General features: G+C 39.1%; 1 protein-coding gene, 1 long non-coding RNA gene and 1 pseudogene across 4 annotated transcripts; all 3 read left to right on the top strand.

The window, feature by feature from the left end:
- Positions 1-11,039: 11,039 nt before the first annotated feature.
- On the top strand, positions 11,040-20,138 carry LOC101440583 (E3 ubiquitin-protein ligase RMND5A pseudogene; annotated as a pseudogene).
- A 5,556-nt stretch (positions 20,139-25,694) lies between these two features.
- TRA2A (transformer 2 alpha homolog) lies at positions 25,695-45,427 on the top strand. 3 transcript variants are annotated; one of them, XM_023589629.3, is made up of 8 exons: positions 25,695-25,938; positions 36,326-36,459; positions 39,881-40,046; positions 40,498-40,686; positions 42,864-42,979; positions 43,836-43,961; positions 44,283-44,350; positions 44,504-45,427. In XM_023589629.3, exons 1-8 carry the CDS (start codon positions 25,903-25,905, stop codon positions 44,512-44,514), a joined length of 846 nt encoding a protein of 281 aa, XP_023445397.1. In that variant the 5' UTR covers positions 25,695-25,902; the 3' UTR covers positions 44,515-45,427. The 3 variants fall into 3 exon arrangements, with proteins under 3 accessions (XP_023445397.1, XP_004461408.1, XP_004461410.1); XM_004461351.5 differs by having other exon boundaries at positions 25,712-25,938; positions 43,833-43,961; XM_004461353.5 differs by having other exon boundaries at positions 25,743-25,938; positions 39,947-40,046; positions 43,833-43,961.
- LOC139439021 (uncharacterized) lies at positions 26,444-35,811 on the top strand. Its single transcript, XR_011648798.1, has 2 exons — positions 26,444-26,533; positions 35,733-35,811. It is a non-coding gene; the product is annotated as an uncharacterized lncRNA (long non-coding RNA).
- Positions 45,428-60,834: the final 15,407 nt, after the last annotated feature.

Raw genomic sequence — 60,834 nt, forward strand, 5'->3', positions numbered from 1 at the left:
CAGCAAGCAAACATACGAGGTTGCCATCTGGGGGATGGGAATAAAACAGGAAGCAACGTCAGCAGCCGTGCTTGAGTTTCAATGAAGAGAGGTTTGAAATTTGAAGAGAGAGAAGAAAAGAAATAAAAGAGTTGTCCAGGAGAATAGAAGAGAAAGTACATTAAGGAAGTATATTGGGAAGCGGATTTGGACCATTGGATAGGGTGTCCACCTACCACATGGGAGGTCTGCGGTTCAAACCCAGGGCCTCCTTGACCCGTGTGCAGCTGGCCCATGCGCAGTGCTAATGCACGCAAGGAGTGCCCATGCGACACTGGGTGTCCCCCGCGTAGGGGAGCCCCACGAGCAAGGAGTGCACCCCGTAAGGAGAGCTGCCCAGCGTGAAAAAAAGTGCAGCCTGCCCAAGAATGGTGCCACGCAAACGGAGAGCTGATACAACAAGATGACGCAACAGAAAGAAACACAGATTCCTGGTGCCGCTGATAAGGATAGAAGCAGTCACAGAACACACAGCGAATGGACACAGGGAGCAGACAACTGGGGGCGGGGGAAAGGGGAGAGAAATAAATAAAAAATAATAAAACTTTAAAAAAAAAAGAAAGGAAGTATATTGTTGGGCAGCATTAACTGTCTACTTAAGGTGAGTAGTCATGAACTTGGAGAACAGTTAGCAGAACTGAATGGTTTCCTCAGCCACATTCGGCTGCACCGGTGCAGGCTCTGAGTAGATGGAAAGTTGGATTTTACCAGAGAAAGTGAAAAGTTGGGAAAAGCAATGGATTGATTCTCCTAGTCAGGTCTTCAGGTCAAAGTTTTGTTGAAATCAGATTACTAGAGGGAATGGGCTAAAAAGACAGGAGTTAGTGGCCGTAAGGTGGAACACTTGAGCTGAGAGGGTGGAGGGGTTGCCCTTACTAGCCAAGACAAGCTTAATGACAAGTGAGCCAGTGTCTGAAGTTGGGTGGAAAAGGGATGTTGGAATGATCATGTACATGGATTTTGAAATCACAAAGATTTGAGACAGTGATAGTATTGAGAGAATGACAGTGAAGGAGGAACTAAAATCAGTCAATGATTACAATGAGGAAAGCTAGGGAGTAATAAAGTCTGATGACATGAAATTCAAAGCCAAGCTGGTTTTCATTTTGTTTTGTATTGCTTTGAGGGTTTAAGAAGAAGAATGGTTTGGAAGCAGCACTAAGAAGGAACGAAGTGCCATCCCCTACCCCCCCCACCCCCAAGCCCAGTGGTATGAAAAAACACAGCCACTGTTTGAGAGGGCTGCAGGGGAGCAATGCCTTCAGGGCAGAGTCAGGTTTTCTCAACTTCACTAGTGACGTTCCAGGTCTGACAAGTCTTTGTCTTGGGGAGGCCATTCTGTGTATTAGAGCATACACAGCAGTATCCCGGGCCTCTGTCCCCTAGATGCCGTAGCACCATCCAGTTGTAACAATCAACAACTCCAGACATAGTCAAACAAATCCTGGAGGGAGGGGGATACAGTGTAGAGGGGGAGCAGGAATCACTATTAAGAACTATTAGGCTAGAAGACGTAGGTGAGGAAAACATTTCAAAAAGAAATTTAGAACATAGGGGATTTTGTAGATGATTAATCATGAGCCCCACAAGGCAAAAGGGAAAAGTTAGGGATGAATTTACAGAGAGGTCTTCTCTGCACCTCTCAAATTATACCACTTTGGCAGCTGACAGGTCAGGGTCAGTCCTATCAAAGAGTTTAAATGTGCTGTGTTCTCTGTTTTCTGCAAGAGTCTCTTGCTCTTCAAGATGCTTTCCTTGGGAAAAATATGTGGCTCCACCAATTGGGCTCCCGTCTACCATATAGGAGGTCCAGGGTTCAATGCCCAGGGCCTCCTGGTGAGGGCAAGCTGGCCCACACAGAGTGCCAGCCCCCTTGGGAATGCCGCCCTGCACAGGAGTGCCAGCTGACGCAGAAAACTGGCGCAGCAAGATGATGCAACAAGAGACACAGAGGAGAGAAAGTAAGAAGACGTAGCAGAAGAGGGGAGCTGAGGTGGCACAAGAGAGTAATCACCTCTCTCCTACTCTGGAAGCTCCCAGGATCAATTCTAGGAGCTGCCTAATGAGAATACAAGCAGACACAGAAGAAAACACAGCAAATGGACTCAGAGAGCAGACAACGGTGGTGGGCGGCGGGGGGGGGGGGAATGACAAATAAAATAAATCTTTTAAAAAATAAATTTTAAGAAGATGCTTTCCTTGGTACCATCCCCCATCAGCCTATGGTGGTCACATTCATGTTCTCACGTGGCATGGACAATAAATTAACAGACCTGACTATTGTTGCAGCACTGAAGATTTAAGCTCCAGCATCAATGCCCGTCTGACCAACAGGGATAAAACTCCATGGTGAATCAAGGTTGAAATATTCAAGAACATAATCTTAGGATGTTCTGAAAACTGGAAAGTGAGCCATAAAGTTAGGCCTAATCTGATTATCCTGTAAAAATAATGAGAGCAGTTTAAGTTATTTTTGAGTAATAAATACATTCACATTGCTCAAAATTCAGAAAGTACTTGTTTTAGTTTCCTTTGGCTACATAAGCAAATACAATATAATGGGCTGGCTTAAACAATGGAAATTTATTACCTCATGGATTTGAAACTGGGAAAAAGTCCAAATCAAGGTATCATCAAAGCCATGTGTTCTTCCTGAAAACTGACATTCTAGAATTGGCTGCCACCAATTCTTGGTCCTTGATTCTCTGTCACATGGCAATGAACATGGAGACCTCTCCTGGCCTCTCAGTTCTCTTCCAGGTAATGCTGAATTTCAGCTTCTTATTTCCCATGGATTTCTACCTATTTGTCTGTGTTTCATCCTGCTTTTAAAGGCCTCCTGTAATAGGATTAATCCTGGGACACACTTTAACTGAAATAACCTCATCAAAAGGTCATATTTACAATGCGTTCACATCCACAGGAATGCATTAGGTTTAAAAACATTCCTTTCTAGGGTACATAGCTACAAACCACCCCAGTACTGAAATATTTACAAAACAATTCCCTCCACCTTCAGCCTTTCAGTTCTCCTCCCCCAGGTAAAGAATAATACCAGCTTTTTTAATATATCCTTTCAGAGATACACTGCATGTTCACAAGCTAATATAAATTTAATTTTTATTGCATTATCTTTCTAGACATGACGATTACCATATTCAAACAATTTCAAATGATATTGTCATATACTGCACAGTTTAAAACTTACTTATGCTTTATATCTATATTATCAGTTTGTATAATCAATTATATATTATTTAATATAATATCACAATATATTTTTTGTACAGGGTTCTTCTTTTCCTTGTTCATAACTCCTTTTTTTTTTTTAAGATTTATTTATTTAGTTATTTCTCTGTCCTTCTTCCCACCACCACCCCCCGGCCCAGTTGTCTATTCTCTGTGTCTATTTGCTGCATGTTCTTCTTTGTCCACTTCTGTTGTTGTCAGCGGCACGGGAATCTGTGTCTCTTTTTGTTGTGTCATCTTGCTGCATCAGCTCTGCATGTGTGCGGTGCCATTCCTGGGCAGGCTGTACTTTCTTTTGCACTGGGCGGCTCTCCTTACTGGGTGCACTCCTTGCGCGTGGGGCTCCCCTACACAGAGGACACCCCTGCATGGCATGGCACTCCCTGCGCACATCAGCACTGCGCGTGGGCCAGCTCCACACGGGTCAAGGAGGCCCGGGGTTTGAACCGCGGACCTCCCATGTGGTAGACGGATGCCCTAACCACTGGGCCAAGTCCGCTTCCCATGTTCATAACTCTTGACTAAGTTTTACTGTCACAACAATTGGACAGTAGAACAAATGCCATCAACATCATGGATTCATGACTGCTTCACTGAAGCAATTTTGTCTGGTATCATTTTGGAACCATACAAAGAGATTAAGGGTCAATATAATGGTTTCATATTCCAGGTAAAATGTTTTGATGCTCTCTTTGTCTTTGTTGATCTTGTTTTCAATTTATAACATTTTAAATTGAGATATACATCATAGAACATAAAATTCACCCTTTTAATGTGTACAGTTCAGTGATTTTTAGGATATTCACTATGTTATGCAACTATCACCATTACCCCCAAAAGAAACCCTGTGCCTATTGGCAGTTAGTTCTAATTCTCTCCTTCCCCTCTTTCCTGGAAACCACTTCTGGTCTCTATGAATTTGCCTATTCTGGACATTTCATTAAATGGAGTCATACAATATGTAGCCTTTGCGTCTGGCTTCTTGCACTTGGCATAATGTTTTCAAGGTGCATCCATGTTATAGCATGCATCAGCACTTCATTTCTGAGTAATATTCCATTGTCTAGTTATACCACTTTTGTTTTTCCATTCACCAGTTGATGGACACTTGGGCTGTTTCCAATTTTTGACTAATTTGAACAATGCTATGAACATTAGTGAACAAATTTTTGTGGAAATATGTTTTCAGTACTCAATACTTAACTTTTTGAGATACTGCCAAACTTTCTCTACAGGGGCTACACCACTTTATATTCCACCAGCAATTCATAAGAGTTTCCACTTTCCCTCATCCTCATCAACACTTCTTATTGTCTTTTTATTATTATTATTTTTTTTTTTTAAGATTTATTTTTATTTATTTAATTCCCCTCCCCTCCCCCGGTTGTCTGTTTTCTGTGTCTTTTTGCTGCGTCTTGTTTCTTGTTTCTTTGTCCGCTTCTGTTGTCGTCAGAGGCACGGGAAGTGTGGGCGGCGCCATTCCTGGGCAGGCTGCTCCCTCCTTCACGCTGGGCGGCTCTCCTTATGGGTGCATTCATTGCGCGTGGGGCTCCCCTACGCGGGGGACACCCTGCATGGCGCGGCACTCCTTGCGCGCATCAGCACTGCGCATGGGCCAGCTCCACACGGGTCAAGGAGGCCCGGGGCCTGAACCGCGGGCTTCCCATGTGGTAGACGGATGCCCTAACCACTGGGCCAAAGTCCGTTTCCCTGTCTTTTTATTATTATTATTCTAGCTATCCTACTGGGTATGAGGTAGTATCTAATTGTGGTTTTGGTTTGCATTTCCCTAATGACTAATAATGTGGAGCATCTTTTCATATGTGTGATGGTGTGAAGCTGCATGTACCCCCAGAAAAACATGTTCTTAAATCTAATTCATTCCTGTGGATGTAAACCCATTATAAGTAGGGGTTATATGATGAGGTTACTTCAGTTAAGGTGTGTCCCACCTCAATCAAGATGGGTCTTAGTCCTATTACTGGAGTCCTTTATAAGAAAATGAAATTCAGACAAAGAGAGAGAAAACCACCAAAACAAGAAGCTGAAATCAACAAAACCCAAAAGAGAAGACAGACACCAGCAGATGTCACCATGTGCCTTGTCATGTGACAGAGGAGTCAAGGATTGCTCATAGCCAGTCTTTGGGAGGAAAGCATTGCCTTGATGGTGCCTTGATTTGGATGTATTCCTTGCCTCAAAACCATGAGTTGAGGGAGATGGGACAAGATGGCATTGGAGTAAGTGCACCTTCATCATCTCTCCTGCAAAAAATCGGCTGAATGGGGTTAAAAGCTGCCTGGGTGAGCGGTTTTGGGAACTCACAAAGCAGGAGGCTTCTGGACATCTATCTTGAGAGAGTGCAACAAAAAGAGTGATTGCTCTCTGGTAAAACCGTGGGTTTCTGGTGCTTGTGCCCAAAGTTGTGAGAAGGCTAAGCCCTTCCCTTAGGGCTGGTAGCTGCAGCATTTCCCAAACACTGCCAGTCACACAACGGTGTTCCCTGAACCCCGCGTTCCCCAAAACCTGCATTCCCTGAACCCAGTGCTCCCTGAACCCCAGCACTGCCAAACCCACTGGTCTCAGACAAACTCCATGAGTGGGACAGTTCTGGTGAAGGGTGCAGAGGGGCCCAAGGAGTGTGGGTTCAATTGTCTGGTCCCCCTATTATGAGCTTTGAGGAGCATACCAGCTGACTCGAGGAGAAACTAGGAAGAGGTGAGAGATGAATCTGCTGAGGAAGCCCAATTTACCTAAATGCCCTGGGATAGGGAAAATTGGTCTGAGAGAAGGTGGAGTCAGGCAATTAACTAGCTCTGTGCAACACACCTAAGGGAAGGGGTAGGAAGTGCTCGGTAGGCTTCCAATAGCATATTGAAGGTTCCTAGCAAAGTGTGGGTGCTCTCTCTCAAAGAGACTGAGAGTCGTTATTTTCTGTGGTTAGTTGGTTCACCAGGGTCCCATTTGAATCTCAGAGGGGAGCTCTCATACAGGCTTCCTGCTGCCCTGGGAGAGAGGGAAGTGATGAAAGGAAAAAGGGGGAAGGACAGATTCCTAATCAGTTTATGCAATTGCAAAGTGGAGTCCTTGCTTGAGGGCTTGTTTGGCCTTTTGTTGTTGTTGTTCATTTTCTTGTCTTTCCTTCTTCTTTATGCCCCCACCCCCCTTTTTTTTTTCTTTTTTTCTATTAGGTGCTGCTGGCAGTGTTTCTTGTTTGCTGTGCTTCCTCATTCTCAATTTCCTCTTTTCTGTGTGTACTGATTTTGGCTACAAATGCTATCTCCTTTTCTTTACATCTTTCTATCTTCCATCTTCTGTTGTTGCTCTTACATTCCACATCTCTTTCTTTAGCCAATTTTTCTAGCTTTTTTCCCTAACAGCTCTATTCTGTTTTCTTTTATTCACTCTTTACATTATTATCCTTTCTTTTCTCTTTCCACTCTCCTGATCACAATGACTTTAAATTCTTACTATATTCTTCTCCATATTCTGATTCCCATATCATTGTAGGTACTACAATTTTTTATTCCTGTAACTCTACGCAGCTTACACGAGTTTAATAGTCATTCTTCTAGGTCATATATGGTTCTTCTGCTAATATTTATATCAATACTACTATTATGCTTTTCTTTTTTCACCTCTTTTGCTTTCCCTGGCCTTAATCTTTTTCCTTCAAGGGAACTTAGACAACAACAAGGAAACAGATTAAAAGGAACAAAGTGTCAAAGAGAACACTTAATAGACACACAAAAATAGCATCTAAATAAAACCTGAGACTAGACAGAGGGAGAAGCTAATCAACTGAACAAGCCCATCAGGATAAAATGATGACCAGACAACAACAAAAAATTATAAATCATACCAATAATCAGGAAGACATGGCCCAATCCAATGAAGAAACTAAAAATCAGGAAGAGGACAGAACATCAAACAACTAATCAAAGCTCTCCAAACAAATATCATGGGCCAACTTAATGAAGTGAAGGAAGAAATTAAGGATATTAAGAAAACACTTGGACAGCATACAGAAGAAATTGTAAACACACACAAAAAGATAATGGATATGATGGTGATGAATGGCACAATCTAAGAAATCAAAAATACACTCTCAGCAAATAACAGCAGCAAATTTAAAGAGGCAGAGGGAAAAATCAGTGATGAGGAAGACAACAGCTGAAATCAAACAGATAGTAGAATTGACAGATAAAAAGATAGGAAAAATCCAGCAGGGACTTAGGGATTTGAATAACAACACAAAACACACAAACATATGCATTATAGGCATCCCAGAAGGAAAAGAGAAGGTAAAAGGGAAAGAAGGGGTGTTGGAGAAAATAATGGCTGAAAACTTCCCAAACCTATTGAGGGAGATGGATGTACATGTCCAGGAAGCACAACATACCCCAAACAGCATAAATCCCAACAGGCCCACCCCAAGACATATACTTGTCAAATTATCCAATGCTCAAGACTAAGAGAAAATACTGAAGGCAGCTAAAGAAAAGAGAACCATCATATACAAGGGAAGTTAAATAAGATTAAGTACTGATTTCTCATCTGAAACCATGGAGGCAAGAAGGCAGTGGTATGACATAGTCAAAGCACTAAAAGAAAAAAATTTCCAACCAAGAATACTCTATCCAACAAAGCTGACATTCAAAAATGATGGAGAGTTCAAAATATTCACAGATAAATAGAAACTAAGAGAGTATGCCAACAAGAAACCTGCCCTTCAAGAAATACTAAAAGGAGATGAGTAATAAATATAATTTTGTTAAAAAAAAAAAAAAAGAAATACTAAAAGGAGTTCTGAAGGATGAAAGAAAAAAACAGGAGAGAAAAAGTTGGAGAAGAGTATAAGAACAACTAAAAATACAAAAAGAAATAAAAACGTATGACATACACAAATCCAAAGAAAACATGGCTAATGTAAGTAATTCCTTGCGAGAATAACACTGAAAGTTAATGGATTAAACTCACCAGAAGATCCCACAGCAAATGGACACAAACAGCAAAAACAGCAGGGAGGGGGAGGGAGAGGGGAAGAAAAAATAAGTGTTTTAAAAAAAAAGAAGTACTTGCTCAAGCACTGAGGCAAGAATCAGATATAAAAGGCATCCAAATTGGAAAGGAAGAAGTAAATATTTCACTATTTGCAGATGACATGATCCTAACACAGAAAGCCCTGAGAAATCAACAATAAAGCTTCCAGAATATATAAATGAGTTCAGTAAAGTCGCAGGTTATAAGATCAGTGCACAAAAATCAGTAGCATTTCTGTACACCAATTATGAGCAATCTGAGGAGGAAATCAAGAAAAAATACCATTAACAATAGCAAATTTAAAAATCAAATACCTAGGAATAAATTTAACTAAAGATGTAAAAATAAATTTAACTAAAGATGTACATAGAAAACTACACAACACTGTTAAAGGAAATCAAAGAAGACTTAAATAAATGGAAGAATATTCCCTGTTCATGGATAGGAAGACTAAATATCATTAAGATGTCTACCCTACCCAAATTGATCTACATATTCAATGCAATCCGAACAAAAATCAACACAGCATTTTTCAATGAACTGGAGAAACTATGAAATTTATTTGGAAGGGAAAGAGGCCCCGAATAGCCAAAGACATACTGAAAAAGAAAAACGAAATTAGAGGAATCACATTACCTGACTTTAAAACATACTACAGAGAATCAGACTTGGCTCAAGGGATAAAGCGTCTGCCTGCCACATGGGAGGTCTGCAGTTCAAACCCAGGACCTCCTTGACCTGTGTGGAGCTGGCCCATGTGCAGTGCTGATGTGTGCAAGGAGTGCCCTGCCACACACGGGTGTCCCCCACGTAGGGGAGCCCCACACACAAGGAGTGTGCCCCATAAGGAGAGCCGCCCAGCGCGAAAGAAGTTACGGCCAGACCAGGAATGGCACCACACACATGGAGAGCTGACACAGCAAGATGACACAACAAAAAGAGACACAGATTCTCCGTGCCGCTGATAAGGATAGAAGCGGTCACAGAAGAATACACAGTGAATGGACACAGAGAGCAAACTGGGGAGGTGGGGGGAGGGAATAAATAAATAAATCGTTTTTTAAAAAAGGCATGGTATTGGCACAGGATAGACCTAGTGACCAATGGAACTGAATTAAGAGTTCTGATATAGATCCTCACATAGTCATCTGACATTCGCCAAGGCCACCAAGCCCACTCAACTGGGAGAGAATGGCATCTTCAACAAATGGTGCTTGGAGAATTGGATATCCATATGCAAAAGAATGAGACATTCCATCTCACACCTTATACAAAAATCAACTTGAGATGGATCAAAGATCTAAATATACGAGCCAAGACCATAAAGACCTTGGAAGACAATGTAGGGAAACATCTACAGGACCTTGTAATAGGAAACGGCATCATGAATCTTATACCCAAAGCACAAGCAGTTAAAGAAAAAATAGTTAAATGGGACCTCTTCAAAATTAAAGCCTTTTGCACCTCAAAGGAGTTTACCAAGAAAGTGAAAAGACAGCCTACCCAATGGGAGAAAATACTGGGTAACCATATATCTGATAGGAGCCTAATATCCAATATATATAAAGAATTCCTATATCTTGAAAATAAAAAGACAACTCGTTCAAAAACTGGGCAAGAGATTTGATCAGACACTTCTCCAAAGAAGAAAAATAAATGGCTAAAAAGCACATGAAAAGATGATCGACATTACTAGCTACTAGGGAAATGAAAATCAAAACTACAATGAGATACCATCTTATACCCATTAGACTGGTGGCTATTGAAAAAACATAGGACTACAAGTATTGGAGAGGATGTGAAGGATTAGGAACCCTCATCCACTGTTGGTGGGAATGTAGAAGGATCCAGCCATTCTGGAGGACAGTTTGGAAGTTCCTCAAAAAACTAGCTATAGGGAAGCGGATTTGGTCCAACGGATAGGGTGTCCACCTACCACATGGGAGGTCCAAGGTTCAAACCCAGGGCCACCTGACCCACGTGATGAGCTGGCCCACGTGCAGTGCTGATGCACACAAGGAGTCCCGTGCCACGCAGGGGTGTCCCCTGTGTAGGGGAGCCCCACACACAAGGAGTACACCCCGTAAGGAGGACCGCCTAGAGCGAAAAAAGTGCAGCTTGCCCAGGAGTGGCACCACACCCATGAAGAGCTGATGCAACAAGATGATGCAACAAAACAAGGCACAGATTCCAGGTGCCACTGACAAGAATACAAGTGGACACAGAAGAACACACAGCAAATGGACACAGAGAGCAGACAACCGGGGGCACGGGAGGACAGAGGAAGGGAAGAGAAATTAATTTTTAAAAATTAATTTTAAATACAAAAAACAAAAAAACTAGCTACAGGTTTGCTGTATGAGCCAGCAATTCCGCTGCTGGGTATATACCCAGAAGAACTGAAAATAAGGACATGAACCGATATATGAGCACTAATGTTCAGAGTGGCATTATTCACTATTGCCAAAAGTTGAAATCAACCCAAATGCCCATCAACAGATGAATGGATAAACAAAATGTGATATATACATACAATGCAATACTACTCAGCTGTAAGAAGGAATATAGTACTAACACATGGGATAACGTGGATGAATCTTGAGGACCTTATGTTGAGTGAAGCAAGCCAGGCATTGAAGGACAAATACTACATGACCTTTCTGACATGAATTAAGCAAATCAAGCTGTGTCAGAGAGCTAGAGACTGGATGATAGGCTTACAGGAAATAGGGGGGAGAAGAAGGTTGTCAGCTTACACCTACACAGGCAAAATCTATGATAAAGTGAAGGTAAGTAGTTGGGCAGTGCAGGGATAAGATGGGGGCACAGGGATACTATTGGGTGGGGCTTTGCAGGCTTGAGGGGGGCTAGGGTCAGATGGTCCATGGAATTGGGGGGATGGTTTGGGGGTAGCAGGTGAACACGGGAGATTGTCAGGTACATGGTTGAAACTATAATGTTGAGAAAACTCTTTAGAAAATATAATAAGAGTTACTGGTTTAAGGTGATTGATGGGGAGGAGCATCTGGCACAGGGTGCACCTTTGTCAGGCTTCTAGGGAGTATGTGCGTGCTCATCTTGTCATAATGTGTTATATCAGTGGGTGGAGACCCATACGATGAGCGGAAAGGTGTTATACCCCCATCTTGGGGAGGCCTGATGTTCTCAAACAGAGGGGAGGGTGTCTCTCGACAGCATGGGTGGCTCCCAATGGAGGAGAACAGACTAGTGTGTCAAGCCCTCAGCATTGTTGCAAGTATCTGTGAATCTTGTCCTTCAAGCAGTGAAGCTTGGTTGTCACTGTGGGCCCTGAGGGGAGGGCGAGAGAGGAATAGAATAGATGGAGGAGGGGGTAACTAGAGCACAATGGAAGTGTTCCACTAGATTGTGCAATGATGGATATAGGCCATGTTAAATTTCACCAAAAATGTATAAAAATGTATACTGTAAAATTTTTATTGTCTTTTTTTAAAAAGATACATAGATTACACAAAATGTTACATTAAAAAATATAAGAGATTCCCCTATACCCCACTCCCCACCTTCCCACATCAACAACCTCTTTCATCAGGGTGGCACACTCATTGCATTTGATGAATACATTTTGGAGCACTGCCACACTGCATGGGTTATAGTTTACATTGTAGTTTACAGTCTTCCCCAGTCCATTCAGTGGGTTATGGTAGGATATATAATACCCTGCATCTGTCCCTGCAATATCATTCAGGACAACTCAAGTGCTGAAAATGCCCTCATAACACACCTCTTCTTCCCTCTTCCTGCCCTCAGCAACTCCCGTGGCTATTGTATCCATATCAATGATAGTTTCTTCCATTGCTACAGTCACAATAGTTCTATAGTAGTATACCAGTAAGTCCACTCTAATCCATGTTTTATTTCTCCATCCTGCAGACCCTGGGATGGCAATGTCCACTCCACCTCTAAATCAAGAGGGGGTTTAGATCCCACATGGCTGATGGATACAATTCTCCTGCTTGCAGTTTTAAAAAACCATGAGTTAATAAATTTCCATGCTTAAGCTAAACCATTCATGCTATCCGCTCAGAGAAGCCTAGGAAACTAAAACAATATGCTTAATGGCCATTTGTATACCTTCTTTAGAGAAATGTTTATTTAAATCTTCTGCTCATTTTTAAATTTATTTTTCTTTTTTGTTTTCTTTGATTGCTGTTGATCTTTCTTTTATAAATACTTTTAGTGTCGAACTAGCTATATATTACAGGTTCAATGGGTGCAGCCTACTATGAGTACTCCAGGGAATGAAAAGTATCTAAGTACTAAAGCAGTGTATGTGGGAGCCCCTTTCAACTTTATCACTGATACCACCTTTGGAGGTGACATTATATCAACCCCTTACTCTGAAAGTTGATAAAAGGAATGAATTAAGCATTTAATTTTTTGCTTATATTGTTCCAGTAGGAACTATATCTCAAAATAATGAAATAGCCTCTAATTGATGAAGAAGTTATCTTTTCTAAAAGATAAACAACTGACTTCCAGGAAGATGGCTGACTAGAAAAACACAAGACTCCCTTCTCCTCCAGAAAAATAGCTAAATGACAGGCTGAAACAGCCTAGAAAAAGATTTTCTGGCATTTAAGTTACCAGGCAAAGGCTGGACACTGCCCAGAGAAGAGAGGGACAAAAGGAAGGAAAACTCGACTACAGCACTGTGAGTTGAAACCAGCGGCTGCTGCTGCTGGCACCCTCCCCCACGCTAAAGACACTTGAGAATTCTCAAACCTCTGAGCTGCTACAAACAAAGGGGGCTCCAGGGATCTACCATCCCAGGAAAAGGGAGAAAAAGGGACACAGCCTAAGGCTGACTCAGCTTCTAACCCACAAATTTGGACTGCTGTGTCCCACAAGCCCTTCCAGACCAGTTGGGACCACATGATGGTTTGCCCTGGGAGCCAGCTCAGGACTAGAGAAATCCAACCCTTGCAATCTCCCTCTTCTAACCAGGACTGATTGTTGAGGACACCTCTCTCCAGGAAAGGGGAGAGAGAGGGACACAGCCTAAGGATGACTCAGCTTTTGACTCACAGATTTTATCTGCTGTATCCCAGGCTGGGTAGGGCCCCATGATTGTATGCCTTGGGAGCCAGCAAGGGGCTTAAAATATATGACCCTCCCAATCTCCTTCCCTACTAATGGGGACTGATTGTTGAGGACACAGAAGGGAGTAGAAATATTTCCTAAATGGGAAAAGGGAGAGGGTTACCAGTGAAGGCTGGAGAACTGTCTCAGAAAAAGTTTGAATTACAAGGCTCTTAGGCTCCAGGCAAAAGCTCAATCATATTCATCCCATCTGTGTTGTAACAAATACACTCTGTCTAGCCATTGAACTAAAAGCTGCCAAAGAAAGCCATCTGCTGGAAGAAAAGGAAGTGCATGCAAGAAAACTAAAAATAAGTAGGAGAGACTTTGCCCACCCTCCATAGCCTCCCTCCCCAAGGCCCTAGGAAGCAAGTCTACAACCAATAACTGGTTCTAGTGTCCATTTTGAGTAACGAGCAAGGACAAATGTAACAATCCAGGTCAAGCCAAGAATCAAAGAGCAGTCGTAACATACAGCCTCCTACCACTAAATCCCTACAAAAGAGAAAGAAATTGAGCATCTGTGTAAATTACATCCTAATCAGATGCCTAGACATCAGCAAAAAATTATGAGCCATACTAAGAAAATAGAAGACATGGCTCAAGGAAATGAATATATCAAAGCCCCAGAAGAGATGCAAGAGTTGAGAAAACTAATCAGTGAGATGCACACGAATTCCAAAATCAAATTAATGAGTTGAAAGACAATATGGTTAAAGAGATAAATGACATCAGGAAGACATTGAGCAAGTGAAAATAAAAATTTGAAATCCTGAACAGAAAAGTAACAGAGCTCATGGGAATGAAAAGCACAATAGGTGAGATTAAAGACACTTTGGAGGCATACAACAGCAGACTCAAAATGATAGAAGAAGGAATAAGTGATACAGAAAACAGAAGAGCTGAAATTGAAGAGAGGAAAGAATGGAAAAAATTGAACAGGGGCTCAGAGTTGAATGACAACATGAAATGCAACAACATATTTGTCAGAGGAGTTCCAGAAGGAGAAGAGAAGAGAAAAGGGGTAGAGAGAGTATTTGAGGAAATAATAGCTGAAAATTGCCCAAAAACTAACATGTCCAAGAAATGCACTATACCCCAATCAGAATAAATCTGAACAGACCAACTCCAAGACACATACTACTCAGAACGTCAAACGTCAAGTATAAACAGAAAATTCTCAGAGCACCAAGGCAGAAGCAAATGATCACATACAAGTAACATCCAGTAAGACTTAGCAGGAATATCTCAGCATAAACCCTGGGGGCAAGAAGACAGTGGTATGATACAATTAAAATACTGAAAGAGAAAAACTGCCAACTCAGAATTCTTTTTCCAGCAAAATTGTCCTTTAAATATGAAGGTGAGTATAAAATATTCACAAACAAACAGAAAGTGAGAGAGTTTGCAAAAAAGAATCCATCATTGCAGGAAATAAAAAGACAGGAGAGAGTGTCTTGGAGGAGAGTATAACAGAAAGAATAACCAAAGAGTAAAAAGACAGACAAAAGTATGATATGACTTATGAAAACCAAACAATAAAATGGTGGAAGTAAATAGTGCATTTACAGTACTATCATGGAATGTGAATGGATTAAACTGCCCAATCAAAAGATACAGGCTGACAGAATGGATAAAAAAACCTGAGCTATCCACTTGCTGCTTATGAGAAACTCACCTTAGACCCAGGGATGGAAACCAGCTTAAAGTGAAATGTTGGAAAAGATACTCCACACAAATAGTAACTAAAAAAGAGCAGGGGTAGCTATACTAATATTGGAGAAAACAGACTTTAAATGCAAAAGAAAAGACTTTAAATGCAATAAGAAATATAAAAGGTCATTATATATTAATAAAAGGGACAATCCAAGAGAAAGCTATAAGTCATAAATATCTATGCACATAACCATGGTGCCCCAAAATACATGAGGCAAACTCTGGCAAAACTGAAGGAAGAAATAGACATCTCTACAATAATCAAGACTTCAAAACCCCACTCACATCATTAGATAGAACAACTAGACAGAAGATCAACAAGGAAACTGAAAACTTGAACAATATGATAAATGAATTAGAACTAACAGACAAATACAGAACACTACATCCAAATTCAGTGGGTTTTACATTCTTCTCAGGTGCCCACGGCTCTTTCTCCAGGATAGACCTCATATTAGGGCACAATGCAACTCTCAATAAATATAAAAAGATTGAGGAAAGTGGACGTGGCTCAAGCAATTGGGCTCCCATCTACTATATGGGATGTCCAGGGTTCAATTCCTGGAGCCTCCTGGTGAAGGAAAGCTGGACCATATGGTGAGCTGGCCTGAGCAGAGAGTTGGCCCACATGGAGTGCTGGCATACATGGCAAGCTGGCCCCAGCATTGTGCTGGCCCATGCAGGAGTGCTGGCCAGCACAGCAAGCCAGCCCAAGCATAGAGCTGGTGCAGGAAGATAATGCAATGAAAAGAGACACAGCAGACCAGGGAGCTGAGGTGGCACAAGAGATTGAGCACCTCTCTCCCACTCTGCAAGGTCTCAGAAGAGGTTTCCAGTGCCGCCTAAAGAGAAGACAAGTAGATACACAGAAGAACACACAGCAGGGAAGCGGACTTGGCCCAGTGGTTAGGGTGTCCATTAACCACATGGGAGGCCTGCAGTTCAAACCCCAGGCCTCCTTGACCCGTGTGGAGCTGGCCCATGCACAGTGCTGATGCGCGCAAGGAATGCCGTGCCACGCAGGGGTGTCCCCTGCGTAGGTGAGCCCCACGCGCAAGGAGTGCGCCCTGTAAGGAGAGCTGCCCAGTGCGAAAGAAAGTGCAGCCTGCCTAAGAATGGTGCCTCCCACACAGAGAGCTGACACAACAAGGTGACACAACAAAAAGAAACACAGATTCCCATGCCACTGACAACAACAGAAGCAGACAAAAGAAGAAGACACAGCAAATAGACACAGAGAACAGACAACCGGGGTGGGGAGAAGGTGAGAGAAATAAATAAATAAATAAATCTTCGGGGGGGGGGGAAGAACACACAGAGACCAGACAATGGGGGGGGGGGGTTGGGGGGAGAAATAATAAATAAATATTTTTTTAAGAAAAGATTGAAGGAAGTGGATGTGGCTCAAGCGACTGAGCTCTTGCCTACCACATGGAGGTCCCAGTTCAGTTCCCAATGCCTCCTGGAGAAGACAAAACAGCAAGCAGGCACGATGGGCAGGTGCAGTGAGCTGACACACAAGATGACACAATAAGGAGATACAAAGAGGAAAGACAATGAAAGACACAACAAAGCAGGGAACTGACATGGCTCAAGCGATTGGGCACCTCTCTCCCACATGGGAAGTCCCAGGTTCGGTTCCCAGTGCTTCCTAAAGAGAAGACAAGCAGACACAGAGAGCACACATTGAATGGACACAGAGAGCAGGCAGCAAGTACAAGGTAGGGGGCAATAAATAAATAAAATAAATCTTTTTAAAAATATGTATGTAAAGGTTGAAATTATACAAAGCACCTTCTCAGATCATAATGGAATGAAACTGGAAATCTATAATTGTAGCAGTTTTATATGGTTCATGAATTCCAAAAATAGATATTGGATTATGTTTGTAAACTCGTCTGAACCTGAGCATGGTTAATTATGATTAGAGTTTTAATTGGGCCACATCAGTAGGATGACCAAGGGGTGGGACTCACAGATAAAAGACATGACAAAGGACAGAGTTGGAGTTTTGATGTCAGAGCCTTGACGTGGGATTCTTGAGCTGAAGCCCTGGGAAATAAGGACACAAAGGAGCTTTGTGAGGAAAGAGAGAAGGCCCTGGGAAGAGAAACAAGCCATTCACCTAGCCTACAGCTAGCCTTGTGGAGATAACTGAGCAGCTGAGCCCAGAGAGGGGAAAGCCCTGAGAAGAGAGGAACCCAGGAAGCCTGAACCCTGGCAGACATCAGCAGCCACCTGGCTCCAACACATGGCAAAAGATTTTGGTGAGGGAAGTAACTTACACTCCATGGCCTGGTAACTGAAGTCTTCTACCCCAAATAAACACCTTTATAAAAACCAACTGATTTCTGATATTTTGCTTCAGCACCCCTTTGGCTAACTAATACAATAATAGACAGGAAGAAAGTAAATTCGCAAATGTGTGGAGGCTAAACAACACACTCCTAAATAATCAGTGAGTCAAAGAAGAAATTGCTGGTGAAATCAGTAAATACATTGAGACAAATGAAAATGAGAATATAACTTTTCAAAAGTTATGGGATACAGTAAAGGCAGTCTTGAGAGTGAAATTTATAGTCCTAAATGCCTTTATTAAAAAAAAAAGAAGACAAAAAGAAAAGAAAAAAGAAAAAAAGAAGAAAGAGCTAAACTCAAAGATTTAATTGAACAACTAGAGAAACTAGGAAAAGGGCAGCAATCCAATCCCAAACAAGCAGAAGGAAAGAAATAACAAAGATTAAAGCAGAAATAAACAAATTGAGAACAAAAAAAAATAGAGAAAAATGAACAAAACCAAAGCTTTGAGAAGATTGATGAAATTGACAACCCCCTAGATAGACTTACAAAAAAAAAAAAAAAGAAGATGCAAATAAATACGATCAGAAATGAAATGGGGGGAATTACGACTGACCCCACAGAAATGAAAAGGAACATAAGAGGATATTAAGAGAAACTGTATGCCAAGAAACTAGACAACCTAGACAAAATGGAGAAATTCCCTATAAATGCATAAACTACACTGACTCTACAAGATACACAAGAACTTAACAAACTGATCACATTTAAAGGGATTTAATCCATCATCAAAAATCTCTCAGCAGAGAAAAGTCCAGGACCAGATGGAATCACAGGTGAATTCAAAAAGAATTAACACCAATCCTGTATAAATTCTTCCAAAAAATTGAAGAGGAGGGAAAATTACCCAATACATTTTATGAAGCCAACATCACCCTAACACCAAAGCCAGATAAAGATACTACAAGAAAAGAAACTTACACACCCATCCTTCTAATGAACATAGTTGCAAAAATTCTCAACAAAATATCTGCAAATCGAATCCAACAGCATATCAAAAGACTTACACATCACGGACCAAGTGGAATTTATTCCTGGTATGCAAGTTTGGTTCAACATAAGAAAATCAATCAACATAATACACCACATTAACAAATTGAAGGAAAAAAGACACATGATCATCTCAATGGATGCAGAAAAGGCATTTGACAAAATCCACCATCCTTTTTTGATAAAGACATTTCAAAAGATAGGAATAGAAGTAAAATTCCTCAATATGACAAAAGGCATATATGAAAAACCCACAGCCAACATTATACTCAATGGGGAAAGGTTGAAAGCTTTCCCTCTAAGATTGGTAACAACACAAGGATGCCCATTGTCACCGCTGTTACTCAATACTGTACTAGAAGTTCTAGCTAGGGCAATTAGACAAGAAAAAAAAATTAATGGCATACAAACAGGAAAAGAGAAAGTAAAACCCTCACTGTTTGTAGATGACACGATCCTATATTTAGAAAATTCTGAAATGTCTACAACAAAGCTATTTGAGCTAATAAATGAGTTCAGCAAAGTGGCAGGATACAAGATCAGCATACAAAAATCAGTAATGTTTTTGTACACTAGTGCTGAACAATCTAAGGAGGAAATCAGGGAAAATTCCTTTTTCAATAGCAACAAAAATACTCAAATACCTAGGAATTGATTTAACCAAAGAAGTGCAGCCCTGGCCGGGCTTGGTGCCCCCGGGGAGAAGCAGGCCTTCGGGCCTCCAGGGAAAACAAAAACAATGGGCGGCGCCGCGGGGACAGCCGATCGCTGCTAGCGGGGCCGGGACGCGGGGGTCCGAGCCCCGCGCCAGGGCGGGCACCGGCTGCTCCGGGCTGTCCCACGCCCGGGCTAGCGCGCCCGCCGCCCGCCTCAGCGCTTCCACCGCGCGCCGGGGGCCGGGCAGCCGGACGCCGCTGCCGCAGGCGTGGGCCAGGGCAGTGCCTGCGGAGCCCGAGCTGGAGAAGACGCTGCCCAAGTTCTCGGGCCACGGGCAGCTGTGCGAGCGCCGCCCGGAGGAGCTCATCGACTACACAAACTGTATTTTATTAGCCTGTTAATGGGTGGAACTACAAATCAGCGAGAAGCGTTACAATATGCTAAAAATTTTCAGCCATTTGCCCTAAATCATCAGAAAGATATTCAAGTTTTGATGGGAAGCCTCGTGTATCTGAGACAAGGGATTGAGAACTCACCTTATGTTCACCTGCTCGATGCAAACCAGTGGACTGACATCTGTGACATCTTCGCACGGGACGCCTGTGCCCTCCTGGGGCTTTCCGTGGAGTCCCCTCTCAGGGTCAGTTTCTCAACAGGTTGTGTGGCGCTGCCAGCTTTAATTAATATCAAAGCCGTGATTGAACAGAGGCAGTGCACTGGAGTTTGGAACCAGAAAGATGAATTACCTACTGAAGTGGACCTTGGTAAAAAGTGCGGGTATCACTCTATATTTGCCTGTCCCGTTCTTCGTCAGCAAACAGCAGAGAGCAATCCACCCACGAAGTTGGTCTGTGGTCATATTCTCAAGAGATGCCCTGAGTAAAATGTTTAATGGGAGCAAATTAAAATGTCCATATTGTCCAATGGAAAAAAGTCCAGGAGATGCCAAACAGATATTTTTCTGAAGGAGTAACTTTAGTATTGTAAGTGAAACAATTGTGGGTGCATTTCAGAAGAGAACGTTCCATTTAACGCAGCTAACCAAGGGCTCCCGTGTTTATATAAGCTGATGCTCTAGGAATGGTGCCAACATTTTAGTATCTACACACTGAGGAGAGTATGCCAGATGAATATTATCATAGGGCTTTATTATATTCTTGGTCTTCACTTCTGATAAAATAAATACACCAGCAGTTGTCATTCAGTGTAGGTTTTTGTACTTAACTATATGGCGATTTTTCTTTCACTTTTTAAGAGCAGAAACAGAAATTGACCTTCCTGCCATGTATTCAATATCTCTCCTGCTATTACTTTTGTCATTTTCCTGATAATTGTAAGCCTTGAGAATGCTTGTGAAAAAGTTTTATTTCGTGTTATGTGTACATAATTAAATGAAAATTCTTCAGAAAAAGTTTGGTAAATTGAATTGTGGTTATAAACTAATTTGCTTTTTTTTTCCTTAAGGAAGAAAGCTGTGATAAATTTCAAATTTGCTTTTGAATGTTTTCCTCTACTCCAGCTCTCATTGAGAAGTCAGCACACTTGCATTTGAACTTTTTGTAGCCATGGGCTGCCTGTTTAAAATTCCATCATGAATTTGCCAGACTGGTGTGACAAGTATTCTGCCAGAGCAGAGTGGAATGAGTACTATTGTTTCTTTGCTTTCATTGCCAAGAGGTGCTTGTTTTAAAGGTGTGTGAGATAAAATGAAATTCTGAAGTTAAAAAAAAAAAGTACAGGACTTATATGCAGAAGACTACAAAACAATGCTAAAAGGAATCAGTGAAGACCTAAACACATGGAAAGACATTCTGTGTGCATGGATTGGAAGATTAAATATCATGAAGATGTCAATTTAACTCAAACTGATGTGTAGATTGAATGTAATACCAATCAAAATTCCAACAGCCTACTTTACAGAATAAGAAAAGGCAACTACCAAATTCATTTGAAAGGAAAAGTGCATCCAAATAGCCAAAAGCACTCTAAAAAAGAAGAGCAACAGAGGAGGAATTCCACTGCCTGACCTTGAAACATATTCAAAGCTACAATGGTCAAAACAGCATGGTACTGGCATAAAGATAGACACATAGATCAGTGGAATAGAATTGAGAATCCACAAATAAACCCTCACCTATACAGTCAACTGGTTTTTGACAAACCTACCAAACCCATGTTAATGGGACAAAACAGTCTCTTCAACAAATGGTCCTGGGAGAACTGGATATCTGCAAACAAAAGAATGAAAGAGGACCCCTATTTCACTCCCTATACAAGAATCATCTCAATTTATTTTTTTCAAAAAGATTTCTTTCTCTCCCCTTCCCCCCGGCACCGCACCCTGGTTATCTATTCTCTGTGTCTATTTGCTGCGTCTTCTTCTTTGTCTGCTTCTGTTGTTGTCAGCGGCACAGGAATCTGTGTTTCTTTTTGTTGCATCATCTCATTGTGTCAGCTCTGTGTGGGCGGCGCCATTCCTGGGCAGGCTGCACTTTCTTTCGAGCTGGGCGGCTCTCCTTACGGGGTGCACTCCTTGCACGTGGGGCTTCCCTACGCGGGGGACACCCCTGCATGGCACGACACTCCTTGCGCGCATCAGCACTGTGCATGGACCAGCTGCACATGGGTCAAGGAGACCCAGGTTTGAACCACGTACCTCCCATGTGGTAGATGGATGCCCTAACCACTGGGCCAAGTGCACTTCCCTGTAACATCTCTTTATATATCCTGAATATTAAGCCCTTATCAGAATATAAGTAAATAAATAAACTCTTATCATATATGTGATTTCCAAATATTTTCTCCCATTGAGTAGGCTGCCTTTTCACCCTTTTGACAAAGTTTTGGCAGGTGCAAAAGTTTAATTTTGAGGAGGTCCCATTTACCTTTTCTTTTGTTGCATGTTTTGGGTGTAAGGAGAACCCCACGCGCAAGGAGTGCACCCCGTAAGGAGAGCCGCCCAGGGCGAAAAAAGAGCAGCCTGCCCAGGAATGGCGCCGCACACACGGAGAGCTGACAAAACAAGATGATGCAACAAAAGGCAACGCAGATTCTGGGTGCCGCTGACAAGAATGTAAGCGCAAACAGAAGAACACACAGCGAATGGACACAGAGAGCAGACAACTAGGGTGGGGAGGGCGGGGAAGGGAAGAGAAATAAATAAAAAATAAATCTTTAAAAAATAAAATAAAAATGATATGTATCTAGTACCTTTAGTTGGAAAATGTATGTTTTTATTCAATTTTTTAAAAATAAAATTTAAAAAACAAAACATGAAAGCCTTTGTAAAAAAAAATTTTTTTAATTACCAGGCCAGGAGATTGAACCCAAGACCTTGAAAGTGTGAGGTCAGTACTTAATCACTGAACCATCTCAGCTTTTGTAATAAAACAGGGTGGTACATGTGCATAAATAGACAAACAGGTGGGGGAATAAAATAGAAAAACCCAGAAATAAACCCAAGCCCATAAGGAAATTTAGTACATGATGAAGGTGGAATCTCACATCAATGGGGCAAAGGTGGACCTTTTAATAAATGGGGCTAGGGCAACTGGATAAAGTTAAAATTAGGTACAATGTCACATCATACACAAGAAAAGACTCCAAATGGATCAAGAACATAAATGTAAAATACAAAACTATACAAGAAACAAGAAGAAAACGACTGAATTCTTTAATTTAGTGTAGAGAAAGTCTTTCTAACTATGCCTCAAAATCCAGAGGCAATAAAAGAACAGCTTAATTACCCTGAAAAAAAAATAGTATGCAAAAAGAAATACCATTATTATGCTAGAAAAATAAAGTTACATAACATTGTGAGAAAGGGTTACGTTTAATTTTCACAAAGTGGAAGCCAGAGCCGGCTCTGCCACTCCAGGAGGGAGGGAAAGGGAGTCTAGATGCTTTGGGCGCCAGGAATTTGAAAAGTGGCGCCAAAACAAGAGGGGGCCAATGGTGCGTGCTGGGGGTGGGGCCAGAGTGAGAAGGTCCAATGGTAAGAAGTGGGGTCGGGGCCAGTAGTGAAAATAGTCCCAAATTTGAAAAGCGGGACAGGATTGAAAGGGGAGCCCAGGTCTGTGTGTGGTGGTTGGGGAGCGGGGGTTGGGTAGAGAGCCGGGTAACAGGAATGGAGAGCAGGAAGCACGGAATTTAGACAATTCCGATAGGCTGTAACCCCTGAAGTACCCAATCATTAGCGGACAGGGGAGGGACCTGCATGTTAGGTTTAGGGTATAAATGTCAGTGTTTCTTGCTGTTTGGTGATCGAGCCATTTTATCCAGGTCCTGTGCCTATTCTTACAAGATCATTAATAAAATTCTTCTCTTCTCCACAATCTGCTGAACTTTTGTTTTTTTTATTGGTGCAGCTTTCTTTCAACCACCATGCAGTAGGGAAAAAAAAAAAGTTTCACATGAAAGACAAAGATTAAAAAAACTATCCAGATTAAAGGGAGGCATTATGATTGAATGCGCTGTTCACTTCTGGATTGGATCCTAGTCCAGAAAAAGGGTATTAGTGGGACAATTGATGATTAGTCACTAGTATGTTGATTTCCTGGCTTTGATCGTTTACTGTAGTTATGTAAGACATTAAATTGGGGGAAGCTGGGTGAAGTGAACTCTGTGTACCTATATTTACAATTTTTTTTCTTATAAGCCTGAAATTATTTCAGAATGAAGAGGAAAAAAATAGAACTTATCCATTCAAATAATTATTGTCCTTCAAAGTACTGCTTTAGATATTTTTTATAAAGTTGTATCAAACAAGTTGTTGGCCTTCTCTTTTTTTTTTTTTTAATTAAAATTATTTATTTTTACAAATTACATTAAAAAAATACGAGGTCCCAATCAACCCCACCGCCCCCACCCCCCGGCCTTCTCTTTTGAAAGTGCTTTCAGCATCCGTTTTTTTGTTTGTTTTGTTTTTAGGAGGCATCAGGAACCCAACCTGGTGCCTCCCATGTGCGCAGCAGGCACTCAACTGCTTGAGCCACATGCATTCCCTCAGCATCAGTTTAATGTGATGCGAGAAAAGTTGTCTCTTGCTGCAACAGTTTTTTAAAAAATTCTTTATGATGAAAATTTTCAAACACAATTTAAAGAGAATAAAATGAACTATGAAACCCATTGCCCAATTTTAATAAATAGCTTCCCCCTTCCTCCCTCCCTCCCTTCCTTCCTTTCTACTTATTCATTTTGTTCATTCATTCATCCATCTCTTTTTCTGGAATATTTTAAGGCAAACCTCAATATTGTGTCATACCATGGTAAAGACTTCTTTTCTTTAAAATATCTACCATACCATTATCACCTGAATATTATCTTATTCCCAGACTTATTCGAATTTGCCAAATGTCTCAAAGAGTTGGTTTGTTTTAAACATGATCCAAACAGGGTATATACATGAAGATTATATCTCTTAAGTCTCTTTTAGTCTGTAACAGCCCACCCTCTACCCACATTTTTAAAATTTAATTTGTTGGGGGAAATTGGGTTATTTATCCTGTGGAAGCTGATTACTTTCCTCTTGATTTTTTAAAAATATATTCTTCTATATCCTGTAAACTAAAGTTAGATCTAAGATTTGTTTAGATTTGGTTTAATTTTAATTGGGTTTAATTTTAAGGGACCAGGAATACTTCACAGAAGGCTCTTCTCTTTTTTGTTTTTGTTTCTCTTTTCTTTTTTCTTTTTTCTCTTTTTTTTCTCCTGTGTATTTTCTATTGCATCACACCATAAGGTATGTCTTGTCTGGTTATCCTACTTTTAATAATGCTAAGATTACTTGGGAAGTTATCAGCCTCATTACAAAGTCCTACATCTTTTTTAGAAGGCAGATGTCGTGTATCAATCTTCATGATAATGTTGCACTAACTTTCCTAACAGAACTGTCAAATGCCTATATTGGCCTTTTTATGACCAAGTAGTGCGGGGGAAAAACGTTCAGAGAGGGACATTTTTTGCCCACACTACTAATTTTAATATTGTATTTACAAGTAAAAGTTCAAAGTCACTTCAGAAATTACCATGATTAGGAACCAGTCGGCAGATTTGGTAAGTCTTGGCTATGAGGATATAAGGAAATATCTAAGTCAAAAAGACTAGAAGGAAGGTAAGCCCTTAAAAAAAAAAAAAAAAAATTGACACGATTGTGTCTGGGACAGTGCTGGAGGAAGGGAGGGTTTGGCAGGGGACGTGGTTTTTCATTGTAAGTTCATCTTTGCATGTATTATTTTGATAACATTACAAGAGTAAATGTCGACATAAAAAAAGAATGCTAAAAACATCCCACAATTAAAACCTTTTAATTATATATGAGTCCAGTTTTCTTTCTGTTACCTTACATCAGAAACCACCTGTAAAATGTTTAAAGGGGCTAGGTCAATAGAAACTCAGCTGGTGACTTAAGAAACGGGTTTGAAGGGCAGGGCCGGGAAGGGAGGGTCCAGCGCGTGGAGACTCCGAACACAAGCTACTCGCGCGGGGGGCGGGGCCTCGTGACATCATAGAGACGCCCCGCCCCCTTACGTCGCGCACCGGGGAGGCTAGAAGGGGCTGGCGGCGCCGGCGCCATTTTGCCGGAGCCTGCGACCGAGTGGGAGTGGAGTAGGGCGGCCGCTGTTGCCGACTCTTTCCTTCTCCCCACGGTCCAGTCAGCGAATTGATTAGGCCATCGGCCCTCAAGCCGAGACCTGTCTCTTATTTAGTTCCGGAGTGCGCCTGTCCGACATGAGTGATGTAGAGGAGAACAACTTCGAGGGCAGAGTGAGTACAAAGCCGCGGGAGCCGTCTTCGGCGGCGGCCCAATGGTCCGGGACGAGCGCGGGCGGGCGGGTTTGTGGGAAGTCCTGCGGGGTCCCGCGGGCAGCAACCTCAGGAGCCATCGCCGTTGCTTCCTTGCATCCTAAGATGGCTACTGGGTTTCTCTCCTTCCCCCAAACACTGCGGATAACCCCCTCCCCCTTTTTGGAGACTGATACCTGGACTCCTGGGTCCTATTTCCCATCCGCATTGCTTCCTTCCTTCTCCCCGCTCCTGAGACTTCCTTTTCTCTTCCGAGGTGTAGGTCCCGGTCGCGGTGGGGCGGGAGGAGGCGGCGGGGAGTTCCCCTCCGGCCGGATAGTGGTAGGTGCTTCCTGCGGTGGCATTTTTGACGACCCCCGCCATCGTAGAGGGTCTCGGGGTCCAAAGTGCGCGGGGCTGTCGTCCGGGCGGGAAGAAGCTGGCGTGGGACTAGTGGGGCCTGTGTCTCCTTGGCTCTCTATTGCAGTGTGCGGCCGCGTCTCTGTCGGAACCGGCGGCGTTGCGTCTATTAAGGCGAAAGCCTTGAGGTTGAAGGTGGGACGAGCCTAATGAAGTGGTTAGTCAACGACCGCACCGACCCTTAAGCGTTCTTAAGAGGAAAGCTGTGAGGGGAAAACTACGCAAGGAGCCCTTTTCCCTTAATGTCCCTTTTACTTTCCTTTCACTTCAGAATGAATGTGGAAATGCTATAACGCCTTTTCAATTCCTCGATAACGGTTTTTTTTTCTCTTCTTTATATATCAACTTCTAATGTCTCTTTTCTTCCTTTGACCTTTCCTCTAAAAACTAACCGCTTTACAGGTTTTTACGGTAAAAACAAAAAAAAAGAGGAGTCTTCTGTCTGACTTTAATCTTACATAACTGAACGAATTTCATGGCTCGGTATTTTAAAAAGAACTAGTGGGTTTATACTGTTATCTAATTCAAAATTTTACCGGTAAATTATAGGTCCTCTCCATTTCTCTTCTCAGAAGTTTTCTTTATTTGGGGTCGGATGAATATAAACACCGCAGAGAATAAAGTGTTTATCTCCGGCTTAATGTACCAAAACATTTTATCAATGTTTGAATTATATTTCCGAAATTATCCTCGTAGTGGAAATAGATGTGAGTTAATGCGGACCCTAAGAAAACAAAATCCCCGGGCAACCTGTTCCCGGCGGTTGTGTTGGTTTTCATTCTTGTCACTAGGGGAAACACATAAACAGTTGAGTTGTGTGCTGGAGGCACTGAGTTTTTGTCATATTTTGGAAGCTCATATACTTAAACACCTGGAACCTTGTCAGTGAGATGAAGTCAAGTGAGGCTTTTGTTCTTTTTGGAGAAATTTAAAGCGGTAGATGAGACACTAAAAAAGCTAATTTAATTCCTTTAATATTGGATTTTTAAAAATAAAATTTGGGGCATAGATATACGTGAGTAGTTGAACCTGCTTACTTTTTAGGATGTTGAATTTTATTTTCCCCACAAAACTTTTAAAAGTCATGCAATAAAAATATTTGTTGGTAGTTGTAAGGTGCTACTTGTTTTGACAGTGCTGGGTAATTGTAGGAAGAAATTTTGCTGTCCGTTCATCTTTTGTTTTCTCAGATTAACTTTAATCTCTTTAAAAAAAATTTTGGTTGATGTTTGATTTGGTTTGTGCAGATAGGAGAAGGACTATCTAGGACATGGTTTCCTTTAGTTCTAAGATTCTTCCCCAAATTTAATATATATATAGATAGATATACTTTTAATAGAAAAGGGGACTTAGTTTTTCCTCTTATGACCATTTGTAGTCATAAATATTTTTCACAGCTGGTACCCTGATATATTTTAGTGTAAGTGAATTCAGTAGATTGAATAATTAATACTACAGAGCTTACCTGTCATATCTTTTTATGGCCTTTTTGTTTTGTTTTTTAAGGTTGAGGTAATTGTCTTTATTTGTGGCTGGTTAAGAAAGAAAACTGCCAGCACTTTTTTTTGTTAGTTTCTTAAAGCAATTTGATACTCACTAGAGCTTTTGGTTTTTAAACCATCATCCATCACGACCCTTTTTTTTTTTTTAAATCATCTTACCACAAACCAACAGTTTTAAAATTTTCACATAATAATTGTTGTGTTCTTATTTTTGTGCCTAGTTTTAATGTAGCAACCATTCAGAAAGACGCAAAATAGGATTTTCAAATGATGTGTGTTGAGGTGTTTAAGTGGTTATACTTCAGGCTTCTCTTTGACCACAGTAAATTAGGGAAGACACTGATGGTCGGTATTCAAATGTAAGGTTATTGAAACATTTGTGAAGATTGTTATAACTCTAGTTTATGGGTTAAATCAATGTTTTCCTTTGTGTAGGAATTTCATTAGTGAAAAGTATGCTTCTAATACTTTAAAAAGAGATTTCATTTGCTTTATTTACAGAATAAATGGGACACATGTAAATCTGTTTTATATAGAGAGAATTAGAGGGTGTTTTTTTCCTGGTGACTATTGTATGTGTTTTAGAATCAAAAAATCTTTGACATGTTTTCTAATTTACTACCCCGGATAATCTTGCAAGGGCTGGAGTATTGTTACCATTTTAGAGTTTAAAAACTGAGGCCTAGAAGACGGTGCAGCCAGGAGTCTGAGACAAGTCCAGTCCACTCCTTACATACATACACTGTGCTGTATGTATGTTGTACTTTTTCAAAAAGAGTACCCTGTGTACTTGAGTGTCTCAAAGCCGTTAGTGGAGTTTGCTGAAAGCAGTTACTGAAACTTAATTTTCTAGTATAGGTTAATATTGGTTCCATTTTAAAGAATGAGAGTAAAGGAACTTTAGAAAAGAAAATATAATTGGCTGGGTTCTGTTATAATTTTCCCTATCAGTTAACCAAAATTCTCTTCTGCCTGAGGTGTGAAGCTCATTGAGAATCTGCTGTTTTTCTAATAAGGACTAGGTGTTCTTGAGGGAAAGAAAACTTGAAGTCTAGTTTAAGATGACCAGCCACTCAGATCTGGGTAAGAGTAAGGTCTTTAAAATCTCAAGTGCTAAAAAACTATGTGATAGAGTTAAGATGTTCAGACAACAGTTGAGCAGCTTTGTGAACTAGGAGAAAGGATTAAGATTTATCTAGGCTGTAAAGATTTCACTGAATTTTAGGATTGGGAAAATGAATGTTGCATGGATTCCACAGTGAGAAGTTTGTGCTGAAACAGAGAGATTTGACCAAATATGCCATCGGTCAATGGAGGACTTTGAATCCTGATTTAGGAATTGGGACTTAATTCAGTATGCAGTAAAGAGGCATATGTGGGTTCTTAATTCTGAGAGGGTCATAAGAATAAGTTTAGCAAAGATGAGAGAGACTGGTACAGGAGGAGCAGTACAAAGCACTTGAAATATTTAAGGAAGGAAAAAAGTTAACAGACATTTAAAGTGGAAATGTCTTGGAATTGGGGGTGAAGTTGACACTTGAGCTGTGTGGCTTTTCTAGGTCATCTTAAAAGTAATGAGTTCACACAGCTTCACCTAAAATTAGGGTTTTGATCGGGAAGATTTTAGTGACCTTTCTAGATATTAAAAAGGAGGGAAATTAAGCTTTTCTTCATTTTGCCTATTTTATTCTCCCTTTACCCCTACATTTTCTTTTTTAAAAAAGAGCTGTCTGAAGAAGAGAATATGTTTTTGTTTTTTTTTGTTTTTAAGATTTCTTTCCTCATTAGCACTTGCTGTCTGCTCATTTTCTCTTTAGGAGGCACCAGGAACCAAACCTGGGACAACCTCCCCTATGGGGGAGAGGAGCTCAATTGCTTGAGCCACCTAGTTCATTACCCCTAAATTTTTTAACTAAATTTCAAAAAATATTGTGGCCGTTTTTTTTTCCATATGTGATGTCCTATTGTTTTTAACAGAAGTTAATGATTTCTTTATTGTTTAAGGGTCTATCTTATAATTCCAAAAATATTTATAATGTACTTTGTAGTACAGTTAAAGAGGAAAGATAACTGCTTATTCTTTGCTCTTGTTCAGGGTTGGTTCTGACTTGAGTAGCTGGAATGTTTTTAAGAGGCTTCTAGAGTCCCCTTTCTTTAAAGTATTAGATGATTGTTGATGAAATTTTAAAATAGGAGATGTGTGAATACTAGTGAGGTTTGCTTCTTTTCCCTTTTTCCTAGGAAGAAAATACAAATAAAATTAGTCTTTTACAGAAAAGGGAAAATGTCTTAGCACTTTAGTTTTAAAAAGATTTAATTTGGCTTCTTCAGTTTAATTTCGTATATTTCATCAAGTCAATCCATTATAAAATGTCAAAGCTCCTTTTCTCATTAGTAAGGATAGAATTAAACCTGAGAGAGTCTTCTTTGTCTTGGGTGTAGTTTATTTTCATAGGTTATGTACTATCATTTTCAACTTTAATGCTTTTTTAAAATTCTAATTTCCCTTACTCTTCAAAGAATTTATAAACTTAGGAAACATCTTCAGTTCAAAAAATGTATTTGAAATTGTTTCACTGCGGAATGTCAGTTTAATTTGCTTGATGTGAATAGAGAGGGCAGGATTTTTTTTTTTTAAGTTTTGGAAGTAATTATACCCATGGTGTATAAGTTACGATTTGTCACAGACGCTTCTTATGTTTTGCACCATTCCTACAATGAGAATAAATAGTCTTGAGATCTGAAAGAATATCAAGGGATTTATATATTAAGGATGAGAGTCATACCGAAGGACAAATGAACTTAATTTCTTTAATGAACCCGAATTGTTTATGTATGGTATAACGGGTAATATAGCAAGTGTGACAGGCCATGAATAGTTAGAATATTTTCTAGTACTTGCCTGACAGTGTGAAAATCATCTCCTCGATAGTATCAGTGAGTATGCAGGTATGAAATAATTAAAACTGATTATTTGTTCATATGTCCTAACAGATTTAGCAGGGCAAAAATTTAGCCAGAGGTGAGAAAATAGTAAAAATCATATGGGGAAAAGAAATGGTAAACACTGAAGAAAAGTTGAAAGGGTAGCAGTGAAAGAGAATGTGGCTCCCCCTCCTTTGCTTTAAGTTTTTGCCATATATAGTTGTGTATAATTCTTACTGTCTCATGATTTTCATCAAAGATATGTGATTAGGTGTGACTGAGCTGAGGTGAAAGAAAAGTTACCATTTTCCCTTGAAACTAGGGCCCTGTAAGTCTGACTTATTTGAGACTCTTAAATACTCTGTGACACTAGAAGATAAGATTGTAAGTGGAGTGTGTTGTACCAGGTTCTTAATAGTTAGGTTATAATTGCTGTGTATTGGTTTTTAATATAGCTAAACCACGTTTGTCCTTATAAACTTGTTTTGTACGTATTTTGAAATTGCCACATTCACACCAGCTTTTTGAACATTAAAATTGATTATCATAGAGAAGCTGGCAGGTTTATGAGCCATGCTTAAAATGTGTACAAGAATATAAATTTTACAGATCATTTCACAATTGTGACATGAATTTAAATATAAATTACATATGTATAGGTGCCAATTCCTGAGTAATTTCTATATAATAGAAGTTCCCCAAATAATTCAAAATTTGGAGACTATGCTTATGTATAGCATTAAAATATCTGTGGACCTTTGCAGGTCCAGGCACCACATTAACCTCATTTAAAATGTAGCATACAGGTATGACCCTAAAAGAAGGGAAATTATTCATATAGTTAATAACTTGGGAAATTATCACTTAGAAGTAGCTAAATTATGTAAATTATGAGCAATCATTTAAAATATTGTTCTAATAGCCATTAGGGATTAAGGAGAGACCGGAAGTGTTTCTTTCATACGCCAAAAGGTATCCTCTCATATCCAACAAGAAAGAGGCAGAAGTATTTCTGTAGACTAAAATTAAAGAACTGGGTAAATGCAGAAGTATCTTAAGTTCTAACAATTGACGTTCTTGGTACAATAAATATAGTGTATTATTTGGGTACCTTTAAAAACATCATTCCCCTCTGGACATTTTGCTGAAATTTTTTTTAGTTAAATACATGATGATTTCTATGGAGTTGGAACTAGATCTCCAGTTTATAAAGTTGTGAAAAAATATTTTGGGAAAGTTTTTTTTGTTTGTTTGTTTTTAACACTAGCTTATACTGTAACAGTGGTTCTTAACCTTTTTGTTCCATGGACCCCTTTGCCAGTCAGGTAAAAACCACAGACCCTTCTCAGGATGTAGCATCAGATCGGGTTGGATCTAACAACTACCATAATTTTGAAGTATGAATGAGCCAGAAGTGATTTTTTTTGTGGTATGCAGCAACTATAATGTGATATGAAATGAGTACTACTGTAACTTATTGCATACACTCATAAGTGAAGGAAATGATAGATTTCAGTTAGAGGTCAGAGAAAAGAAAGGTAATAAGTTGTGGGGTTTTTTTTGTTTTTTGTTTTTTGTTTTTTGTTTTCAACTCAAGCTCACAACCCCCTTAAATCTCTCCGTGGACCCCTGGTTAAGAACCCTTGTACTATACTCTTAGAGATTTGAATTTATGAACATTTGGTGCTATTTCATGGCAATGGATTTGCCTTGCCTTAATATTGGAAGGGATTACAGTGTAGTATTTATATTGGTTTATGTGTTTATTTAAAGTGGTATTAAGTAGGAATCATGTGTTTTCCTTTCATCTGTAGTGTACTAGTAACTATTAAGATATTACAGTTATTGCTTGTTTAGGAATGGTTTGTGTTCTGCAGCAATGTGCAAGGTATATGTAGGTACCCTTTTCTTGATGAAAGAATAGTAAATAGTTATTGTGAAAAACTGTTTTAACACAGAAAAGAAAGGTGGCTCTTAAGATTGTTTTAGATACACTATTGTCCTTTCTTAGTATTCGTTGTTTGTTAGTTCTCCACCCTTTTTACTCTTTTTGACTATTCTTCAGCTACCAGCAAAGGTGCCTTGCTAGTAAATAATAGTTGAAAAACTGAATAAATTAAAAAAAAAAAAAAAAGCAGGTAGATTATGCTTTTAGAATTTTCTACCTCGCTTCTTGTTTATACTAGATAAGATATTCTGGAGGCCTATTAAAGATTTCTGTTAAAATCTGCAGCATGATTTAGTTAAGTCATTGGATATTGGATCCAGGGCCAGGTTACTGAAAAATTTGTGGAATTACTTTACCTGTAGAGTATTATGAGCAGGTTAAGTGAAGTCTAGTGAAATATGGCGGCTACCACCCCTCCCCAGCATTTAATTTTCTTTTCTATTTTCAGTTTCAATTCAGTTTACAAATCCTGAATCGTCTCATAATGAAGACAAGTACAGGGTAGAAAAGGATTATCTAGTATTTATCCATAAAAGGCTAGTTGTAGCCTGGTTTTCTGAAGCACAGTTGAGTGAAAATGATATTTATTTGGTAACATCTTTTGAGAAATTAGTTACTTAAAGATAGTAAATACTGATATGTTTTTCTGTGTGAAGACTATTAAACACAATGAGATGCCACCTTTTTTGGTATTATAGTAAAAATATTTAAAGTTTATTTTGTACTTTGTTTATTTTTCAGTTAGGTTGGTTTACTGGTAGATCTTGATTTACTTTCTAGATGAGTCAGAATTGTTTTGTAAGTTAAAATGAGAGTGACAGCTTCCTAGCTAGGAGTTAGAAGAAAGTTAAGAGGACTGTTTTCCATGAAGAAAATTGAAGATTTCGATTTCCCTGAGATTAAAAAAGAGAAGAGCAGGTGATCTCGGTGTGAGGCTAACAGAGGTTAGGTATTTGTGGCATCTTGGAAATAAAAAGCAAGGCTTCTAAATATGCAACTATTAAAGTTATGTTAAAGAAGAGAGACTTGAAACTTTTAAAATGCACGTATATTTGGCCATAAAATTTTATCATGTACTAGGGAGAGATTGTGTCAAATATACATTTTAAGAATAAATTTTGAGATTTACAGTAAGATTTTGATTTATTTCCTAGTAAAAATTTATTAAAAGTTACAGTATCTCAAAAAGCAGAGCCTGCTATACATATGTGTAACGAGGCCGTGGTAGTGTTTATAGATACTATTCCATCTATTGCTGTTCAGCAGTAGCTTAAATGAATGTTATGCCAGAGAATCCGTTTTAGAGAAGTGAAAGTCAAAGAGGAAAATACTCTTTTATCAGTTTAATGAACCAGCCGATTAGGCTTCATTTACAACAAAATTAGCCGTACTTTTTTTTTTCATACAGCACTGAGTATGCCACTTTTACAGTGTTTCAATGAATGGAAAACGCTAAATTGCTATCATTCATACTCCGAGAATCTGTCCAGGAATTTAAGAGAATATCTGAGATGTAGTGAAGGCATTATTGTATAGGTAGCTATATGGGAAAGGTTGGTATTCAACAGAAAGGTAGCAATTTATTTCAAGTTGTTTTTCATCTGAGAAAATGGATGGACTAGAGAGTCTTTTAACATTAAACTTGAAGTAGAAGGGAAAGTTTTAAGAAAGTTGACGAAAGAAATGCTACATAATCATATAGCACAATAGAAAAACTGGTGTGAAGTTACTGTTGTGAAATTGAAGTGATTACACTGAAATCCAGGCTTAAGTGGACAGGGAAACCAAACTGTCCATAACACTCTGGTCATGAGTGCCTCTTATCTGTCAGATCACTAAGAAGCTATCAAAACATGTAGATGATATATACTCTGTTACCAATAAATATACGCATTAATCTTTGCAGACTAGTAAACTATGAGTACAGATTTAGCTTTATAGTTCATTACAATTATTTGCAAAATGCAAAAGGTGACTTTTTTCCCCTTGTTACAAAATCTTTGATCTTTAATAATTTGCATAGAATTTATTTTAAAAGCAAGCTTTTAGATTCTAAATTATTTCATTCGGAAAGTTTTGATTTATAGTCACCTTTTTCAGAAACTGGTTTTCTGATGCAGGATATCAGAAAAAAGGGAGCATAGTATGCGTAAGTGCATAAAATATGCAAAAACTGAACAAGAGGTGCAAACACAGATAAAGGCCATCATATTAATTTGTAACTTCTTGTATGTTATGACATTCATGGATAATAAAATATTTTGAAATGGCACCGTTATGAAAATACATAAATAATATGGGGAAATTTTAACAATTTCATGTTTCCTTTTCCCCTTAGTTTTTTCAGTATGTTCGTTTGCCTTCGGAACATATCTTTCTGATTAAGTTAGAGTGAGCAAAGATAATGTTCAAACAAAATTGGAGGAGGATGTTAAATTTTAGACTTTTTTGGCCGTTAGCATGTTTTCTATAATGAATGTGTCTCCTTATTTAGGCATATACAAATAATTTAGCCTGGGGTGCTTTGCTTTAGTAACTATATCTTGATTTCTTGACATGGCTTAGTGAAAGTTTATTCTTACATCACTAAGACTCTTCAGGTTTATAAAATAGTGGAATCATAGCATTTAGGTGGGGGGAATTACAGTTCATATTAGATTTGTGCCTGAATTAATTTATATTAAAATTGTTCTCTTAGGAATTAGGATGAAACATGAAAGGGGAGGAGGGTGAAGAGTATGGTAAAAAAAAACATTTAGAGAAATTCAGTAAATTCTCTTTAATTGTTAGAATCTAGACTTTCGAACAATTTTAAATATTATAAAATTGGGTTTTTTGTTTTTGTTTTTGTTTTTTTAAATAAACTAGTTATTTGCACTTTACCTGCTGGCTTTTCCATTTGATAGATAACATTCTGAACTCCAGCAGAGTTTTATAATCCCCACGTGCTTAAATATACTAAATGTTCTTTTTCCATTAAGGTTAATGTTCGTGAAGAAATTGAAGAGTTTTTTCCAAGAATGTGGAAGATAAATCAAGATAAAAGAAGGCTAATGAAAAGTATTAAAGATCAGAAAATTAAAATTGAATGGGGGAAAAAATTGAACAGAAGATTGGTCAGATAGAAGCACTTGAATATTTTTTTAAGGCTATTTTGAATTGTTTGAATTGGGGAAGAATACACGAAGTATGAAAAATGAAAAACTCAATGAAGAATGAAGAGAAGTAGAAAGCAAGAGTGAAGTAGAATTAAAAGAATCTGGAAGAATGAATGGGTCCTAGGTTAAGTAAATGTATGGTTTATGTTCCAGTGTCTGTATGATCAAGTTGTAGATGAATTTGCATGATTACTTAGTTAATAGAGAATTGGTGATCTGGTTCAAGTAGGGAATTATTGAGGACAGTTAGCAGTATTAACAATGGGTTATTAATGAGCTGAAATTTTTTCTGGAGGGTGTTGCCTAACCGTTTGTTTTTCAGGAGCAATCAATATAAAATAATTACGGTACTTTAAATGTTAGGTGGTAGGCATCTACGTGACCAGTGCCATTTGTAATACTGTCTTCTTTGTTAGGAGTCTCGCTCTCAGTCAAAATCTCCAACTGGAACTCCTGCTCGTGTAAAATCGGAGAGCAGGTCAGGATCTCGTAGTCCTTCAAGGGTTTCCAAACACTCTGAATCCCATTCTCGATCAAGATCAAAATCCAGGTAAGTCTGTTTAAATATTTAAACACTTAAAATGCTTTCTTTGGGTTCTTCAGGACCGAGGGGTTTTTGCCAGATCTTTCATTTCTGCTGCTTTTTGTGTAGAGGTTTCAACCAAAGGCTGAAGCTACTGAATTTATTAAGTAGCTTTTTCTTAGATTGTGCTCTATGAAAATTAAAAATATAAGGACTTATATAAGCCAGAATCATCTCTTGGACTAGTTAATCTATTGGATATTAGCTATTAATACAAATTATATAGACATAGATAATAGATTGACTTTGGTGTGCTTGGCATTTGGCATTGGATAATTAGCGTTTGGTTTTATAACAAGATTTGCACAATAAAAAAGATAATTTTTTCTGTTGGAGACTTGCATGCAATTTTAGTGGAGAAGGTTAATATATATTGTACTCTGGCTATCAGTGGCTTGGGATGCTTTTTCAAAATTCACGTTCCAGCCATATTCTTTACGTGAAGATTTTTATTTTCAGTAGACTCAGGGTGGGGCTCTGGTCAGATATAATTTGAATAAAAACATCTCCAGATGATTGAGAAGCCTCTGCCACCAGCAGAAGCAAGACCTGCTGTTTGCAAGGTTCATTGTATCCAATGTCCCAGGTGTATTGGGGTGGGGAAAAAAGATTAAAAAACAGCTTGGACAAGACGGTTTGTCATTGTAATTTCTTGAGTAGAAACATAACTTTTAATAAAGTCTACTTGTATGAAAACAATCCGTTGAAAGGCTCTCCTTTTTCTGAGGTCTACAGCCATGTCTTTTTCTTTGTGGCATTCAGGAATCCCACACAGTGCTCAGTTTTTACTACCAAGTACTCAGTAATGATTTAATTAAATGTCCACATTAGAAGAATAGCACAAAATAGAATTAAGATGTATAAATAGAAATGAGCATATTTTCACTTCAGGATCTTGTCCTTGCTGCCCTGAGCCTAGAATTCTCTTCACTTAGATATTCTTGTATATCACAAGCTCTCTGCTCATGGGTCATCCATGAACACTAAATATTAGTGTGTACTCTCTCTTTTTTCTCTTACTTTTCATTTTTTCATAATACTTGTCACTGATTCTTAAAAAAATAATTGGTATGGACTTATTTTTTAAGCAGATATAATCTGTGTTCTGTATTAATCACCACAAAAAATTTTAGAACAATTTTATTACTCCAAAGAGAAAAATTCCACACCCCTTAGAAGGTGCCTCTCCATCCCTCTATCCTTCACCAGCCCTGCATAACCAATCTAATTCTATCTTTATAAATTGGTTTATATTTATATTATATATAAATGGAATCATACAATGTATAGAACTTTGTGTCTGGTTTCTTTGACTTAGTGTAATTTTTTTTTTTTTTGCCTATATTAACATCTTGTAACATTAACATGCATTTGTTCAGTTTCAAAGAAAAAAAAACAGTTTCATAAATGCATTACTGGGAAGCAGATGTGGCTCAACTGATATGGCATCTGCCTACCACATGGGAGGTACAGAGTTCAAACCCAGGACCTCCTGACCAATGTGGTGAGCTGGCCCGTGCACAGTGCTGCTGCACGCGAGGAGTGCTGTCCCACACGTGTATCCCCTGCGTAGGGGAGCCCCATGTGCAAGGAGTGTACCCCTCAAGGAGAGCCGCCCTGTGCGAAAAAAAGCGCAGCCTGCCCAGGAGTGGTGCCACACACATGGAGAGTTAATGCAGCAAGATGATGCAACAAAAAGAGACACAGATTCCTGGTGCCACCTGATGAGAATGCAAGTGGACACAGAACACACAGCGAATGGACACAGAGAGCTCTAGACAACTGGGGAGGGGAAGGGGAGAGGAATAAGTAAAAAATCTTTTTTAAAAAAAATTTGCATTAAAAAAATATATATTATATTAAATAAATGCATTATTACCCATATTCATATTTCACATGAGGTTTTACTGTGTATACACTTCCATTTAGGTATGGACTCTTAATGGGTTTTTAATGTCTCATATTTCATGATTACTGAAAAGTAACAGTTGCTATTCGAAATGATGGTTTCTTCTTATTACTGTTTTTTGTTTTTAAAACCGAGGCTCTAACTTAGCAGTGCTAAAAAAAATTAAGGAATTTCCTGTTTAGTATCTTTTTTTTTTTTTTAATCTGGTTGTGTCATCTTCTCAGTGCGTTGCTTCACCACGAAGGGCCTATATCTCTCTGTGCAGCACAGGTCTGGGACACCTTTTTTTACTTTTTTTACTTTTACTTTTTTTTCCTGGGATCAAACCCAGGTCCTCTGTATGGTAAAGGGGAGCTCAATTGCTTGAGCCACAGCTGCTTCCCTGTTTGGTTCTTGCGCAAATTTTCTTTACATGCACTCAACCCCCACCCAATGATTACTTTTCTTTTCAACAGTAGTTGAGAGTAGAAACTCGTATTCTGTTTTCTTTCCTTCTTGGGGGACTTTATAACTTACTTACCCTTCAATAAATCTTTACTCTCAGTCTGGTATTCAAGGTTTTACGCAATGTTGCCTTCTTTCCTATCTTCATTCTCGTTACTTCTTTCACAAATATCCTAATTCTTAGCAGATTGTACTGTTTTGCTATTCGTTAAAGTTTCTTTCCAAGAAAACTTTGCTCTTGCTTCTCCTAGAATACTTTTCGCCTTTCTACTTAGCAACATTTTAACTATTAAGTCTTCCAGCCTTCCTTTCATAAAATCTTCCCTAATCAGTTTTATTCCTTCACCTACATGACCTCTCTTTTTAAACATTCTGGCCCTTAGCACTTCTAAAATGTATTGAATGCCTCATAGAATAATTATTTTGTATGACTGTCATCCCCACTATGGGTCAGGGTAAGTTTACTTAAGTATGGGTAATATGGATGGCAAATAAGAATTTGTTGAGCTAAAGAAACTTAAAGGCAGAAAAAAGGCTGTCTGACAGCTACTGGGAATAATAGAAGTAGGATGAACAGCAGTGGACAGATGTGTGAGATTCTAAAGAAAGCTTGAAGAAATGAAGACTAAAATCCTCTAATAGGTATGATGGGCATTTTAGGTTGTTGATGAACTAATTTAGCAGGTGCTAGATTGCAGTAGACTAGAAAGGTTGGAACGTAAGGAAGTGTGATACTTGACAGTGAGAAGAATATAAAACCATAATGACAAGAATAAAAGGATTTTTGGTGGTGGTAGTTGAATTTTTGCTTTCATTTTTCTTTTTTTAAAAAGGTAAGTACCTTCCTTTTTATAGGTTAGGTGAAAAGATGAATGTAGAAGAAGACTAAACAGAAGGTGGTTGTAGTGATCAAGAGGAGGAATACCTATTCCTCAGGAGAAAAGAACTGAGAATGGGCAGGAATTTACATGAATGTCCTTAGAGGAAGGAAGCTAGGCATTTTGTTTCAGTATGTTTAAATTATTTCTCTCAAAGGTCGAGATCAAGGAGACATTCTCATAGACGTTACTCTCGATCCAGATCCCACTCTCATTCTCATAGGAGACGATCTCGAAGTAGATCATATACACCGGAATACCGGCGTCGAAGGAGCAGAAGTCATTCTCCAATGTCTAACCGGAGAAGACACACAGGCAGCAGGGTATGTGGGGTTTTTTTTTTTGTTGTTGTTGTTGTTTTCTGTTTTTTAATTAGAGGAGATTTTCTTTCGAGTAGTTAAGAACATGTGGAAAGAAATGATATTCCAAGACTGGGTTGAGAATATTGCGGTACATTCAAGGTTTTTACCATAGTTGGGAGGTAAATAAGGAATTAACAAAACTCTTATTAGTAGTTAATACCTATATTAAGCACTGTGGAAAGTTCTTTAAATAGGAATGTTTTTATTCAGCTGTAACATAGCCTGAAGGGTGCGCCAAAGAAAATCTGCGTGTACCATGAACTATAAAATTATAGCTTGCGTGTATTAGTTTTTAAAGACTCCTCTCCAAATAACTTGAAACAAGGTAGTGTTGGTGTATTGGGGAGGTATTCTAAAAGTATTTGCATGTATTTTAATTTGGATTTTTTAAATTAACATCCTTATTCAATAGGCGAATCCAGATCCCAACACTTGTCTTGGAGTGTTTGGCCTTAGTTTGTACACAACAGAAAGAGATCTTCGTGAAGTATTTTCTCGATATGGACCTTTGAGTGGTGTGAATGTGGTTTATGATCAGCGAACTGGGCGATCACGAGGATTTGCTTTTGTTTATTTTGAGAGAATAGATGACTCAAAAGAGGTAAATAGTTTATAATTGCTGAAAATATTTTCTATGGCAATAAAAATACCATTTAGTTTTTTAAAAATAAAGGTGTTGGATGCTATTTAAAAATTGTCAATTTGAAACATTTTTGATATGCATATTATACATAATTATTATATTTGTTAAAAATTGAAGTGTTCTCTTTACAGTAGGCCATATTTATCCTCCATGCAAATGACTAAACTGACTTTAAAATTAGTTACGTGATGTTTAAATTTAATGTATTTTGTAAATTACCTCCCTGTGTAGAGATACAAAGCTTGCTTTTTCTAGTCTCAATATTTGTCATTCTGTTCTATTATTGAAAAAATGTACATGGAGAGAATTAGCCCTTCATTTTTTGTTTAGTGTCATTCTGATTTGCCTAACAAAATAATTCTAATTGGTGTTAATGATTTGAAATACTGCTCTTCTAATAGTGTAGGCATTGAATTGTAAAGGAAGTGATATATAATAAGCAAGTTCCTAGTGATTGAGTTAGAAAATTCCATTATAAGAAATTTAAAACTAAATATTTAAGTTTTATAAGACCTTAATAATTAGTGAAGATTAGTGATGTTTCTTTGAGTGGGGTGTGTACCATTTTTCATTTGACAGCAGTTGGGTATAGATCAGTGCTGTACGCATCAAAGCTTGTAAGTTATTTACATAATAGGCATTCTAAAATGTTAGTATTAGGGCTTTTTTCTGTTTTTATATATTTGTGGTTTGTTTATTCCCATTCTCAAGTAAGGACTAAAGGTATAGATTTGGAAATACCAGGATATTTGACCTGAAGAGACATTTTATTCTTTTAAGTGCCTAAGGGCGAAGTGATGGGAATGAATTTAGTTGTGAGACCTGGGAGGACTTGGTGGCAGGTTTAAAGGTTCCTTTATTTTGGAGCTCACTAGGTGGCAGTGTGGTACGTAAATAACGGCTTGACTTGCTGAGATTTGCTAACTGGATTGCACTTTCTGCCTTGAGTTACCCAGACAGACTGAAACTAATTACTGCCATCCTCAGTGTTATGCAGGTTTCCTTGAGTTGTGTGCTTCCTACTCTCACGGCTATAGCTTACCCCAGTCCTTGAGCACAGGCTTCCTAAACCGATTAAGCGGCCCTGTCTGGGTGCGTTAGAAAAATCACTACTAATGGTGTGAATATAGAGAGGATTACTATATAAAATCATAGTCTCAGAAATTTAGGGTAGAAAGTCTTAGAGAATTTTATTTTTAAAATTTTAAATGGAAAATATGTTGAACTTGTTGCTGTTTCGGTTTTTCTAACACTTTTTTGTATTTATATGATAGAAATTTAAGTCAGGTTTTTTTTTAATTAGGGAAACAATTATTTTTTTAAAACTGAGATCAAAAGAGATATTTTGCTCTTCTAGAAGTTAGAGTATGTTAGAGTATGTAGGTTTTAATTAAAACAAAAGAATTGGCTTTTTGGGGGACTTTTAAGGTGAAATGTTTGTGAATTACCTTAAAATTAGATTTTTGTTGATTCAGTATCAATGAGTGCTATGTCCTTTGGATACTGAATCCTATCAGTATACTGGACTGTAAACTTAAAATCGAAGTTACTAGAACCTTACATCACCCTTTTCAGTGTTTTAAATTCACTCTTTGTAAGTGAAATGTCAAAAGACCAGGTAGTGAGCAAGAAATGGCAGCCTACCTGTGCAACTTAGTTTAGGCTGAAAAGACTTTTCACCCCCACCCCCAGCCATTGTCAATCTTATAGAGTTAGGGAACTAGAAAGTGAACTAGAGTTAGAACTGGAATATTTCTTAGAATGTTTATTGACTGCTCTTTTTTTTCTTTTTCTTTTTCTTTTTTTTTTAGATTTATTTTCTTTATTTATTCCACACACACACAACCTCGTTTGCACTCGCTTTCTGCTGTATCTACTCGTCTTCTCTTTAGGAAGCACCGGTAACCAAACCTGGGACCTTACATGTGGGAGAAAGGCTCTTAATCACTTGAGCCATCTACACTCCCTACTTTGTTACGTCTCTCATTGTTTCCCTTTGTGTCCCCTTGTTGTATCAGCTCACCGCGACATCTGCTTCCCTGACTGCTCTTTAGACTGAGTATTTTACAGTGTGTTCTTATTACTTAAGGGCTAGGGGATTATGCATGACTTCCTGTGTCTCTTCTCCCTTATAGGCTATGGAAAGAGCAAATGGAATGGAGCTGGACGGTAGAAGAATTCGTGTGGATTATTCTATCACCAAAAGAGCACACACTCCTACACCAGGCATCTACATGGGCAGACCAACTCAGTAAGATTTTTTCAATTTCCTAAGATATTCCTAAACTATAGGAGGCCAGAAATGTGTGCAAATTTTTGGTTAATCAGAAAATGATTTTTTTCTCTTAGAGTTGAAAATTATTTAACTTGTATAAATTCTTTGAATCTATATATAAATTGAACCTGGGGGCCTAATTAAAACTATCAAAGTGGATTCTTGGCTCTTCTTTTAGTACTATACAAGTGGAGAATTATTAAATACTAGAAAAGTATGTGCTTTTTAACAATTTCTGGTCATGTATGACCTTGGAAACCTCCATATCAGGGAGGATTTTACCTATTAGCTTTTTAAAAAAAAAAAAAAGCCACAGTTGTCACATTGACTAAAACATGAATGGGGGATTTTATAATGTTTAAATATAGTTACAGCCAAAGAAGTATTCACAGAAGTATTAGTATTTCTTGGGAGTGAAAGAAGGAATATGGGCTTCCATTTAATTTGAAAGCTTAATGGGAAGAAAACATGGGGTTGACTAGGAGAGCATACAGAAAACTGAAGTGAAAAATAGGATTAAGTTTGGAAAACAGCAGGAGAAAGGGCTAAGAGTTTAAATTCACTGTCAAAGGTTTAGATACCAGACCTTAAAATTTTTTTAGTGCTGACCCTCAATGTAAGGTAGTCAGTCACTGTGGTGTTCAAGGTTGGTTACTTTTTAATTCCTGAAATGGTTTTTAAGCTAGTCATAGGGATATACGTGTTAAAATTTGGTACTGCTTTCCAACACAGTGCTTCCTTTCACTTTGAAGTTAATGATTTTATTAAACAGTCTTGGAAAATAACTGTCTACAGTAATATAAAATATTGGCATTTTTATGTTTTATAGTAGTGGTGGCGGCGGCGGAGGTGGCGGTGGAGGTGGAGGTGGAGGTGGCGGCAGGCGTCGAGATTCTTACTATGATAGAGGATATGATCGTGGATATGACAGATATGAAGACTATGATTACCGGTACAGGTAATGTTTTAGCTTGTGATTTTTGTTCTAAATTAGTTGATAATAGTGTTTAAATTTCTATTTGATATGTATTTATAAAAACTTGATTTTTAAAATAGATTGTATATCTCTATTGGGAAATGATTTTCCTTAAGGCGGAGCTGAGTTAACGGATCTGTATTGGCCAATATTTTGCTGTGCCATGTGCTTACTGTTCTTTTCTACAATCATGAGCACATGGAACTTAATAGTTATCCTCTTGGAGAGTTCATTATTATTTTGATAAAGAATTTTTATTTTCATCTGCTTGTGGTATGCTATATATAGTCTTATTTCCTACAGAAGAAGATCACCTTCTCCTTATTATAGTCGATACAGATCACGATCAAGATCTCGTTCCTACAGTCCAAGTATGTAACCTTTTCTTTTTAAGAACCTCATTTCTAAATGTTTCCATTTAGGAAATTAGAGTATATGGTGGCTGTTAATAGTTGTGAAAATATTGGGCAGGTCAAGTTATAATTGTTCATGTTTTAACATTTCTTTTCCTTTTTTTCTTTCAGGACGTTATTGATATACTGAATGGTTTGCAGTTTGAGACGTGTTTCTTCTTCTTTTGTTTTTGTTTTCTTTTTTTCTTTCTTTTTTTTTTTTTCTTTTTTTTCTTTTGTTTAATTCTGGGTTTCCCCAAGCTTTTTAATCCTTCCTACTCCTTAAAAAGAACTCTTCTTAAAAATCTTTGGTTTATTTAGCATCTATATTTTGTCAATTGTATTGCTCTTTTCCACCCCTCTTATTATACTCTTGAAGATGTAATTGTCATTTTGAGTAGTTAAACATCTTGGATAAAAAAGGAACCCCAGTGTTATGTTTTGTAAATGGTTTTTCATTGCTTTAACAGCAAATTATCTCTTAATCAAATGAGAAAAGAAATTGACCGTTTTAAAGCTTCTTTTGTGCTAGACTTTGTTATTAGACATTGTATTAGAGATCTGCATTTATGACAAACGTTTCTTTTTAAACTTTGTTTTGGGTATGATAGTAACACACACAGTTCAGTCATGTTTGTCTGGGGTGGCATGGAACAGTCAAATAGTTGAGAGTAGAAAAGTTTGAAGCTATTATAGAAGAAAACACTTGGTCATTTCTTTTGAAGAATGGAATTTTTGAACCCTAAAATTAAGTCTTTGTTTTTAGAGATGAAAAGCTTGTGGACTCCTCCATGACATGTTGTATTTTAAATACATCTGTTAAACCTTACAAACTTATAAAGTGTGATTTTTGTGTTAAACTTATCGAAGTTTGAATATTCCCTTAATCAGTGAAGGACAACCCTTATTTATTAACTAGAGCAATTTGTATAATTTGCTGTTAGAAATTTTGGTATTGACAATGGTTATGCAGGCTATTGTATAATATAAAGTTCTTAGAAGATAGGTGTGGGGGAAAGTAGTGTCCTTTCAAATAAAAGTCAATTTCTTTGAAAATGGTATTGTCTCTTTATTCTGGTACAGTAGAATGATATAAATGAACTGATTAGGGAACCAGTCCTTTCCCTCCTCCCCCCCCCCCCCCCACATTCCCCCAGTGTGTAGTTAAATGTTTTTCCAATCCTGAGTTAATTTCCTAACTTTTCTGACATTTTTATTTGTACCTGATGATATAATCGTTGTCTCTTCAGTATTTTTGTGTGTGTGGACAAATTTTTAAGTATTGAGAGTATTTGGTACCACCACCTGTGCTGAAGGAAAAATAAGTACTATGGCTCATGTTTTTAAGGAGCCTCATTCTAGTAAGAAGCAACTTAATGACTAATAAATGTGGAATTAGCTCCTTTGTTTTCTCCCTCAATGGGAATAAAATGAGATCATTTTAATCTTTGATTGATAAGTGGATCAAAGGATTTTATAAATCTGTGAGGTTGAAGTTTCTTAGCCATTTTTTACTAAAAAGCTAAATTTTCAAATGATCTGTCCTTTTTATATTTTACCAATAAAGGATGTCCAAAGAACAAAGTTGGCCCTGTTTGAGTTGGTCCCTAGAAAGTCTTTATTGTGTGGTTAAAATGAAGAGCCATAAGGATTAAATGTGTAATATATGTAAATGTTTTATGTTATGAAGAAAAATGAGGGAGGATACAAGTTTAAATAAGTAGTCATGGTAACCAGATATGGCTCAAGCAATTGGGCTCCCCTGTACCATATAGGAGTTTCAGGGTTCAATGCCCAGGGTCTTCTGGGGAAGGCAAGCTGGCCCACATGGTGTGCTGGCCCATGCAGGAGTGCTGCACCATGCACTGAGTTGCTGGTACAGCAAGGTGACCCAACGGGGAGATGCATCGCTGAGAGACCATAAGAGAAGGCATATCAGTGAGCTGAGGGTGGTGCAAGAGAATGATCACCTCTCTTCCACTTGGAAAAGTCCCGGGATCAGTTCCCAGAGCTGCCTAATGTGAATACAAGGAGACAGAGGAACACACAGTGAATGGACAAAGAAAGCAGACAAAAGGGGGAGGGGGAGATAAATCTTAAAAAAAAAAAAAATACAGTAGTCTAAAGGCCTCCCTGAGAAGGTAGAATTTGAGTAAAAGATCTGAAGGGGACTGAGGGAGGGAACTTTGCAAATAATCCAGAGGAAGAGCATGTTAGATATAGGAAACAGCACGTGTGTGTATATAGATAGGTTTAATGCCAGCTGTGTTAAGATTGCCTGAATGTTTGATAAGAAACAAGTTTAGGTATTTATGGACCTCTTTACTTTTTCTGTTACCTATAGTATTAATCTAAGGCAATTTTTTTTCCCCCCCAAAAAATAAGGGTAAGAAAAACCTTCCTTTTGGTTCTAAATCCTTAACAACAGTGGTTCCTAATTAATTTTATTTGGGTTTTGAAGGCCTGAAAAATCTAAGGGGAAGCCCTGTCCAACCTGTCTTCTTCAAAAAAGGGTATATAGATATAAGACAATATTTGTATATAAATTAATCTTTTTTAAAAAAATACTGCTTTAAAAAAAAAACTAATGGGTAACATGAAGTAGAAAAGTTAGGTTTGGGTAATGCATTCACTCGAGTCTACTTCATTAATCCTCAGGGTTTACCAACACATCCCTGCAAAGAGATGACATCCTAATTTTACCGATATTTAACGATCACTTTCCTTAGAGATAAAAAATACACTTAACTCTTGCCAGCTCCAGTCTTAACTGTAAAGAAAAAATTTTGTTATTAAAACCCAATCTTAGGTGCCCCAGCTACATGTTACCACAAATAGCTATCCATGTTTCTCCAGAGGGGTATTTTTGGCATTGTGAGTGGAATAATCCTTAGCTGTATGGGACTGTCCCAAACACTGCAGAACATTTAAGCCAGCAGTCATTCTCTTGCAACAGCTCTATGTATAGCTTCCAAGGTTCCTGGAAGACATGCCTACTTACATCACTGCATTCAGGGAAGCTTCAAAGTATGTTGTTAACATCAGGTATTTATGGTATCTCCCAGTCCAGATGTAACTTACCAGTCAAGTCATTTTGACCATAAGCAATGTTGTGTTGTAACACAGTTGACATACCATCCTTATCAGTGCCAGAGAAAAGTTTAATGAAAGATCAAATTATCATACAAGAGGGTGAAAGTTTTTTTTTAAACCCTTGTGTAGCTGTTTGATATGGTTATGAATTCTAAAAATAGATAATTGGATTAGGTTTGTAATCTGGTCTGTACCTGGGTGTGATTAAGTTATGATTAGGGCTTTGGGCTACATCATTAGGGCATTGAGTCCCCATCCCTTGGTGGGTGGGGACTCACAGATAAAAGACCTGGCAAACAGCTGGGCCCTGAGCCTCAGCAGAGTTGCAACTCCTACTTTCTGGTTCGTTAGACTTAACACAGGTCAGCTAACAGGGAGATGAAGATGGTCAGTCACCAGGGAACTGAGAGTACCTACATCTGCAAGCAGAATTGCATCCATCATCCATGTGGAATCTAAGCCCCCTCTTGATAGACAGGTGGAGTGGACATCACTATCCCAGGGCCCACAGAATGGAGGAATAAAATATGGATTAGAGTGGACTTACTGATATTCTACTATAAAACTTTTGTGACTACTAAAAGAAATTGTATCATTGACGGGGCAAAGTTACCACAGTAGTTGCTGAGGGCAACTTCTCACTCCATAGTGGGAAGAAGAGATGTCATGAGGGGGCATTTTTGGGGGGACTTTGGAGTTGTCATAAATGATATTTCAGGGTTAGGTGCTGGATATTATATATCCTGCCATAACCCACTGAATGTACTGGCGGGGGGAGAGAGAACTACAGAGTAAACTATTATCCACATGGTGCAGCAGTGCTTCAAAATGTGTTCGTCAGAGTGCAATGAGTGCACCACAATGATGGGGGAGGTTGTTAGTGTGGGAGGAGTGGGGTGGGGGGTGGGGGTATAGGGGAACCTCTTATGTTTTTTTATAATGTAATCTTTTTTGTGATGTATCTTCAAAAAAATACAATTTACAAAAATGATGGTGGGGGTGGGTTATATGGGAACCTTATGTTTTTTTAAATTTAACATTCTTAGTGATATATTAACGTAAAAAAGACATGGCAAAGGACAGAGTTTGCGGGGTTTTGATGTTGGAGTTTGATGCTGAAGCCTTAAGCTGGAGCCCAGGGAAGTAAGCACACAGGAAAGAAAGAAGCCCCAGGAAGAGAGGAACCCTGAACCTAGAGAAGCAAGACCCTGGAAGACAGAAACCCAGGAGGCCTGAACCCTCACAGCCATTGGCAGCCATCTTGCTCCAACACATGAAAATAGACTTTGGTGAGGGAAGTAACTTAGGCTTTATGGCCTTATGCTTTATGATCTGCAAGCTCCTACCCCAAATAAATACCCATTATAAAAACCAACCAATTTTTGATATTTTGCATCAGCACCCCTTTGACTGACTAATACACCTTGTGGTTATCCCTGCAGGATTTGAGAGAATGGGAAGGGATTGGATAAATTTGTTGCAAAGATTATATGGATAGGCATGAATCAAGGGAATAAAATAGAGTCCATAATAGATCCAAGTACATCCATGGGAATTGCATGATAAACATGGCATTTCAATTTGGTGGAAAAGGAAAAGTCAGTCAAAGGTGTTGGTATAATTGGCTATTTGGAAAAAAATGTAGATGCTTACCTCATAATACTAAAAGTATAAATTATAGATGGATTAAAAATCTAAGTGTAAAAGAAAGCTATAAATCACCATTTGGCAACCAACATAGTTAAGGCAAGATTCTTAGATGGGTGCTGAAATTAGTGGTTAAATTTTCAGGAATAACAAAGTTACATTGTCTGAAAGTATCTTAATAAGATGTATTAATTACAAAGGGAAAAACAGTATCTTTACACTGGAGAAACCTCAGATACCCCCTTAATTGAGTGATCAAAGTTAAAAATCACTGCTAATGGACTAATATGCAAATGAAGTATCTCCATGCACTAAGAACATTTCTATGATATTACACCAAAAATATATAACTTGAATTTAATTATGGGGAAACATCAGATCCCAATTGAGAGGCAACCAATAAAATAACTGACTTGTACGCTTAAAAATTTTCAATGTCTTGAAAGATGAAGTTTGAGGAATATTCAGGTTAAAGGAAAATGGAGAGGCATGAAAAATGAAAGCAAGCCCTGATGTGGAATTCTTTCGGTCAATCTTATAAAACTTGATTTTAAAGTGGCTTTCCTGTTTCAAAGCATAGGGAATCATATCATCATTATTACTCTAGCTCTTTTTAAAATATTGAGTTATAGTTTACATACAATAAGGTTCACGTGGGAAATGGACTTGGCCCAGTGGTTAGGGCGTCTGTCCTCCACATGGGAGGTCCACGGTTCAAACCCCAGGCCTCCTTGACCGGTGTGCAGCTGGCCCATGCACAGTGCTGATGCGCGCAAGGAGTGCCGCGCCACGCAGCGGTGTCCCTCGTGTAGGGGAGCCCCATGGGCAAGGGGTGCGCCCCGTAAGGAGAGCTGCCCAGTGCAGCCTGCCCAGGAATGGCGCCGCCCACACTTCCGGTGCCACTGACGACAACAGAAGCGGACAAAGAAGACACAGCAAATAGACACAGCAGACAACCGGGGGAGGGGGGGAATTAAATAAATAAATCTTTAAAAAAAAAGGATTCACGTTTTAAGTGGACCATGTGAGTTTTGAGTTAATATACCCAGTCGAGGATTATATTTGTTTTTTCATCTACTTTGACAGTTACGAGAGCAGAAATATTTTCATACAATGGTCTGAAAATTATTCTTAGTACTTCTTTGGTATCAAGAGTATTAGAGCAGATGTGATTTAAGCAGTTGAGTGCCTACCTCCCACATGGAAAACCTGGGTTCAGTTCACCATGCCTCCCAAAGAAGACAATGAGGGAAGCAGATGTGGCTCAAGTGATACAGTGCCCACCTGCCATAGGGGAGGACCTGGCTTCCATCCCTGAGGACTCCTGGTAAAAAAAAAGCATGCCTGGGTGGCGAGCCAGTGCCTGTGCAAGTAAGTCATGCAGCAAGATCATGATGCATCAGAAGAAAGACAAGGGGAGAAGGAAGGGGAAGCACAGCAGAGACCAGGAACAGAGGTGGTGCAATTGACAGGGAACCTCTTTCCACATCAGGGGTCTCCAGGGCTGTCCTGGTAAATCCTAGAGGAGAGAAAATAAGACAACAGCAAGAACAGCAGGGTAGGAGAAGGGAAAGGAGGGAAAATAAATCTTTTAAAAAACAATGAGTAGACAACAAGCAGCCAATTGGGGGGGAGGGCGGCCGGTGGTAGAATATTAGAGGTTTAATCCCGTGAAATGACTTTCTAGACTGAATACGTGTGAAAAAAATCTTAAATTCTAACTTACTGAAGGATTATTCTACTTTCACATCACAGGAGCCATGAGAGCAAGATCCTCACTGATATTCAATGAAACATTTCATTCTATGGCCTTTAGCCTGTAGAGATTTAATAAAAGACCTATACTTTCCACGATAAAGTACAATTATTAATCTTTATGTGTATGAAGATTGTTAAAAGTTATTACAATTAACAAGAAAAATATTTTTTAAAAGTTTATTAAAGACAGGAAGATAAGACTAAAAATTACTAAATAGGGTGGCAGACTTGGCCCAATGGTTAGGGCGTCCGTCTACCACACGGGAGGTCCGCGGTTCAAACCTCGGGCCTCCTTGACCCGTGTGGAGCTGGCTCATGCGCAGTGCTGAAGCGCACAAGGAGTGCTGTGCCATGCAGGGGTGTCCCCTGCGTAGGGGAGCCCCACACGCAAGGAGTGCGCCCCTAAGGAGAGCTGCCCAGTGCAAAAGAAAGCGTAGCCTGCCCAGGAATGGCGCCGCACACACGGAGAGCTGACGCAGCAAGATGACGCAACCAAAAGAAACAGATTCACATGCCGCTGACAACAACAGAAGTGGACAAAGAAGAACATGCAGCAAATAGACACAGAACAGACAACCGGGGTGGGAGGGGAAAGGGGAGATAAATAAATGAATAAATAAATCTTTTTTAAAAAATTACTAAATCACTTTCTGACTAAGTCAATTGATGAGAAAATCCAATTAACCATATAATTCAAATAGATGATCAAAACTTTTAACATGAATTTGCAAAGAAGTGGTCCTAAATTTGAATTAAATGTATGTCATACTATATAATACACTAAATTTGAATTGGACATTTAATTTTAGAATTCTCAGTCACCCTTTGAGCATCATACCACTAGTATGTTTTAAAAATCTAATTGGCAATTTAATAGATGTTTATATTTTAGGCTATCTCGAGGTATACTTTTTTTTTTTTAAGGTACGGGGCTGAGGATTGAACTTCAGAACTTATATGTGGGAAGCCGGCCCTTAACCATTAAGCCACATTGGCTCTCCTAAGTTGGTTTTTTCAGTTGGTCGGTCGGTCAGTTTTTAGAAGGCACCAGGACCTCCCATGTGGAAGCAGGCACTCAACTGCTTGAGCCACATCTGTTTCCACCCTTATTTTTCTTAATTGCCAAACAAATATCAAAGAGTTATTCTAAATTGTCACTTTTCCAGGAATATACTTTAAGTATACATGAACAGGGGACAAAAAATTTATGTATTAATTATTGCTACAACTTAAATGTCCATCAACAGGAGACTAGCAAAATAGATATGGTAATCCATTTAATGGAATAGTGTATAGTCATTTAAAAATGAAAAATATTTTTCAATGGGACAATCTAGATGTACTAATATAAAATTATCTCCAAAGAAATGTTGATAAAAAATAAGATGTAAAACAATATGTATCTTATGCTGCCATTTTTGTTGTATTTGTATGTGTGTATGTGGTTTGTATCTCATAAAGGAGATATGTACATATTTGCTTGTCAATACTTTGGAAAAATATGTGAAAAGTATAATCATAGTTGTTTTACTCAGTATCATGTATGAAAAGGAGACTTAATTTTCATGGTGTAGTCATTAGTACTGATTGACTTTTTTAAAAAAATAGTTGTTTATTGATATTTGATGTATTTATATTTGATAATACATTTTTTAGGAGGTACCAGGAATTGAACCCTGGAACTTGTACATGGGAAGCAGGTGCTCAACTATTGAGGTACATCTGCTTCCTAGTAGTGTTTGACTTTTTAAGAACCATATGTATTTATCTCCTATTTATTTATTTTTAAAGATTTATTTATTTTTCTCCCCTTCCTTGCCACCCCCCCCCCAGTTGTCTGCTCTCTGTGTCCACTTGCTGTGTGTTCTTCTGTGTCCGTTTGTATTCTTGTCAGCTGCACTGGGAATCTGTGTCTCTTTTTGTTGCATCATCTTGCTGTGTCAGCTCTCCATGTGAGCAGTGCCACTCCTGGGCGGGCTGCATTTTTTTCACGCTGGGCAGCTCTCCTTACATGATGCAATCCTTGAGCGTGGCGCTCCCCTACACTGGGGACACCCCTGCGTGGCAGAACACTCCTTGTATGCTTCAGCACTGCATGTGGGCCAGCTCATCACATGGGTCAGGAGGCCCTGGGTTTGACCCCTGAACTTCCCATGTGGTAGGCAGACGCTCTATCCATTGGGCCAAATCTGCTTCCCTATCACCTATGTAAAAGAATGTTAACAAATTGTGATTTTTTTTATTTCCAAAGATAAAATTTATAACTTGTAAATAAGAAGTGATAGGTATGCTTCATTTGACTCACTGAAAACTAATTCTCAAATCAATCTATGATAATGTGAAACTTTTGGAAAAAATTCATTAAAATAAAAAAGTACCAGGAAGGTCCTCTTAATTATCATTCCTTAATTCATGTAGTTCTTTAAAGTTGAGGACTTTGCGAAGTAGTTCCTAAATGCTTAGTCCATTTTTTATGCTGGTTTTCTTTTTAATCATTTAAACATTTTAGAAATATGGAATCTCCATATTCCGTAAATTTTGAAATCCAACTCACCATCTTATGATTGAGTCTGTCTGGAACAAGACACTCCTTTAAGTAGGTGGCTTACTTTCAGGAAATGGGTTTTAACCTAGGGTCCATGCCTAGGGGATAATGGATGAACTTCAGGATAGCCATTAACCCTTCAATTATATATTTAGAACTTGGTATGTTTAATGTTTGAGTATATTGTTTGTTAAAATCAGATAAAGAATTAAGAAATAAAATTTTAAAAATTTTTAATTAAAAAATAAATTTTAAAAATGAGATAAGAGCTCCCAACTAATTCTGAAAGACATTCCTGTACACTTGAAAAATAAGCATTGTCTTTAGGTCAAATAGAATTTAACTGAATCATATATGAGAATAAGTAGATATATTGATGTTGTTGGGAACCAATATTTTTCACTGTGAGAGAAGGAAAATATACATATAGAATAAGAGAAGGTGAAGAAGAGTGTCATGTTAGATTTGAATTGGAGTATCAGCAAGAACTTAATCATCTTAAAATGTTTCCTTTTATCAGTATTGCCCTCAATAGAGAGAGAAAACTTAGACCAATTTCTAGAAGAAATAAATGAATTAAAGAACTACCTGGGGGAAGTGGATTTGGCTCAACTGATAGAGCATCCACCTACAACATGGGAGGTCCAGGGTTATAGCCCAGGGCCTCCCAACCCGTGTGGTAAGCTGGCCCATATGCAGTGCTGATACACACAAGGAGTGCCCTGCCACGCAGGGGGTGTCCCCCGCGTAGGGGAGCCCCACGCGCAGGGAGTGCGCCCTGTAAAGAGAGTCGCCCCACACATAAAAAGCACAGCCTGTCCAGGAGTGGTGCCGCACACAGAGAGCTGACACAGCAAGATGATGCAACCAAAAGAGACACAGATTCCCAGTGCCACTGGCAAGAATGCAAGCGGACACAGAAGAACACACAGTGAATGGACTCAGCAGACAATGCAGGGTGTGGGGGGGGAGAGAAATAGATAAATCTTAAAAAAAAAAATACACTGCTGTGACTATTTAAAAAAAAACAAAACAAAACCTGGGAAGCGGATTTGGCTCAACTGAGAGAGAATCTGCCTACCACATGGGAGGTCCAGGGCTTCCTGACCCATGTGGTGAGCTGGCCCACACGCAGTGCTGATGCGCTCAAGGAGTGCTGTGCCACGCAGAGGTGTCTCCTAAGTAAGGGAGACCCACACGCAAGGAGTGCGTCCCATAAGGAGAGGCACCCCTTGGGAAAAAAGTGCAGCCTGCTCAGGAGTGGCGCCACACACACTCAGAGCTGATGCAGCAAGATGACGCAACAAAAAGAAACACGGATTCCCAGGGCCGCTGACAAGAATACAAGCAGACACAGAAGGACACACAGCAAATGGACACAGAGAACAGACAATTGGGGCAAGGGGGAAGGGGGGAGAAATAAATAATAAATCTTAAAAAAAAAAAAAAAACCTACCCCAGGAAATAGCACAAAACCCACATGATTTCAAAGGGCAATTCTACCAAACCTTCAAAAAACATACCTGCCACAAAAAACAAAACTACAGACAAATTTCACTTACGAATATCAGTATAAAAAGACTGCATGAAATATAAGCAAATGGAATCAAACAGTACGTTAAAAACAAATACAGGGAAGTGAATGTGACTCAAGTGATTGGGCTTCCAGCTAACATATGGGAAGCCCTGGGTTTGATTCCTGGGGCCTCCAGGTGAAGGCAAGCTGGCCTGCACCACGGAAGGCTGATGGCCAGCACCGTGGAGAGCTGCTGGCGCATGCTGCAGAGAGCTGGCATAGCAAGATGACACACAAAAAAGGAAATGCAGAGAACAGACAGACGCAGCAGACCAGGGAGCTGAGCTGGCTTAAGTGATTGAGTGCCTCTCTCCCACGTCAGAGGTCCCAGTATTGGTTCCTGGTGCTTCCTCAAGAGAAGAGGAGAAGACAAGCAGACACAGAAGAACGCATAGTGAATGGACACAAAGCAGAAGTGAGCACAGGTGGCAAGGGAGAGGAATAAAAAATCAGTCTTTGGAAATAGATGTCACACAGGTAGTTGGGCTCCCGTCTACCATACAGAAGGCCATGGTCTGTGTGGCAAGCTAGCCCACACAGAGTGCCAGTCCACACGGGAATGCCGCCCCACATGGGAGGGCCACACCGCATGGGAGTGCCGGCTGACATGGAGAGCTGGCACAGCAAGATGACCCAACAAGAGACACAGAGGAGAGAAAAGAAGACATAGCAGAACAGGGAGCTGAGGTGGCGCAAGAGAGTAATCATCTCTCTCCCCACTCCAGAAGGTCCCAGGATCGGTTCCCAGAACTGCCTAATGAGAATACAAGCAGACACAGAAGAACACACAGTGAAAGGACATAGCAGACAAGACAGAGTAATAAATCTTTTTTAAAAAAGGAAATGGTTAACATTAAAAAAAATCAATCTTAAAAAAAAAATACAGGGAAGGAGATGTGGCTCAGGCAGTTTGGTGCATGCCTACCACATGGGAGGTCCTGAGTTCAGTTCCCATTGCCTCCTAAAAAGGACAAGACAGCAAGCTGACGCAACAAGGAGACACAACAAGGAAACACAAGCAGGGAGTGGAGGTGGCTCAACGATTTGGTGCCTCCCTTCCACATGGGAGGTCCAGGGTTCAGTTAACAGCACAAACAACAGGGGTAGGAGGGGAGTTAAAAAAAATAAATCTTTTTTAAAAAAGCAAACATACCAAGACTGGTTTATTCTAGAGATAGAAGGATGGCTCAGTATTAGGAAATCTATTAAGGATTCACCATACAATAGTCTAAGTAGAAGAATCATGATTTCCACAGTTGCTTAAAAGGCTATTGACAAAAATCAACACCTATTACTATTTAAAAACAATAAAATAGGAATTGACACTTTCTTAAAACAATTATGTATATGTAGAATATACTGGCTATGTATATATATAAATGCATTCACACACACACTACAGTTTTAAAGCTAGCATCTTTAGTAGGGAAGACATTTCCACTAAAGTCAGGAACAAGGTAAAATGTCCACTATTTCCATTACTATTTGATATTGTATTGAAGGTATTAGCTAATACAATTAAGCAAGAGGAAACAATTAAAGGCATAAAGATTGGACAGAAAATGAAGTAAAACTATCTCTATTAGCAGATGATATGACAGTGTACCTAGAAAACCAAAAAGCATCAATGATAAAACTAACAAAAGAATTCATCAGGGTAACAACATATAAAATCAACATGCAAAAAAGCAGTAGTCTTCAAATATACAAACAAAACCAGTTAGAAAATATAATGGAAACAACATCCAATTTACACAGCAACAATAAAGATTAAATAGGAACACTTTAGAGAACTTGAGGGGATTGGATGTCGCTCAGGAGACTGGGCTACTGGCTACCACATGAAAGTCCTAGGTTTGGTTTCTGGTGCCTCCTGGAAAAGACAAGCAAGACAGCAAGTTGGCATGGTGAGCTGGCACAACAAGATGACACAAGAAAGAGACACAATGAGCACAGACAATGAGAGACACAACAAACCAGGGAGCTGAGGTGGCTCAAACAATTAAGCGCCTCTCTCCCACGTGGGACGTCCCAGGTTTGGTTCCCAGTGCCTCCTAAAGAGAAGATGAGCACACAACAAAATGCAGAGAGCAGAGAGCGAGCACAAACAACAAGGAGCAGGGGATAAATAAGTGTAAAAAAAAAAAGAGAGAACTTGAAAACACTCCTGAAAGACAAAGAGGTAGGAAAAGATATGCTTTATTTTTGGATAGAACTTAAACATCATGAAGATGATAATCTTCCCTAAGTAATATAAAAATTTAACATGAAATCCTCCCATTCTAACAAGTGTTTTTTTCCTAGAGATAGATATGACTCTGCATTTATATGGGAAAAAAACTCTGCTAGAATAGTAGGAAAAAATTGTGGGGGGGGGGGGGAAAGCTACATGGAGTATCCTTACCAGATATTAAAAGTTCCCTAGGGAAGCAGATGTGCCTCAACCAGTTGGGTGCCTGCCTACCACACGGGAGGACCCGGGTTCAGTCCCGTGCCTCCTTAAGAAGATGAGCAGACACAGCAAGCAAAACAACGAGGAGACAGACAAGGGAACCATGGGGTGGGGGGATGAATTAAATAAACAAATCTTAAAAAAAAAAACTCTAAAACAGTGGAGTATTATGAATAGTCAGGAGGTAAGTGGAACACAATAGAAAGTCTAGAAATAGACCAATCTACATATGGAAAATTAGTACATAATACATAATAAAGATAGCCTTTTGAAATTATTGGAAAACTAAAGGACTTTTTAAGAAATTGTGTATGAACATCTATACTATACATTTAAACACAGAATGAAGCAGAGATTTGAATACAATTAATGAAAACATGCCATCATGAGAAGAAACTGTAAGTGAAAATTCTTATAACCTTGGTGTGGGAAAAGCCTTTCTAATTACGACTTTAAAAATCTGGTTGCAATAAAAGAGATTGATAAATTCAACTATGTAGAAATAAAAATTGCACAATGAAAAACAATCTGCCTTGAAAAATTCAGAAGATAAATGATAACAGAAAAAGAACACATGAACCAGAAGGCATCTATGATAAACTACAGAAATATTAATATTTGTAAACATATATCAAATAAAGGGCAAATCTCCATATACAAATAAGCGCTTAAAAATAAAGGAGGGGGAAGCAGATGTGGGTCGGGAGACTGGACTCCCACCTACCACCTGGGAGGTCACTGGTTCTGATCCCAGTGACTCCTAAGGAAGACAGCGAGCTGGTGCAACAACATGACACAACAATAGATGGGAGGAAAAACAGAATGAGAGACCAACCAAGTAGGGAGCAGAGGTGGCTCAAGCGATTAGGCGCCTCCCTCCCACATCAGAGGTCCTGGGTTTGGCTAGCAGTGCCTCCTAAAGAAACAAGGAAGATGAACAGATACAGCAAGTGAAAAGCAACAAGGGGGTGGGGAGAAATAAATAAAATAAATCTTTTAAAAAAAGAGGAAAAAATACATAGAGAATGAGAAAGAAATGGGGAAAGGTTTTTACAGGTGAATGCCAGATAATAAACGTAAAAGGCATATTAATTTCCAGCCCCCGAGATGGCTCCCTCGTCTGTCTGCTCTTTGTTTCTGCTCACTGTTTGTGAGCTGTGTCGGCTCATCTTCTTTAGGAAGCACTGGGAACCAAACCAGGACCTCCCATGTGGGAGACTGGTGCTCTACTACCTGAGCCACAACCGCTCCCAAGGCATATTGTGTACCCATTATATTATAGCTTCAGACAAAGATAATCAATTGACTCTAAAACCATCAAGTGAATGGTGGTTAGATAAGAGGACATTCTGGGAAGCAGATGTGGCTCAAGTGCTTGAGCTCCTGTCTACCAAATGGGAGGTCCAGGGTTCAATTCCTGGGGCTTCCTGGTGAAGGCAAGCTGGCCTGCACAGAGAGCTGGCCCATGCAGAGTGCTGGCCTGTAGGCAAGCTGGCCCGGTAGAGAACTGGCCCATGTGGAGTGTGGCCCACGCAGCGAGCTGGCCCAAGCAGAGTGTTGCCCCTGTGCAGCAAGATGACACAACAAAAAGAGACACAGAGCAGAGACAATAAGAATTGCAGCAGACCAGGGAGCTGAGGTGGTACAAGAGATCGAATGCCTCTCTCCCACTCTGGAAGGTCCCAGGATCGGTTCCCAGAGCCGCCTAGAGAGAATACAAGCAGACACAGAAGAACACACAGTGAATGGACACAGAGAGCAGACAATAAGGAGGGGAACAATAAATAAATAAGTAAATCTTAAAAAAAAAAGAGGACTTTCTTATGGTCTCAAAGTCTCATGTTACAAATTACTTATTAATTATAAATGTACCTTCATATGGAGAGATCTCACAGTCACTACATTAACTAAGTAATCAAACTGAGCAGTAGCAATAGTAGGACAACCTGACATGTGCCTCGCAATGTGACACGACATAAGGTTTACAACTTGGTTGATGGATATTATTGCCAAAAATACTTAACCTGAATCTAATCCAGAGGAAATTATCTGGCCAATTCAGAACATAACCCTCAGCTTTCCATTCTCTACCCTCATTCTATTTTCTGGTGACCTCTATTCTATTAACTCCATGAGTTTACACAATATATTTAGTTCATAATAGCACAACCATATAGTTTTTGTCCTTTTGTGTCTGGCTTGCTTCACTGAACATAATGTCCTCCAGGTTTATCCATGTTGTCATATGCTTCAAGACTTCATTTCTTCTTGCAGCTGCATAATATTTCATCATGTATATACACCACAATTTATTTGTCCATTCATCAGTTCATGGACACTTGGGTTGTTTCCAATTTATGACAACTGTGCATAACACTGCTATATAGGGAAACAGATCTGGCTCAATTGATAGAGCATCTGCCTACCACGTGGGAGGTCCAGGGTTCAAACCCAGGGCCTCCTGACCCGTGTGGTGAGCTGGCCCACGTGCAGCACTGATGTGCGCAAGGAGTGCCGTGCCACGCAGGGGTGTTCCCCATGTAGGGGAGCCCCACACGCAAGGAGTGCGCCCTGTTAGGAGAGCGGCCCCTGCACAAAAAAAGCGCAGCCTGCCCAGGAGTGGTGCTGCACACACTGAGAGCTGATGTAGTAAGGTGATGCAACAAAAAGAGACACAGATTCCCAGTGCTGCTGACAAGAATACAAGTGAACACAGAAGAACACACAACGAATGGACACAGAGAGCAGACAACCGGGGTGGGGTGGGGGTGGGGGGAAGGAGAGAGAAACAAATAAAAATAAATCTTTAAAAAACAAAACAAAAAAACACCGCTATGAACATCAGTGTGAAATACCTGTTCTTGTCACTGCTCTCAGTTCTTCTGGGTTTATACCCAGTAGTGGTATTGTTGGGTCACGTGGCAAGTCTACATTTAACTTCCTTAGGAACTTCCAAATAATCCATCACAGTGTCTGTACCATTCTACCGTTCCATCAAGACTGAATAAGTGTTCCTATCTCTCCACACCCTCTCCAACGCTTTTGCAGTTCTTTGTCCTTTTTAAAAAAACAAATCAATTTTATGGCTACATATTAATAAAGCATACATTCATCCAAAGTGTACAATCAATGGTATTTGGTATAATCACATAGTTGCACATTCATCACTTCAATAATTAATAGAGCATTTTCATTATTTCAATAACAACAATAATAAACAAAAAACAGACCAACAAGAAAATTCTTCATCTCTCAATCTCTCTATGCTTCCCCTGCTGTACATAGCTGCTATTTCTGGCTATTCTTGCACAATTATTTATTTATTAAGCAGTTTTATTGAACTATATTCACATACCATATGATCTATCCAAAGTGTATAATCAATGGCTTTT

This window comes from Dasypus novemcinctus, chromosome 5 (assembly GCF_030445035.2).
Source record: "Dasypus novemcinctus isolate mDasNov1 chromosome 5, mDasNov1.1.hap2, whole genome shotgun sequence".
In the NCBI taxonomy this organism is placed as follows: Eukaryota; Metazoa; Chordata; class Mammalia; order Cingulata; family Dasypodidae; genus Dasypus; species Dasypus novemcinctus.

Bases quoted from the DNA above. Each gene is read 5' to 3' on its own strand.
- TRA2A (XM_004461351.5), top strand. From the start codon at position 25,903: ATGAGTGATGTAGAGGAGAACAACTTCGAGGGCAGA. The intron at 40,687-42,863 runs GTAAATAGTTTA...TCTCCCTTATAG, and splicing joins GAATAGATGACTCAAAAGAG to GCTATGGAAAGAGCAAATGG. The intron at 43,962-44,282 runs GTAATGTTTTAG...TATTTCCTACAG, and splicing joins GACTATGATTACCGGTACAG to AAGAAGATCACCTTCTCCTT.